Consider the following 72,089-nt stretch of genomic DNA (forward strand, 5'->3'; position numbering starts at 1 on the left):
CAACTCCCAGAATTCCATTCCTACCCCTATATCAAAATCGCACCTATCAACCGGAAAATGCCAAAATTCCAATTTCGCCAATTCAAGCCTAAATCTACTCCAGACCTCCAAAACACATCCCGATCACGCTCCTAAGTCCCAAATAACCTCCCTAAGCTATGTGAACCATCGGAACTCACATCCGAGGCCTTTAACACATAAGTCAATGTACGATTGACTTTTTCAACTTAAGCTTACTCAAAAGAGACTAAGTGTCTCAAACCTTACCAAAACCTCTCCGAACCCAAGCCAATCAACCCAATAACATATAATACCACTGAACAAAGCAATAAGAAATAGAAATGGGAAAACAGAGCGATAATTCATGAAACAATCGGTCGGGTCGTTACACTAGCAGTTGGAGTAGCTCAGCCGATCATTTCTACACAGCCCACAGAGGTGCCCACTATGTCGTCTGAGGTACTGAAGTGGTTGGGCAAGCTCACCAAGCTCTTTCCTATTCATTTTGGTGGTACACCTTCTGAGGACCCACAAGATTACTTGTATCATTGCCATGAGGTATTGCGTAACATGGGTATTGTGGAGTCCAATAGAGTTGATTTCGTAGTGTTTTAGTTGACCATTTCTACCAAGAGGTGGTGGTAGGATTATGTTTGAGGCAGACCAGCAGGTTCACCTCGACTTACTTGGGATCAGTTTTCACAACTAGTTTTGGAGAAGTTCATCCCTTTTACTCTAAGAGAGGACTACCGCAGCTAGTTTGAGAGTCTATAGCAAGGTAGCATGATTGTTACCCAGTACGAGACTAGATTTGTGGACCTATCTCGCCATGCAATTGTTTTGATTTCTACTGAGAGGGAGAGAGTGAGGAGGTTTATAGATGGACTTACTAATGGTATCAGGTTGTAGATGGCCAGAGAGACTGAGGACGATATTTCTTTCAATGGGGTTGTTGAGATTGTTAGGTGTATCGAGAGGATTCGTGGTTAGGTCAGAGAGGCAGTGTCTAAGTAGAGGCCTTGTCATTTTGGTAGTTTCAGTGGTACCTCATCTGGAGGCAGGGATTTATTTAGTAGAGGCCATCCTCCCAAGCCGATTCAGTCAATGCTTTAGGTGGCACATAGTGTTTCGGGCAATCGTGGCTCTTATGGGTCTCATTCTAAGTAGCCAGTATTCAGTACACCTGCAGCTCCTATTAGTGCACCACCGCTACAGAGCTACTATGGTGTTTATTCAGGTCATTAGGGATCATCTCAGACTTAATAGCTAGGGCATCTGCGGGGTTGCTTTGAGTGCAGCGACGTAGGTCATATAAGGAGGCAATGTCCTATATTGAGGAGTAGCATACCATAGTAGGGTTTTTGTGTCATGATTACAGCATCGGTTGCTCCACCACCCGCTCAGCCAGCTAGAGGCGGGGGTCAGGCAGCCCGGGGTAGTGGTCAGGCTATTAGAGGTGGAGGCCATCCAATTAGAAGCCGTCCAAGAGGCTAAGGTCAGATTGGTGGGGCTCAGCCCCGTTGCTATGCTTTCCCAGCCAGACCCAATGCGGAGTCATCGGATGCGGTCATCACAGGTATTAATCCAGTTTTCCATAGAGATCCATCAATTTTATTTGATCCGGGTTATACTTATTCATATGTGTCATCCTATTTTGCTTCATATCTGGATATGTCTCGTGATTCTTTGAGTGGTCTTGTCTATATATCTATGCCCATGGCGGATTCTATAATGGTAGTTCGGGTTTATAGTGCTTGTTTGTTTACTATCGGGGGTTATAAGACTAGGGTTGACCTACTATTAATTGATATGGTGGACTTTGATGTGATATTGGGCATGGATTAGTTGTCACCCTATCATGCTATTATGGATTGTCACGCCAAGATTGTGACATTAGTCATGCCGGGGTTGCCTCGATTGGAGTAGAGAGGGACTCCTGGCCATTTCACTATCAGGGTCATTTCATATATGAAGGCTCGGCGTATAATCGAGAAGGGGCGTATGGTATTTTGGCCTATATCTGTGATTCTAATGTGGAGGTTCCTTCCATGGATTCAGTTCCGATTGTGTATGAATTCCCGAGGGTGTTCCTACAAACTTGCCAAGCATGCCACCCGATAGAGATATCGACTTCTGCATTGACTTGGTTCCGGACACCCAATCTATTTCCATTCCCTCATACTGTATGGCCCCAGTTGAGTTGAAATAATTGAAGGAGCAATTGCAGGATTTGCTTGACAAGGGATTCATTAGACCTAGTGTCTCGCCTTGGGGTGCCACATTGTTGTTTATGAAGAAGAAAGACGGCTCTATGAGGATGTGTATTAACTCCAAACAGATGAACAAAGTCATTATCAAGAACAAGTATCGATTACCAAGGATTGATGACTTATTCGATCAACTTTAGGGTGCCAATGTGTTTTCAAAGATTGACTTGAGGTCTGGTTACCATGAGTTGAAGATTAGGGCATCGGATGTCCCTAAGACAGCTTTTGGGCTCGGAATGGTAATTACGAGTTCCTAGTGATATCATTTGTCTTGACCAACCCCCCAACAATATTTATGGATTTGATGAAGCGGGTGTTCAAGCCCTATTTGAATTCCATTGTGATTGTCTTCATTGACAATATCTTGGTTTATTCCCATAGTCGACAGGAGAATGAACAGCATCTGTGGATCGTACTTCAGACTTTGAGGGATCATCAGTTACATGCCAAGTTTTCAAAATGTGAGTTCTGGTTGGACTTGATTGTCTTTCTGGGTCATGTTGTATCTTACGAAGTCATTAAGGTGGATCCTAAGAAGATTTAGGCAGTTTAAAACTATCCTAGACCTACTTCAACTACAAAGACTCGGAGCTTCTTAGGTTTGGCGGGCTACTATCGCCAGTTTGTGGAGGGGTTTTCGTCTATCTCAGCCCTGTTGACCAAGTTGACTCAGAAGGGTATTCTTTTCAGATGGTCCGAGGAGTGTGAGTTGAGCTTTTAGAATCTTAAGATTGCATTGAATATAATCCATTGTTGGTGTTTCCTACATGTTTGGGATCTTACATCGTGTATTATGATGTATTGCATATTAGGCTTGGTGCGGTATTGATGCAGGACGGTAGGCTGATTGCCTACACATTTATACAATTGAAGGTTCACAAGAAGAATTACCCTGTGCATGACTTAGAGTTGGCAGTCATTGTTCACGCACTGAAGATTTAGAGACACTATCTGTACGGCGTTCCATGTGAGGTCTATATCGACCATCGGAGTCTCCAGCACTTGTTCAAGCAGAAATATCTTAATTTGTAGTAGTGGGATGGTGATATCACCATATTATATCATCCGGGGAAGGCCAACATAGTGGTTGATGCATTGAGTAGGAAGGCAGAGAGCATGGGCAGTTTGGCATATTTACCGGTAGCAGAGAGGTCACTAGCCATGGATGTTCAGGATTTGGCCGATCGGTTTGTGAGATTGGATGTTTTAGAGCCTAGCCGGGTTTTTGATTGTGTTGTGGCATAATTATTATTGTTATAGCATATCAAGTCTCGCCAGTTTGATGATCCTCTCTTGTTGGTGTTGAAGGATATGATGCAGCGAGGTGGTGCCAAGGAGGTTTTGATTGGAGATGATGGTGTTATACCGGGGGCCGGATTTGTATTCCAAATGTTGATCGGTTGAGAGCGTTGATCATTGATAGGCACATAATTCATGTTATTCCATTCACCCAGGTGTCACGAAGATGTACCGATACTTGAAACAACACTATTGGTGGCAGATAATGAAGAAGAATATTGTTGCTTATGTCTCTCGGTGTTTAAATTGTCAAAAAGTGAAGTATGATCATCAAAAATTGGGTGGGTTGACTCAGAGATAGGAGATACCGGAATGGAAATGGGAGCGCATCACTATACATATTTTGTGATAGGCTTACCACAGACCTTGAAAAAATATGACACATTCTTGGTTATTGTGGACCTGTTGATTAAATCTGCATACTTCATTCCGGTGGCGACTTCCTATTCTTCGGAACAGTTAGCTCAAATTTACATTCGGGAGATCATCCGCCTACACGGTGTTCCTATTTTTATCATTTCTGATCGAGGCACGCAGTTCACATTGCATTTTAGAGAGTCATGCAGTGTGAGTTGGATACACGGGTTGAGTTGAGTACCGCATTTCATCCTCAGATGGACGGATAGTCTAAGCGCACTAGTCAGATTTTGGTGGACATGTTACGTGTCTGTGTTATTGATTTCGGGGGTTCACGATACCAGTTCTTACCTCAAGCGGAGTTATCCTACCACAACAACTATCAGTCGAGTATCCAAATGGCTCCATACGAGGTCTTATACGGGAGGCGATGTCGTTCGTCTATTGGTTAGTTTGAGCCCGGAGAGGCTAGATTGTTAGGCATTTATTTGGTCCATGATGCCATGGAGAAGGTTAAGGTGATTCAGGAGTGATTTCATACAAATCAGTCCAGGCAGAAGAGTTATGCAGACCAGAAGGTTCGAGATGTAGCTTACTTGGTGGGTGAGAAGGTTTTTCTTCGAGTGTCACCTATGAAGGGCATGCTGCGGTTTGGAAAGAAAGGGTAGGTTGAGCCCGAGATTTATTGGCCCGTTTGAGATCTTGGAGAGAGTTGGGGAGGTTGCTTATAGGCTTGCATTGCCTCCTAGCCTAGTAGGGGTACATCCAATAATTCACGTTTCTATGCTTCGAAAGTACCATGAGGATAGATTGCATGTTTTAAACTTCAGCACAACGCAACTTGATGAAACTTTGGCCTATGAGGAAGAGCCAATGGCTATTGCAAACGGGCATGTTCGTAAGTTGAGATTGAAGAGTTTTCCTTCTGTGTAAGTGCAATGGAGAGGTCATCCGATTGAGGAGGATATATTGGAGTTCGAGTCCTATATGTGTAGTAGATACCCCCACTTTTTTACCAGTCTAGGTACTTTTGTATGTCCATTCAAGGATGGACGTTTCTTTTAGATGTGGATAATGTGACGACCCGGTAGGTCATTTTGAGCACTAGCCTTTATTTCCGCATTCCGAGGTCTCTTATAGCTCCATTTGATATTTCTTGATTTGTGTGCGTAGTTCGTATCGTTTTCCGCATTCTGAGATCTCTTATAGCTACATTTGATATTTCTTGATTTGTGTGCCTAGTTCGTATCATTTTGCCTTAAAATGACTTTTGGGTTGACCATGGTCAACATTCTTGATAAACGACCTTGGATCGGTATTTTGATGATTTTGGTAGGTTCGTATAATATTTTTGAACTTGTACACACTTTTGGTAGAGGGTCCGGGGTAAACCTGAGCGCATTTCGGTGCATTGTGTAAAAATTGTGAAAATGAGTTTAAAAGTTAAAAATCAAGATTTTTATGATGAATTCTTGTTATTTAATGTTATTTTGATTATTTGAGGTAGTGAGCAAGTATGTAGGATGTTATTACACTTGTGTGCTTGTTCGGTTTGGAGCCCGAGGGGCTCGGGTGAGTTTCGAATGTGTTACCGAAGAGGTTGGATGATCTTTGAACTGCTAGTGCAATCCTGCAGATATCTAATTTGCTATATCAGGCTCGCATTTGCGAGCCTCGCTTTTGTGGTTAAACGATCGCATTTGTGAAGGTCACTTCGCATTTGTTGACTAGGTGTGGTCCCTTTTTGCGATCAACCTTCTACCTTTGCAAACACTATAAGCATTTGTCAGCTTCGCATTTGCGAAGCTTGGGAGCTTATTTGCGATGGATGGATTTCCGCACTTGCGAATCCAAATGTCGCATTTGCAACTTTTGGGGACATGAGGCACTGATTGCATTTGAGATCAGTGGTCTGCATTTGGAGTCATCGTATTTGTAAATAAGTGTTCGCAAATGCGATACCTACAGCAGGGTAAAAGAGGGGGGAAACGGGACTTAGCTAATTTTACACTATTTCTCAACCCCAAATACTCTAGAGGCAATTTTTGAAGAATTTCTTCTTCCAAATTCATTTGTAAGCAACTTATTTCATTTTCTGTCAATTCCCCATTACTTTTCAAGAGTTTTTATCATCAAATCTAGGATTTTCATAGTAGAAATTAGAGGTTTGGATAGAATTTAGAGATTTTATAAAATTGAGATTTTGACCTCAAATTGAAGGAGGATTTCAAAACAAATCACATAACTAGGCTCGGGGGTGAATGAGTAATCGAGTTTTGGTCCGGATCTTGGATTTTGACCAAGTCGGTCGGGGATTGACTTTTGTTGACTTTTTTAATTTCATCAAAGATTTAACCTTTTTCACTCGTGGGTAGTTTCTAAAGCTTATTTCGAATAGTTTGAATGATATTTGGCAAGATTTGGTTGGTTTAGAGGGTTGTTCGAAAGGAAAAGCCATGATTAATTGTTGAGTTGGTTGTGCAAAGAGGTAAGTGTCGTGTCTAACTTTGACTTGAGGGAATTAGGACTTGTTGGTCCATTAGTTATGTGAATTATGTGAAGAAACAATATATATGCAAGATGACGAGAGTATATTCACTGTCACAGATTAAAGCATGCGGGTTGAGATATTTACCTTTATGTCATTACTTATTCCATGTTATCTCTTGTTATATGCTTTGATTTCTACATGATCTTACTTATTATCTACGCCATACTTGTTATCTATTATTTATTTGTCACTTGTTTAGATTTATTTATTTCCTGCTCAATATCATCTAACCTACTATATGTCCCTGCCTGTATTAATTGTATAACTTCATTGATTCATGTTTAACTTGCCTTTATTGACTTTTCAATAATTTTTCACTTTATTATGTTATTCCAATTTATGTGAGTTCTATAGCTATTCTTGTTTGATGACTTGTAGAGAATTATTAATACGAGGTATTGGTTATCCTCTATTGTACTGGTAGTTCTTGATGTTCCGTACACTTTATATCCCTTTTTGTGTTGAGATTCCGTTATTGGTTGTGTTAAGTTGTTTGTGTTAAAGGGTATGATATTGGGAACGGGTTACGCGCCACAACAATATTGAAATGAAATTGATTTTGGGATCGGGTTGCATGCTGCAACAGATAATGATATGATATGATATTGGGATCGGGTTTCACGCTGCAATAGATATTGTAATAAATGTTGGGATCGAGTTTCACGCCGCAACAGGTATAGTGATAAATTTTGGGATCAGGTTGAGCCCTGAAACAAAGTATGATGTGTTACAATTGTTGGTAGCTATAGTATATTATTTTTGTACTGTGAAAGAAGGTTATGAGATGATGTTATTTTGGGTCCCTTTGTTAGTTGACATTCGGGTCCGTCTTTATGAGTTTACGACTTTATCTATATTTTTGTATTCTATTATTAGTATTCGTACAGGTTTATAGTGAGTATCCTATCATAACCCCTTCACGACTTCGTCGAGATTAGGCTCGATACCTACAGAGTACATGGGGTCGGTTGTACTCATACTACACTTATGCACTTCTTGTGTAGATACCAGTGCTGGTCCCAGCAGCGCATAAGGGGTTTTGTCCAGATCGACTTGTTGAGGAGACTTGAGGTGGAGTTGCTGACGTTCGCAGTTCCTGAAGTCCCCTTCTATTATGTCTTTACTATTGATTTTGTTTCTAACAATTGTATTTATTCATACAATACTTTGTAGTGTTCTAGTCGCTCATGTAATGGTGACACCAGATTTCTGGGATTAGTCTAGACCGTGTTATATTATGGATTTATCTTATACATTTCAGTTTTACCAATCGTTAATTATTACTATTACTCTATTTTAAATTGTTAAACTAGTTAATTGATTATCTAGTGTTTGCTTGCCTAGCAAGTGGATGTTAGGCGCCAGCACAACCTCATGGTTAGGATTTCGGGTAGTGAGCAAATCGCCTCAAACCGAGCTCCCAAACACAAAATATGAAATAATAAGTCTAAGTCCTGAAATCCCATCTAATAACCTAGTTGTAGATGTCGCATTCGTGACCAGAGGTTCGCAGATGCGACCCAGGGATTACAAATACGAAGTCTACCTAGCCCAGAGAATGTCGCAAATGAGACCAATACTCCGCAAATGCAAAGCCAGCAAGCATCGGAAAAGCAAGAAAAAGAACGCAAATGTGACCAACCCATGCCCAATTCCCCCATTCAAATTGCAAGACAGGCTTCGCAAATGCAAAGCCTGTCACCCCAGCCCACCTTCGCAATTGCGGTTGATACCTAGAAATGCAAGGCTTGCAAATGCAAACTGGTTCTCGCATTTGCGAGACCTGCATCACTAGAATAAACTGAACTCAATAAAAAATACTTCGAAACACGTCCGAAAATCAATTGAGCCCCCGAGGTCCCACACCAAACTTCCACACATGTCTAGAAACGTCATACGAACTCGGTCGCGAGCTCAAAACACCAAACTAACATCCAGAACTACTAATCGATAATCAAAATGCATTGAGTTCACAATAAAACTCAAGAACTTCTAAAATTACAACCAAGTGTCTGATTCCTACCAAACCAACTTGGAAGTCACCAAACTTTGCACACAATTTTAAATGACAAAACAGACCTATTTCAAGTCCCGAAAACCAAAATTCGACCCCGATAGCCATAAAATCAACCCACGGTCAAACTTAGGAAACTTTTAAACCTTGAAATAGATAACTTTTAACAAAATAAGCCCATTCATCCTAGTAACCTCTGAATTTAATTTCGGGCATACGTCGAAGTCCAAAATCACCATGCGAACCTATTGGAACTATCAATACACCATTTCACGGTCTTCTTTCATAAAAGTCAAACTTGATCAATACTCCTGCACCTACGATTACGTAGGCAAACCTCTTGCCCGTCCACAAGCTATCACAAATGCGAACGTGAAGAAGCAGATATCAGGACTCAATGAATGTGACCCTTCTCCTACAAACGTGAAGGGTAACGGTTCGCCTGCCAAATCCTCTATTCCGCAATCACGAAGAATCCCCTCTACACCAAAAGCCAGCAATCCAATAGAACGGGAAATGGTACAAAGCTACCTCGAAACACACCCAAGCCCCCCAAGGCCCCATTCTATCATGCCAACAATTACAATACCTAATCCGAACTTGTCCAAGAGCTCAAAACACCATGAATAACATCAAAAGCAAGAATCGCTGATCAAGATCAATCTCTTAAGTTCCTAAACTTCCAACTTCAAACCAAGAATCCAATTCAAGCCTAACCAATCCGGAATGAACCCAAACATTGCACACTAGTCCCAAATGAAAAAATGAACCTATGCCAACTTCTGGAACAACAATCCAAATCCAATAACATCAAAGTCAATCATCGATCAAACTTAGAAACTCTCCAAACCTCCAAATTGCCAACTTTCGGCATATAGCACCAAAAACATTCTAAGAACCTCCAAATCCAATTCCGAATATACGCCTAAGTTCAAAATCACCATACGAATATATTATAACCAGCAAAATATCAATCTGAGGTCATTTACACAAAAGTTAAATCTTGATCAACTCTTACAACTTATGCTTAAAAAATGATACTAAGCTATCGTTTGGCCATAGATTCCCAAATTTGTTTTGAAAAATCTGATTTGGGTGAAATTTGGTTTGAAGATGAAAATGTGTTTGGACATCAGTTTTCAAAACATATTTCCCAAATTTATTTTGGAAAAATATGAAACATGACTTATACCCACAAGTTATAGAAACTATCACAAATACCCAACAATACTATTATCAATAATATTCATTATATTATCGCAAACCATAGTCCTAAACATAAATAAATTTGATACAAAAATTATCATTTTTATAATGAACTACATGATACACTATCAAATGACTGAGAAGGCGAAGCACCATTGTTACAAAATAATAAATGGTGGGCTCTATTATAAAATATAAAAATTTGGGGCTATTTTGAAAATATATAATAGTGCTATTGGCCCAAAACCAGCTATTTGGGATTTTGCCAAAAATGTAGCCAAAATCTATGACCAAACATGTGTTTGCCAAATAAAACCTAAATTTATTTTGGCAAAATCTATGGCCAAACGGGTCCTAAGTGTTCCAAATCACTCCCAAACATTCCCGAAGCCAAACTAACTACCCCTACAAGTCACAAAACCACAAATACACATATGAGAAACATCAAATAGGGAAACATGGCTTAAATACATAAAAGGACTGGGCAAGTCGTTGTATTCTTTCCCTCTTAAATAAATGTTTATCCTCGAACGAGTTTAGAAAAATACCCAAAATGCCAAAAAGATAAGGACATCTGCTCCTCTTATCATGCTCGGTCTTCCAAGTCACTTCCTTGATCGATTGAACTCTCCACTAAACCTTCATCGATGCAATATCCTTCGACCTCAAATTCCAAACCTGTCTATCCAAAAGGGCCACTGGTTCCTCCTCATAAGCCAAGTTTTAATCCAACTATACCGAACAAAAATCTAGCATATGTAACTGATCCTCAAGATACTTCCGGAGCATGGAAACATAAAATACCTGATGAACTCCCGACAAGCTGGGTGGAAAAGTAAATATGTAAGCCACATCACCCACTCTCTCCAAAACCTCAAATGGACTAATGTATCGAGGGCTCAACTTGCCCTTCATCCCGAACCTTATCACGTCCTTCATAGGCGAAACTCTAAGAAGTACCCTTTCTCCTTCCATGAAAGCTACATAGCGAACCTTTCTATCAACATAACTCTTCTGCCTGGACTACACTGTACGAAGCCGTTGCTGAATTAACTTCACCTTCTCCAAAGCATCACAAACCGGATCGGTACCCAACAACTTAGCCTCCCTAGGCTCAAACCGACCAACTGGAGAACAATATCATCTCCCATATAAGGCCTTATATGGAGCCATCTGGATACTAGACCGGTAGTTGTTTTTGTAGGCGAACTCTACTAATGGTAGAAACTGATCCCACTGACCTCCGAAATCAATGACACAGGCTCTCATCATATTCTCCAAGATCTAAATGGTCTTCTTGAACTGCCCGTCTGTCTGAGCATGAAATGTCATACTCAATTCAACCTGTATGCTCAACTCACGCTACGGAGCTCTCTAATAATACGATGTAAATTGGGTGTTGGAATATGAGATGATAGACACAGGCACACCATGAAGCAAATAATATCTCTAAGATGAATCCGAGCCAAATGCTCAGAAGCGTAGGGATTCATGACCAGAATAAAATGGGTAGACTAAGTTAGTCTGTTCATAGTGACCCACACAACATAAAATCTCCTCAAAGTCTGTGGAGACACCACCAAAAATATATTGTGACTCACTCCCACTTTTACTCTAGTATATCTAACCTCTGAAGCAATCAACTCGGTCTCTAATGCTCATACTTGACCTGCTGGCAGTTCAGACACCGTGCAACATGCACAATAATATCCTTCTTCATCCTTCTCTACTTATAATGTTGCTTCAAATAACAATACATCTTCATAGCACCTAGGTAAATAGAATACCACGAACTATGAGCCTACTCAAGAATCAATGCCCTCAAATCATCCACCTTATGAACACAGATCCGCTCCCAAAGCCTCAATACCCCATCATCACCAATAGTCATCTCCTTAGCACCACCTCGCAGCACCGTGTCCTTAAGGACACGCAAGTGGGGATCATCATACTAGTGAGCCTTAATGCGCTGAAACAAAGACGACTGTGATACAATACAAGCAAGAACCCTTCTAGGCTCAAAAACATCTAGCCTCACGAATCTATTGGTCAAAGCCTGAACATCCATATCTAATGGTCTCTCTACAACTAGAATTAATGCCAAACACCCCATGCTCTCTGCCTTTTTACTCAAAACATCAACTACCACATTGGCCTTCCTCGGATGCTAAAGAATGGTGATATAATAATCCTTCAACAACTCCAACTATCTCTGCTGCCTCAAATTCAAATATTTATATTTAAAGAGATGTTGGAGACTTCGATGATCCGTATATACCTCACAAGACACGCCATATAAGTAATGCCTCCAAATCTTGAGCGTGTGTATAATAACTGCAAAACTCCAAATCATACACTAGATAGTTCGTCTCATAGGGCTTCAACTGCATAGGTAATTTCCCTATCGTCCTACATCAACACACATCCAAGACCAACCTCGAAGCATCACAATAAACTGTGTACGACCCCAATCCTGAGGGCAATACCAAAACTGGCCACAGTCAATGCCGTTTTGAGCTTCTGAAAGCTCTCCTCACACTCGTTTGACCACCTAAACAGAGCACCCATATGGGTCAACTACATCAATAGGGTTGCACTATATGAAAACCCCTCCACAAAGCGGCGGTAGTACATAGCCAAACCTAAGAAACTCCTGATCTCTATAGCGGTAGAAGGTCTGTGCCAACTCTGAACGGCTTCAATCTTCTTTGAATCTACCTTGATCCCATCACTAGATACCACGTGGCCCAAGACTGCCACCTAGTCCAGCCAAAACTCACACTTGGAGAACTTAGCATACAACTTCTTCTCTCTCAAAATCTAAAGCACATTCCTCAAATGCTATTCGTGCTCCTTAGCACTGCGGGAATATACCAATAACATCAACAAAAGCCATAAAAATCAAACCAAAACAATAAAGTTTGAATCTTTAATTAAATATACACAGTCAACCAAAAATTCAACCCGACACCGCCTCCCGAAACCCGAGAAAACTCATAAACCCCGAACACCTATTCCAATACGAATCCAGATATAAAAGTTTCATCCAAAAGCGACCCCAAGTGGGGGTTCAAATCTCAGTTATTCACTTTCCAAAAGTTTTGCTAGATATCCTCAAGTTTCTCTTTAAAATCCAAGTTATTAGGTGTAGAAATCCATGAAACATCATGATATAAAGTCAAATCCAAGTGTAAATTGCTTACCTCCAATGCTGTAGCGAATTTGCTCTTCAAAATCTCCCACTCTCGAATTCTACGACTCCAAATATGATAAAGTGGGTAAAAGTCTCGAAATTCTCATTTAAATAGTCTGCCCAGACATATGCATCGCGATCACGAAAAATTTGCCCAGCTGAAGACTCCCCTTTGCAGACGTGAAGGCACCCCACGAACGCGGCCAATGCACCAGTTAAGCCTACGCGAACACAGCCCCACACCTACGATCGCAAAGGCAAACCTCCTGCTCGACCACAAGCCATCGCGAATGTGTCTCCTAAACGCGAACGCAAAACAACAGATTCCTCCGCAAACGCGACCCTTCTCCCGTGCACACGAAGGGTAAATCTTCGCCTGCCAAATCCTCCACTCTGCGATCGCGAGCCCCCTCCTCGATCGCGAAGAAGCCCCTCTACACCTGAAACCAACAGTCCAAAATAAGGAAAAAATAGTCTGAAACCACCCCAAAACACTCGAGCCCCCGGAACTCCGTCCAATCATGCCAACAAATTCCAATACCTAATCCAAATTTGTCCAAGGTCTCAAAACACCACGAATAACGTCAAAACCAAGAATCGCCGATCAAGATCAATTTCTTAAGTTCCTAAACTTCTAACTTCAAACCAAGTGTCTGGTTCAAGCCTAATCAATCCAGATTGAACCCAAACTTTGCACACTAGTCCCAAATGACAAAATGAAGCTATGTGAATTAACAGAATAACAATCCGAATTCGATAATCTCAAAGCAACCCTCAGTCAAACTTAGGTACTCTCCAAACCTCCAATTTGCCAACTTTCGCCAAATAGCACCAAAACATTCTAGGAACCTCCAAATCCAATTTCGAACATATGCCTAAGTCCAAAATTACCATATAAACCTATTGGAACCATCATAACACCAATTTGAGATCGTTTACACAAAAGTCAGATATTGGTCAACTCTTACAACTTAAACTTCCAAAATAACACTAAGGGGTCGTTTGGTATGAGGTATAAGTAAAAATAGTACTAGTATAAAAATCTAATACCACCTTATACCTTGTTTGATTACCAAATCTGGTATAAGTTATCCCAGTATTAAAATTAATACCAGGATAACTTATACCTATCAGGGAGGTGGGGTAATTAATGCTGAGATTATTATCCCCTGACAAAATAGCAAAATTTACCAAAATTGCCCTAAAGTCCTCAAACCCTTTTTCTACATCACTTTTCCCATTCTTTACCCAATATTAGTAAAGCAACACCGCTACAAATTTTTCTGCTCTTGGGGAAGATTTCTTCTCTTCTTTGAATGCAGAAGCTATGTTGTAGTGATTGAACAAGACATTATCTTTCGTTTTGCTTTTCTCACAAGGTTAAAACTTCTATCGAAACCTATTTCTCTTATTCTTTCTTGTTATCATTTATAAGTTCTTTGTTGCATAATTTGGGTACAGTCATCTTCTCTACCAAAATAGTAAAATTCTGAACTTTTTTATGAATGCTACGTAATTGTTTTGCTGAATTTTATTTAGCAAATAATTGAGAAAAATCATAGCATTTCAAACTCAATATGTAGTGCCGAAAGAGCTGAAATACATGAAAGAGTACCAGCTATATGTAAAAGATCTGTAATATGTGAAAATCACAGTTGTGGATTGTCCTCTTCCATTTATTAGCCCTTCTCTCTTTATGTTGATAATGAAATCTTAGTTTGGCTTCTTTCCAAACATTTGTTGGGTTAATTTGTTTCTCTTTATGTACTTGAAAATTATAAATTTTTACTCAAAGATTCCTTTTTCTAATTGTAATTTTTTATATATTAATTCTTTTCATTTTTGTAATGGCAAAATTAGGTTTTCTTATGGATCATCAACTATTGTCCGATATTGAATGCGTTATTATCCTTGAGAAGATATTGTGCCAACAATTTCCTATTGTGTTTATATTTCTTTTAATGACTATTTATGGTCATTCTATAAGAAGACAACATAGAAATAGGGGTGTGATTAGGTACCGTATGACTGTTAGAATTCCTAAAATTATGTCTCATTTGAATTGTGTCATATATGACAGTGATATTGCATATATTGATAAGTTAAGAATGGATAGAAATTCCTTTCACACTTTAGTTCTCTTAATTAAGAAAATTGGAGGTTTAACTGATAGTAAAAATATGTCAAGTAGTGAAAAGTTAGCAATGTTCTTAAATATCTTAGCTCATCATGAGAAGAATGGATCAATTAAGGTTTACTATGTTAGATCGGGTTGGAGCGTAAGTCAAGCTTTCAATGAATACTTGAGATTTGTTCTCAGACTAGCTCCATTGTTACTTGTTAATCCTAAACCGTTGCTTGAAGATGAGATTGAAGATCAATGGAGATGGGTTAAGGTATGTGAAATTTCTTTTGAGCATATATTAATTTATGTAAAACTAAAAAAATATATAATCATACGAAAAGAAATTAATAGTTTGAGATAATGTATAATTGATTTTATAGGAGGTGCACTTATGGTACTTTCATTCAAATTAGAGTTCCATCCAAGCCAAACCAAGATACAGAACAAGAAAGGGAGAAATAGCAACTAATGTACTGGAAATTTGTGATAGAAATCTTAATTTTACTTATGTATTACCTAATTGGGAAGGATCAACTGTCGATGGTCGTGTATTACGAGATGCTATAATGCGAATGAATGGTTTGAAAATCCCTGAGGGTATGTCATACATATTCTTATACACTCAAGTTATATCACAAAAAGAATGCTACATAAAAGTAACTAAATTTTATGTTTATATGATAGGAAATTATTATTTGTGCGATGGAGGAATATACAAATAGAAATAATTTTCTTTCACCTTACAGAGGGTATAGATATTGTTAAGGGATTGGCAAGGTGACAATCCTCCACCTCGATATCGAGAAAGCTTTTTAATATGAATCATGCTAGGGCTCGTAATGTTATCGAAAGAGCATTTGGTCTCTTGAAAGAGCGTTGGGGAATTCTTAGAAGCTCTTCGTGGTACTCAGTTAAGGTTCATAACAGGATCATTAGTGCTTGTTGTTTGATGCACAACTTTATTCGTAGAGAGATGGAAGTGGTTCCCTTAGATATTGATATGGAAGAACAAGTGGAGTATCAATATGACAACATTAATGTTGTTGAATCATCTCAGGAGTGGACCACTTGGAGGGATGAGTTGGCTCAACCAATGTGGAATGCAAGTCTGAAGAATTGATCGTTTCAAAATATTCCATGCTTGTATTATATTTTGTGGTGTTTGGGTATTTTTCTCTTTAGTTTTTTGTATGATTGTAAGGTGTATCAACTTTCAGTTTTTTGTGATTATAAGAAATAGTTACTTACTTTAATTTTTGTGAAGATTACTTATGTTTAGTTAGCATTTCTTTTTTGATAGTTTTATATTTCCATACATATGCTTTTTTATGTGTAAAGTGTATGAATTTTTACTTTTGTGATGTTAAGTAATATTGGAGATACTTATGCTTCTTGTGGAGATAACTAATACTTATGATAATTTATTTCACAAGATTATACAGATATAATGAATAGACAGGCAGAAAATTCAAAGCTATTGTCAATAAGATCAAGAAAATCAATACCTTCTTCCCGAAGGATCTGGACTCCAGCAGAAGAAAGTGCTCTTTTAAATGGTTTAAAAAAATTATGTGCTGATAGTTGGAAAGCTGATAATGGAACCTTTAGGCCAGGATACTTGATGGAATTAGAGCATTATTTGCATGAACGTCATCCTAGTAGTCAATTAAAAGGTGAACCACATGTTAATAATAAAGTAAAAGCGTGGAAGAGATGTTATTCAAGCATAAGTTTATTAAAGAGTCAAAGTGGTCTGGGATTTCAATATAGTGATGGAACCATAATTGTTGAAGATCCAAAACAGTGGGATGACTTTATAAAGGTAATTTATACTTTGCTTAAGTTATTAGAATATTGTTACTTCATATAGGAATTTTTCTGAGTTTCCATCATAGTTTATAACTGACGCATATGTTATTACTTTGTTTCTTTCCTTATTTTTTCTAGATGGATCCAAAAGCAAAAAAGCATGAAAACTAAGAAATGGACAATGTTTGAGGAGTGGGAAGAAATATTTGGCAAGGATAGAGCGACGGGAGAGTTCGCAGAAGGGCCGCTAGATGCTGCTGAGGATATTCTAAGGAGTTAAGCTTTAGGACTTTTTAATGACATGAGCTTAGGATGGCCTATTGATGTTGATGATGAAGAAGAAGATAATGCTGGTGATGGACCTAATATAGCTACTGGAGAAGCTAAAAATGAAAATGCTAGAGCATCTGAACCTAGTTTTACTGAAGCATCTGAAAAGAAAGATGCTAGAGCATCTGAACATGAATATGCTGGAGCATCTGAAAATGAACATGCAGGATTCCAACAAAATCATAAACAAAGTGAGCATGCTAATAGGTCCTCTTCTAATTTTAGTGAAAAAGAGAAAACCAAGAAAAGAAAAAGGATTGTGGAGGATTCTAGTGAGACATTTCTTAAGGGTATGACAAAAGTTATGAAAAACTTTATTGAAAGTCAAGATAAAATAATGGGTGCCTTGATTGATAAAATTGGGGATCGTGACCGATCCGATATTCGTGGTAAAATTTATTCCATCCTTGAGTCTCCCGCATTTGAGTTGTACTCAGTATAAGAACGTATCAAAGCTACAATGATTCTCTGTGAAGATGTTAAAAAGATGGAATTATTTTTACGTATGGGTGAACTTGAGCGCCAAACAATGATGTTCATGATTATCAATGGTAAAATTTGAAGTATGGTAAAATTGTGTATATGTGGTGGTACTAGTTTGATAGTTTTTTCTCGAACAACAACTTTAAAGTTAAACTGTAGTGCTATTTTTGATACCTTGGGTTATGTCCATACTCTTTTGTTTATGACTAGTGGGCACGATGATGCTATATTTTTTGTGTAACTAATGTATATTAAATAGCTTAACTCTAGTGTAAATGTTAAGTGCATATATAATCATATTACTACTATGACAATTCTGCAATTTCTCTTTTTAGCTTAACTATGTTTTTGATGCCTCTAAATTTTATAGTTTTGGTTATGTTCTGGCCAACTTGTGAATCTTGGTTTGAACCTCTAATGTGGAGTTTTTTTTTTAAATCACAACACATTCTATGAAAATTGAGAAGACCAAGAAATCAATAATATTATACATGGCAATTAGCTATCGTACATCTGAAGGAAACAGGGAATTAAGTTAGGAAGAAGATTTACAAGAAGAAATCAGCAGATATATTTTAAACAATTGAAAACTAGAGCTTCAAAAAATTATTTAGTACTTGTTGAAGTAAGAAATGGAAATTGACGTATGTCATTTAGATAAAGGAGTATGTCACGATCCTAAACCCGGACCCGATCATGATAGCGCCTATCGTGAAACAAGGTCAGCCGACACAAATTCTTAATCTATTTTTAACAGTTATAATAATTTAATTTAAATTATTAACGGATGGTAAATCCCAAAAATAAGGTGAAATAGGACAACGCAGAAATAAACATAGCCCGACATCGGGGTGTCACCATTCATGACCATCTAACATAAGTCTAAGAGTATGAAGAAGGGACTACACAGTCTATTACAGAATCCAGTACAAGGGAAAATAAAGATAAGAGGGAGAAACACTGGGTTGCAAACGCCGAGAAGCTACCTAGTGAACTCCAAAATAGCCCGCTAGAAGCAGTCAGCCCTCGCTAGTAGGACTCGAGGCTCCTGTATCTGCACATAGGGTGTAGAGAGTAATGTGAGTACGCCAACTTAGTAAGTAACTAAAGTAAATAAGGTCTGAGTGCAGTGACGAGCAGTTAAAAAATCATATATAAGAGTACACAATAGGGTATCAAATCAAACTCAATAGTTTAAAAGTTAGTTTACTTCGTAAAAACTTCAGTTTCAATTGAAATACTTTGAAATCATTTATTTAGCAGCTTTCAACAGAGGCTCATTATAAAAGAAGAGTGAAATCAGCAAAGATATTATAAATAGGCCCCTCGGGCAAGGTATCACTCATAAATATAGCCTCTCGGGCAAGCCTCTCAGCCACTCATGACTCAGCTCTCGTGACTTAGTAACCACACTCCTACAGCCCAATCATCATATCGCTGCGGCGTGCAGCCCGATCCAATATATATATATATATCGCTGCGGCGTACAGCCCGATCCATATAAGTATCGTTGAGGCGTGCAGCCCGATCCATAATATATATAAAATATTATTGTGGCGTGCAGCCCGATCCGTAATATATATAATCCTCACCATTAGGTCCTAAACCTCTCTCAGTCATTAACATCACAGCCCCTCAGGCATAACAGTGAAAATTAGGAAAACTCGGTCCAACAAGTTTTCACATTTTTAAGAAATAGAGTGATAAAAACCAAGTTTAAACAATAAACAGGTAAACCATGACTGAGGATATGCTTTCAAACAAATAGAGTGAGGAAAACAGTAAAAATGTTTCTAAGGGTCTCAACAGGTCGGCACGAGGCCCTAAACGTGGCATACAGCCCATAATATAGTATCAACCTCTAAAATAAGTGATATCATAAGATTTAAAATCAAATACGCGGCTTAATAGTCGCTACGAGACGGACCAGGTCACAATCCCTACCGATGCACGCCCACACGCTCGTCACCTAGCATGTGCGTCACCTCATTTATCAAAACAATATGAAATATCGGGGTTTGTACCCTCAGTTCCAGATTTACAATGGTTACTTAACTCAAACCAGATGAAATACTACTCCGCGACGCCTTTGCCTCTCGCCTCGGCCCCAACTCGCGTCGAATCTACCCAAAATTAGAATCATAACATTAGAACATTGTCACACCTCCTTTTTCCGCACCCGCAGGGGCGCAGGGGAGTTTTTTCCAATTAAAGGACAATCGAAACGGGATTCGTTTATTTATTTCAGAGTCGCCACTTGGGAGATTTAGGGTGTCCCAAGTCACCAATTTTAATCCCGAATCGAGGAAAATAATGACTCTATATTACAGTCCGCGTACCAGAAATCTAGATAAGGAATTCTGTTAACCCGGGAGAAGGTGTTAGGCATTCCCGAGTTCCGTGGTTCTAGCACGGTCGCTCAACTGTTATATTTGGCTTATTTATCTGATTTTTAATACAATTATGAACCATGTGCAAATTTTGTCTTTTAACCGCTTTGTTAATTATTATTATTAAGAAAAGTGAATATCGCTTAAAACATATCTTTGGACTGTGTCACATGAAATGCACCCACAATCCGAAATATATTTTATTTGATGTTTTAGGATTTGGATTTAGGTCACATGAAATGCACACCCAAGTTTAAGAAAAATAGATTATTAAACACGCGCCTAAAGAGACTATCGTGTTATTATTTTGGGAAGGCCGTGAAATTCGCTAAACGGCCCTCCTGACTTCTAAGTAATTTAAAACAAGTATTTACTGAGGGCCCCACAATTTGTATTTTTATTCGGCGAGGCTCATCTCATTCTTATTTTTTGAAGGAATTTGCAACGACGTGGAAATGCGTCTCGGGCCACGTCACAATCAATGTGCCCGTGACTAGAGACATATTTCGACTCCGTTGAGATTTGGATTTGGGTCACATAAATGTGCACCCGAGCTTAGGGAGATAACATTATTAAAGGCGCGTCTAAAGCAACTAGCGCATTATTATTTTGGGTAGGGCCGTGAAATTTGCTAAACGGTCCGTCCCGGAATCTGAGTATTTAATACATATATTCTGTGAGGGCTTCGCAATCTGTACATTTTTTATTTGACGAAGCTCGTATCGTTTTTTTTTTAATTTTCTTTTATTTATTTTTTCTTACAAAAAAAGGAAAAGGATAAGGCTAAAAATAACTACACTTTTTTTTTTTGCTACTTCGCTAGGTCATGGGTTGTAAATTGAACTCATTTGATGAAGCGAATATTTTTCCGTGGGATTAAAATTACTCCTATGATTTTAACATTACTACTATACGTACAAACAACTCTTAAGACAAGCATGTAGATAACAATAATCTTAACATGAATAAACAGAATGCGGAATAGCTACTTAAAATAATGAAACAAGGGAAGAGACATTCAACAAATCCGATACACAAACAGTGCATAGGAAATCCATATCATTTCATTCCAGTTAAGCAAATATAACAAGTTTGGAAATGTATATGCACCTGTTTGAAGCAAGAACAACAACCAAACTGTCCCGACAACTATCGGAAACCTCTCCAATGACGGAACGACGGAACTTCGACGTCAAGCTCAACGTACCGGACTTCGACGAACCAAAGACGACCTCGATGGAAATAGAAAGCATGGACCAAAACTGTTACTACTGCTGGATTTTTGCGACGCAGCAAACGCAGCCACAACTGCTGCTCGAAAGGAGACGATGAAGCTACTGTTTTTTTCGGGCAACGGCAGTCGAAGGGCAGCGACGACGGGGCTGCTGCGTTGGGGGGTAGTTTGCGACTGGTTTCTTGGGTTTAACTGGCTTAGAGGAGAAGAACGAAACGCAGCAGCAGCATCAGCAGATGCTGCTCGACGGGGTTTAATGGAGGATCGAGAAGTGGGTTTAATGGAGGATCGACAGAGTATGGGCGTGAGGAAGTCGGACGCAGGTTGTTCGTTGGTGGTTTTGGAACGTGAGGCTGGTGGGTTCAAGCGTTGGGGGGTCGGGGTGCAGGTAGTTTCATGGTTTTTGCTAGGGTTTTTCCTAGGTTTTCTTGAGGAGGAAGGAGATGGGGTGGTTTGAGTGATGGTGTTTGGTCGACGGTGATGGGGGAGGTGGTTATGGCGTCGGGGTGGTGGTTGGGAGGAGGAGGGTGGTCCGTTGATGGAGGGTCGACGATGGTCTTTGGACGGTGGTGAGCCAGAGGGTTTGGACTGGTTTTTCCGTCGGGTTTTCGCTGGGTATTTGCTTCTTCTTCTTCTTGAAGAAGAAGCCTCTACAGTGGTCGTCCAGTAGCCCTTTTTTCTTCTTCTCTTTTGAGAAGAAGATATACAGTACCCCCCCCCCCTCAAAAATCCCCAAAAGTCCTCTTTTAAAAATGTGTTTTGTCCGTATTTTTGTAATACAATGCCCATGAAAATGAGCCCCACGCGTGGTGGGGTTCGAGGCATATGTCCCCCACGCGTGGTGGGGTTCCCCATGTGTCCTGGACACGGTTTATTATGGGCTAGGTCCGAAAATTAGGCCTAAAACCGGGTAGTTTGAACCCGAATATTATTCTTTTGCCCGGACCCGAGAAATAGGAACACGTTGCTTAACTAGTCCTATGTAAGCAAAATAACTACCAAAAATAAGACTAGTATTCAAACAAAACTATATCTTTTTAAATATTTTTTCAAGATTTAAAATAGCTACAAAATATTAATAAAACTATTTTTGTAATTTTCGTTTTTAATAAAGACAAAAATATGAAGTAATATTTTTGTATTTTTCAAAATTATAATGACTGCAAACATTAATAGAACTATATATTTTTTTGTAATTTTCGAATTTATATAAAGTACCAAAATAAAGTACAATTTTTGTATTTTTCAAATTTATGAGAGATACATAAACTAAAATTTATATATATATTTTTTGAAATTTTTCTTTTTGCAACGAAATAAAGTAAAATAGTTAAAATAGCTATACTAGTCCTAAATTAGATATTTAAACTTAAGAACGTAAAAATTTCCGGGGAGGGTCAAAAATCACGTGCTTACAAACATGCTAAAGGAACGAAGCCCACACGAAAGTAATCAAATTACAGCACAAATTCCGAAATTGGCCAAACCCGACCCCCGGGCCCTCATCTCGGAATCCGGTAAAATTTACATCAATAGACTCATTATCACTCCCCGAGTTCATTCATATCAAAAGCACCAAAATCCAACCACAAACGACCCCTCAAATCCCAAATTCTAGGTCTCCAATTACAAGCCCTAGTTCTTCAATATTTAGGCTTAAATTCTACAAATTCCATGATTAATTAGGTAAAAATCACATTAGGATTGAGTAATAAGTCCATAAACACCTCCAAGTGTTCCCCCTTGATTCCCTCTTCAATCCCCTTCAAAAAGCTTCAAAGTCGCCCAAAAATGGAGGAACTTAGACTCAAAATCGCGGAATTGGTCTTTTAAAACATTATGCCCAACACTTAAAAATCCTTCATTGTGAACGCGGTCAAAGCCTCGCGTTCGCGAAGTACAAACTTAAGTTGACCAGAATTCCTCATACGCGAACGCGACGACCCCTCGCGAACGCGATGCCTCAGCAACTCAAACCATAGCGAACGTGTCTGCTCTCTCGCGAACGCGAAGCTTCCTGACTCCAACCCTTTGCAAACGCGGGACCTCCATCGCGAACGCGAAGGCCAAACCTACAGCCTCTCATCCTAACCCTTCGCGAACGCGAAGGCCAAAAGTCTACAACACTCACAACAGATTTTCTGCAATTTTTCTCAACTTGAAATGATCCGTTTAACCACTCGAAACTTACCTGAGGTCCTTGGGACCTCAACCAAACATGCCAACCTATCCCATAGCATCATTCAAACTTGTTCCAACCTTCGGAACGCTCAAAACAACATCAAAACACCAAATTTGCATTGGATTCAAGCCTAAGAATTCCAAAATCTTCCAAATTCCGCTTTCGATCAAAAAGTCTATCAAACCACGTCCGAATGACCTTAAATTTTGCACACATATCCCAAATGACACAACGGACCTACTGCAACTCCCGAAATTCCATTCCGACCCCTATATCAAAATCTCACCTATCAATCGAAAAATGCCAAAATCCTAATTCCGCCAATTCAAGCATAAATCTACTCTGTACCTCCAAAACACATTTCGATCACGCTCCTAAGTCCCAAATCACCTCCCGAAGCTATCCGAACCGTCAGAATTCACATTCGAGCCCTTTATCACATAAGTCAACATCCGGTTGACTTTTCCAACTTAAGCTTACTCAAAAGAGACTAAGTGTCTCAAACCTTACTAAAACCTCTCCGAACCCGAGCCAACCAACCCGATAACACAGAACACAGTTGAACAAGGCAATAAGAAGTAGAAATGGGGGAAACGGAGCGGTAACTCATGAAACGACCGGCCGGATCGTTACAGAGTAAGAAGATGGAGGCTAAATAAGATGGAGAGTATTTTTGTAAACAAATAACTTCTTCTTAAAAATTATGCAATGCATGTCATTTTTAATACAGCATACCAATCAGTGGATAAAAAACAATACCAGCATAACTTATCCCATTACAAGGGTATTCAAACCAAACGACCCCTAAGTGTTCCAAATCACTCTCAAATATTTCCGAAGCCAAACCAACAACCTCCACAAGTCACAAAACCACAAATATACAAATACACAAAGTATCAAATAGGGAATCAGGGTTCAGATACATAAAACGACAGGTCGTTACAGTAAATTATACTACATTAATACTCCCTAAAGAATCTTCTTGTTTTAATTTTTTTTTTTCGTGCTTCTTTAAGTTTCTTAATTTCCAAGCCATGGCGCGCGAGCGACATAATTATTGTCCGCAATTATTCTAAACGCAAAAGTTTGTGTAATCATAATGTGTTAGGTGCAACTAGAATGATAATCAAGATGACTTTCCAATAACTAATTATAAAAGATTCTTTGACCTTTTAACATACATAAATATATATATAGAAGTATGTATAGCCAATAAAACACGTACTACTTCAAAACTTAACCTCATTTAATTTGCTCTCTAAAGCAAAGAGGGAAAAATGCCGCCATACGTTGAAGAGCAAGAAAAGGAGAAGGTAGAGGATGTAGTAGTGGCATCATATGTATGCAATAATCTAGAGAAACCAATAGTCTCCAACGTATCCTTGTTGTCTCAAGTCCCAGTTATTGATATGGAAAAGTTGCTGCCTAATTATGGAAATGATGATGATGATGATACAGAGCTTGAGAAGCTACATCTTGCTTGCAAAGATTGGGGATTCTTTCAGGTATTCAATTATCAGAAAATTTGCTCGAGATCATTGCGGAAAACGCATTTTTTAATTACTTAATTATATCGATTGTTTTGACATTTATAATTTTCAGATGATAAATCATGGAGTGAGTAGTTCACTATTGGAGAAAGTGAGGTCAGAAATTCAGGGATTCTTCAATCTACCGATAGAGGAGAAGAAGCAATATGAGAGACAAGTAGGGAATTTGGAAGGATATGGGGAGATGTTAGTCTCATCGCAAAAAATAGAGAGTTTGGTTGGCATGTTTTACCTCATCACTCAACCTACCCATTTGAGACAACCTCATTTGCTTCCCAAGTTTCCCCTCTCATTAAGGTACAACACATATCTCTTCTTTTATATACACTGATGATACTGCAATAACGTTTCAATCTGCTACTCCCTTTGTTTTCATCAATTTTTGCTTATCGAGATTCAAAGTACATGAAACTGTAATACTTTTCATACAGTTTTTAAATTTTTAAATTTAACTACTGAATAAATTTAACTCATTTATTTTCAAGGGTTAATCATATTGATTTTGAAAAACGAAAAGTGGCAAGTTGGATTATGTATCCACCAAATTCATCACGTCTGGATCTGGACAATGACAACTATGTTTATCAGAAACTATGATTTTATAGTACCCATGTGGCCAACCTTCATTTTTTAAAATATCCTTGCGTGTCTGCTTGCAATCTTCTGACTTAACTTTTATATAATCATGGGATTCCCTCCCTTTTTTTTTTTTTCCTTTTTTTCTCTGGACAACTTTGACATCGGTGCTCCAAGTTTTTGCAAAAATTACCTTCTCTCTATTTATTATGTAGAACTAAAAAAACATTCATTTATGAGTTATACTCTATTTATTTTGCTATATATGATATACTTTTTCTTTTTAGTTTATCTAAAAATGGGTACTCTTCTATATCTGAAACTATATAAATCTAGCATCTTAATGCTACCTAGTGGTACTTTATGTAGATATTACTAGTCTTAAGGTACACATCTTGTGCGTGTATCCCATACTATTGAGTAGATAACTTTTATAAATTACAAAAATAATATAAAATGATGTGTTTAAGTTGTATAACAATAACAACAAACTTAACATAGTCCCACAAAGGGGTCAGGGAAGGATAGTGTATACGCAAACCTTACTCCTACTTGGTGAAGGTAGATAGACTGTTTTCGATAGACCATCAGCTCAAGAGAAGCGAAAAAGATCAACAAACAATAATAACAACAAAATAATAAGATAACTGAAGCGAACGAAACAACATAAAGTAATATAGATCTAAGAATAGAAAATTACAAAAATAATACTAATTCCGCCTACTAACTTTCTACCCTAATTTTCGACTTCCACACCCTCCTATCAAGGGTTATGTCTTCGATAAACTGAAATAGCATCATGCCCTACCTAATTATCTCTCCCCAGTATCTGAAAATGATGAATGTTATTCCAATTTAACTATCTCACTAAAAAAAATCTTGCCCTATAGAAGTCCTCGTATACCTTTTTCTGAAGACTTTTTTGGGAATATCTTATAAAAGTTATTATTATTACGTGATCTAATACATGAAACGAATAAGTAACACAAAAATAGTTGATCATAATTCTCCAAAGATTTGTCACATAATACAAATTTAAAAAAAAAAATCTATTGGTCTTTTAGAGATTTGGGGATGAAGAGGTTGGATCATAGCTCCTACAATTTTTTTTGATAAATTATAATATAAAGTCTGAAAATGACCAATGTTGAATTAATATTTTACAACAAATTAATTAATTTATATAAACAATAGGAGTCTGTCATTTGTTGGAAGACTGCACAAAGAAAGAGAAATAATTAATGATGACTAATTTTTTTTTGGTTAAACTGTCGAAATTTTATTTAATCAAGTATAAGTATTTATATCCGCTAGCTGTCACGATCCGGATTTTTCACCCTCGGGAGTCGTGATGGGCCCTACTAGTGAAAGCTAGGCAAGCCAACCATTTGCATTATCTACCTTTTTCCCATTTTAATCCTTTAACAATTAAGAACCAGCATTATGTAAACAGCGTAATTTAATAAGCGGAAGAACAGAATATAATCATTTAAATATTACCAAAATCAATCCTTAAACATAAACTACCCAGAACTAGTGTCACAATTTCACAAACGGTCTAGGAATACTACAAATAAGGGTCCGAAAAATAAATACAACGTTGTCTCTGAAATACATAAACGAAACAAGATGAAAGGATAGAAGGAGACGCCAAGGCCTGCGGACGCCTGCAGGACTACCTCGGATCTCCGAATGGACTGAAGGCAGCAACCTAAAGCTAAGGTCCGTAAGCTCTAGTACCGAGATCTACACACAGTGCAAAATATAATATCAGCACAACCGACCTCATGTGCTGGTAAGTGCCTAGCCTAACCCAGACGAAGTAGTGACGAGGCTAGGACCAGACTACCAAGTAAACATGTGCAGTTAAATCATATACAGCGAAAAATAAAGGCAGAACTTTACAATTAAAGATAGGAAGGGGGAATCATGCTGCGGGGAACAACAAGTATCAACTGAAAACCAATAATTAAATGTAGAGAAACCATAACTTAGTTATCAATTAAAGTCAGAAAATCAAAGACTAGAGCACGGCATCACCCTTCGTGCCTTTACTCTCGTTCTCACCATAAAAATCAATATAATCGGTACGACATCACCCTTCGTGCTTCACACTATCAAAATCATGGACAGCATCACCCTTCGTGCTTTAACACTCTTCCTTACCCAAACAACAATCACAAAGCAATAAGGGCAAGGGAATCAATAAAATCCCGGCAAGGGAACAATAGTACAACAATCATATCCCGGCAAGGGAAAACAATATCAAAAAATAACATCCCGGCAAGGGAGATAACTTTAAAACAACAACATCCCGGCAAGGGAGACAATATCAAAATCCTCTTTTCTTTTTCACATTTACTTCACAACTCAATTCACAATTTGAGCCAATGCTCTATAATGTTCAATTGCTAATTATACTCCCACAAATCATTTTACAACTTGAGCCAACGCTCTTCAATGTTCAAATATAAATATTACTTTCACAAGCCTTACTTAACAATAGAAATCATCACATAAAGCATGAACAATACAAACGGAGTCACATTAATTATAGTATAAAACTCACGGGCATGCTTGACACCAACATATAGATACTCGTCACCATGCTTATACGTCGTACTCAACAATTAACACATAACAAATAAGATACGACTCCTAATCCCTCAAGCTAAGGTTAGACCAAACACTTACCTCAATGCCACGAACACAATTCAAGCCTGAACTGCCGCTTTACCTCTTGTTTCCACCACCTGTTTGCTTATATCTAGCCACAACTTACTTAACTATATAAATAAATGCTAAATGAATCAATTCTAATGTATGAAAATAAGTTTTCCAATGATTTCCCCAAAAAGTCAAAAATTGACCATGGGCCCACATGGTCAAAACTCGAGGTTCGAACCAAAACTCGATTACCCATTCACTCATGAACCCAAATATATAATTTGTTTTGAAATCGGACCGTCAAATCACGGGTCCGGCTCCGTTTACCCAAAATATTGACCGAAATCAACTTAAACTCATTTTAAAAGCGAAATTTATCATTTTGCACAGATTTTCACATAATGGCTTTTCAGATACGCACCCGACCTGCGCACACAAATCGAGGTGAAACAAAAAGAAGTTTTTAAGGCCTTGGATCACATAATTTATTTCTAAAACAAGTGATGGCCTTTTGGGTCATCACATTCTCCACCTCTAAAACAACAGTTCGTCCTCGAACAGACATAAGAAGGAAGTACTTGAGTCAGAGAAAAGATGGGGATAACAGCTTCGCATATCGGACTCGGACTCCCAGGTCGATACCTCAACAGGCTCACCTCTCCACTGAACACGAACAGAAGGGAAACTATTTGATCTCAACTGACGAACCTGCCGGTCTAGAATAGCTACCGGCTCCTCCTCATAGGACAAGTCCTTGTCCAACTGGATGGTGCTGAAGTCTAACACATGGGATAGATCGTCGTGATACTTCCGAAACATGGACACATAAAACACTGGATGCACGACTGATAAGTTCGGTGGCAACGCAAGCCTATAAGCCACCTCTCCCACTCGATCAAGAATCTCAAATGGGCCAATGAACCTAGGGCTAAGCTTGACCTTCTTTCCAAATCTCATTACGCTCTTCATAGGTGACACCCGAAGCTACACCCGCTCGCCGACCATGAATGCCACATCACGAACCTTACGGTCGGCATAACTTTTTTGCCTGGACTGAGCTATATGAAGCCTATCCTGAATAATCCTGACCTTATCTAAGGCATCCTGTACTAGATCCGTACCCAACAACCGAGCCTCTCCCAGCTCAAACCATCCAACCGGCGACTGATACGGCCTACCATATAAAGCCTCGTAAGGAGCCATTTGGATACTCGACAGGTAGCTTTTGTTGTAGGCAAACTCCGCTAAAGGCAAGAACTGATCCCACGAGCCTGCAAAGTCAATGACACAAGCTCAGAGCATATCCTCCAAAATCTGAATAGTACGCTCGGACTGCCCGTCCATCTGAGGATGAAATGTTGTGCTCAACTCAACCCGTGTGCCCAACTCACGCTGAACTACTCACTAGAAATGTGAGGTAAACTGCGTACCTCGGTCCAAAATGATAGACACGGGCACACCATGAAAACGAACAATTTTCCGGATATAGATCTCAGCTAACCTCTCGAAAAAATAGGAGGCTGCCATTGGAATGAAATGTGCTGACTTGGTCAGTCTATCATAATAACTCACAATGCATCGAACTTCATCTGAGTCCGTGGGAGTCTAACAACGAAGTCCATAGTGATACGCTCTCACTTCCACTCAGGAATCTCGATCTTCTAGAACTAACCACCAGGTCTCTGATGCTCGTACTTTACCTGCTGACAATTCAAACACTGAGCCGCATATGCAACAATATCCTTCTTCATCCTCCTCCACCAATAATGCTGCTGCAAATCCTGATATATCTTAGCGGCGCCCAGATGAATAGAGTACCGGGAACTATGGGCCTTCTCAAAAATCAACTCTCGCAGTCCATCCACATTAGGCATACAAACTCGACCCTGCAGCCTCAAAACCCCATCATCTCCCAATGTAACCTCCTTGGCACCTCCGTGTTGCACCGTGTCCCTAAGGATACACAAATGAGGATCATCATACTGCCGATCTCGGATACGCTCAATTAATGAATAACGAGCGACCGTGCAAGCTAACACCCGACTGGGCTCAAAAACATCCAACCTCACGAACTGATTGGCCAAAACCTGAACATCTAAAGCAAGCGGTCTCTCACCGACCGGAATATTAGCAAGACTGCCCATACTGGCTGACTTCCTACTCAAAGCATCGGCCACCACGTTGGCCTTTCCCGGATGATATAAGATGGTGATATCATAGTCCTTTAATAGCTCCAACCACCTTCTCTACCTTAAATTTAGCTCCTTCTGCTTGAACAAATACTGCAGACGTTTGTGATCCGTGAACACCTTACATGACACGCCATACAGATAATGCCTCCAGATCTTTAACGCGTGAACAATGGCTGCTAACTCCAAATCATGAACTGGATAATTCTTCTCATGAATCTTCAACTTCCGAGAAGCATAAGCAATGACCTTGCCATCCTGCATCAACACCGCACCAAGTCCAATATGAGATGTGTCATAATAAACTGTATATGGCCCTGAACCTGTGGGCAAAACCAACACCGGCGCCGTAGTCAAAGCTATCTTGAGCTTCTGAAAGCTTGCCTCACACTCGTCCGACCACCTGAACTGGGTATCCTTCTGGGTTAACCTGGTCATCGGGGCTGCAATAGAAAAAAACCCTTCCATAAACCGATGGTAATAGCCTGCCAAACCCAAGAAACTCCGGATCTTTGTACTTGATGCGGGTCTAGGCCAGTTCTTGACTACCTTTATCTTCTTCGGATCTACCTGAATACCCTATGTTGATACAACATGACCCAAGAATGAAACCGAACTCAACCACAACTCACACTTCAAAAACTTAGCATACAACTGACTATCTCTCAAAGTCTAAAGAACCACTCTCAGATGTTGCTCATGCTCATCCCAGCTGCGGGAATAGATCAAAATATCATCAATGAAGACTATCACGAACGAATCCAAGTAAGGCTTGAACACTTGGTTCATCAAAGCCATAAAAGTTGCTGGGGCATTTGTCAACCCAAATGACATCACCAAGAACTCAAAAAGCCCATACCGAGTGCGGAACGCTGTCTTAGGGACATCGGATTCCCTAATCCTCAACTGATAATAGCTAGATCTTAAGTCAATTTTGAAAATACCTTGGCACCCTGAAGTTGATCAAACAAATCATCAATCATCGGCAATGGATACTTATTCTTGATTGTAACCTTGTTCAACTGCCGGTAATCTATACACATCCTCATCGATCTGTCCTTCTTCTTAACAAACAACGCCGGCGCACCCCAAGGCGAGACACTAGGTCTAATGATGCCTTTATCAATCAAGTCTTGCAACTGCTCCTTCAACTCTTTCAACTCAAGCAGGGCCATACGATACGACGAAATAGAAATGGGCTGAGTGCCCGGAGCCAAATCAATGCAGAAGTCAATATCCTTGTCGGGTAGCATACCCGGCAGGTCTGAAGGAAAAACCTCAGGAAACTCACGAACAACAGGCACAAAATCCATAGAAGGAACCTCAACACTAGAATCATGAACATATGCCAAATAGGCCAAATACCCCTCCTCGATCATACGTCGAGCCTTCATATATGAGATAACACTATGGGTAGAATGACCAGGAGTCCCTCTCCACTCTAAACGAGGTAAACCCGGCAAGGCTAAGGTCACAGTCTTGGTATGACAGTCCAAGATAGCGTGGTAAGGTGATAACCATTCCATCCCCAATATGACATCAAAATCAACCATGTCCAACAGTAACAAATCTACTCGAGTCTTAAGACCCCCAATCACAACTATACACGAACGATGGACACGATCTACCATAATAAAATCGCCCACCGGTGTAGACATATTGTTAGCGGAAATGAAAAAGAAAGAACACAAGATTTAACATGGTTCAAATCAAAATAATCCTACGTCCACCAGAGAACAGTTGTCTTTTTAATATTAACAAAGGAAGGGGAGATTTCCCAATTACACTTAAGAGAATTTCTCTCTTAACTCTCTACTCATTACAATGTATTGTATTATTTTTTTGGGATGGTTTCTACAAATGAAGGAGTGCATCTATTTATAGAGGTAAAGACCTCCTCTTGATGTCATTGGTGACATCAAACTACCTCCTCTTGATGTCATGGGTGAAATCAAAGGAGGAAGCTTCCTCCTAGCATCCATACCAACTTTTTCCACCAATTCTTCCAATTGGCATACCATTGTTGACTAAACATAAACCAACACTTTCAATCTCCACCTTGGTTTGCGTTTCAAGCGTGCGTGTGAAAAACGTTGGCCAAAACTTCTAAGCTTACTAGGCAACCCCGTTGTAAGAAACAAGAAGAATCAAACCATTGTTGAACATACCACCTCCACTTAACAACTGTTCTCTTCGGAGTTGCATCAGTTGATGCACACCCCCGCCAAGTCCTTGTAGTGTGCAAACTTAGCGAGCGGGACTATCTTGGTCAACATGTCTGCAGCATTATCGTCTGTGATAAACTTCACGACCTTGATAGTTCCCTCTTCAACAACATCTCGAATAAAATGAAATCTGATATCAATATGTTTAGTGCGCTCATGAAATCTCTGATTTTTCATTAGATAAATAGAACTCTGACTATCACATCTAAGAGTTGATTCCAGCTTAACCAAACTCAATTCCGTTACTAAACCTTTCAACCAGATAGCTTCCTTCACTACCTGCGCTGCTGCCATGTATTCTGCTTCTGTTGTAGACAAAGCGATAATCGACTGCAGAGTCGACTTCCAACTAACGGCACTGCCAACGAGGGTAAAGATGTATCCAGTTGTGGACCTCCTTCTGTGAAGATCTCCTGCATAGTCAGAATCTACATAACCGAGAATTGAAATACCTCTACTTTTTTGAAAGGTCAGACCAACACCAGAAGCTCCTTTGAGATATCTCAATATCCACTTGACAGCTTCCCAATGCCTCTTTCCTGGGCTGGACATGTATCTACTTACCACACTTACAGATTGAGCAATATCTGGACGTGTGCATACCATAGCATACATAATGCTACCAACTGCACTGGCATAAGGAATCTTTGACATATGCTCCACCTCATCCTCGGACTGAGGCATTTGTAACTCTGAAAGTTTAAAATGAGGAGCTAATGGTGTACTTACAGGCTTGCACGTATGCATATTGAATCTCTTGAGAACCCTTTCAATATACCTCTTCTGAGAAAGATGTACAACACCGTCTTCTCTTGAAATCTCCATACCAAGGATTTTCTTTGCAGCTCCTAAATCCTTCATGTCAAATTCCTTACTCAACAGTTTCTTCAAAGCATTTATCTCTGTAATGTTGTTAGCAGCAATAAGCATATCATCAACATACAACAGTAAATAAATCATTGAGTTACCAGACATCTTCTTGTGATACACACAGCTATCAAATGCACTCCTTGAGAATTCATGTGTAGTCATGAATGCATCAAACCTCTTGTACCACTGTCTAGGGGATTGCTTCAAACCATACAAAGACTTCTTTAGTTGGCATACGTGATCTTCTTTTCCCTCAGCTAGGAAACCTTCAGGCTGATCCATATAGATTGTCTCTTCTAGATCACCGTGTAAGAAAGCAGTTTTGACATCAAGCTATTGAAGCTCCAAGTCAAATTGGGCAACCAATGCTAGTAGCACGCGAATTGAGCTATGCATCACAACTGGAGAGAAAATCTCATTGTAGTCAATTCCCTCCTTCTGACTGAAACCTTTTGCAACCAATCCCGTCTTGAACCTAACATCTTCCACTTCAGGAATTCCCTTTTTCTTTCGGTAGACCCACTTGTATCCAACTGTCCTTTTCCCCTTTTGTCTTTTCACTAATACCCATGTCTGATTCTTGTGAAGAGACTCCATCTCTTCAGTCATGGCTAACCGCCATTGTACAGCATCCTTGCAAGAAGTTGCTTCAATATACGAGGAGGGCTCCAGATCCTTAATCTCTTCTTGTGCAGCTACGAACGCATATGCAATCAAGTTTGCTTGATCTATAAGGCGTTCCGGTTCTCGTGTCTTCCTCTTCTCCCTCCCCTTCGCAATTGTGTATGGTTCATTGACAGCAAGTTCTTCAAGGTCTACATCTTCTGACTCATCTTTAATCTGAGTCTCTTGATCCTTTTCCTTGGCAAGCTCCACCGGAATCTCCACCTGCTTGTCGTTCTTGTTTCCTGAAAACTCCACGGAAATTTTACGGGGATCAAGTATAGAGGATTCATAGATGGTGACATCTCTACTAACTATAAATTTGAGTAAAGACAAACACCAAAGTTTGTACCCTTTTACTCCATCCACATACCCTACGAATATGGCCTTCTTAGCCCTTGGTTCAAGCTTTCCTTCATTAACGTGATAATAAGCTGGACACCCAAATACTCGTAAGTATGAATAGTTAGAGGGTTCACCTGACCATACCTCATTCGGAGTCTTAAAGTCAATTGCCGATGCTGGAGATCGATTGACAATATGAGCAGCAGTGTGAACTGCTTCAGCCCAAAATACTTTGGACATTTTGGCTTGTAGGAGCATACAACGAGCCTTTTCAAGAAGAGTTCTGTTCATTCTCTCGGCAACTCCATTCTGCTGTGGGGTATGCCTGACAGTCCTATGTCTTGAGATCCCATGAACCTTGCAGAATTCATTAAACTCTTCATTGCAAAACTCCAAGCCATTGTCTGTGCGAAGATACTTGATTTTCCGCTCCATTTGATTTTCAACCAAAATCTTCCACTCTTTAAATGCTTCAAAAGCATCACTTTTTGCCTTCAAAAAATACACCCAAACCTTTCGTGAGAAATCATCAATAAAAATGAGAAGATACCTCTTTCCGCCCTTCGATGGAAGTTTAGAAGGACCCCATAAATCTGAATGGATGTAGTCTAGCACTCCTCTTGTCTTGTGTTTGCCAGTGCTGAAGCTGACCTTCTTCTGCTTCCCTAGAACGCAGTGCTCACAGAAGTCAAGCGTGCTGATCTTCTCACCTTCCAAAAGTTTACGATTGCTCAACATCTCCAGTCCACGTGCGCTCATATGACCCAGTCTCATGTGCCATAGTCTTGCCTTGTCATCATTAGATAACTGCACTGTAGATGCATTTGCAGAGCCAACAATGGTGCTTCCGGCCAATGTGTAAAGGCCGTTCTCCAGCTTGCCTTTCAGCATGACTAAAGAACCTTTAGTCACCTTTATAGTTCCTGCTTCGCTCATGTACCTGTAGCCTTGTTCATCCAGAGTACTCAGGGAGATCAAATTCTTCTTCAGATCAGGAACATGACGGACTTGTGTAATAGTCCTCACGACTCCATCATGGCAGCGAACCCGAACTGAGCCAATGCCAACTATTGCACAAGTTGCATTATTGCCCATTACTACGGTTCCTCCACTTTTCTCATAGCTGCTAAACCAGTCTTTTCGGAACGTCATATGCAGAGTGCAAGCAGAGTCTAACACCCATTTGTTTCCATAACTACTATTATTATTACACGATGTTGTTAGTACATAATCATTATCAAAATCATGTACCTGTTCAACTGTGGATGCACTCGCCTTTTCCTTGGACTTTGACATTGGGCAGTCTCGTTCAAAGTGCCCCTTCTTGCCACAACCCCAACACTCTGTATTCTTCTTGTTCACACGAGACTTTGATCTGTGCTTTGATTTGGTCTTTCCCTGTTGGCTAGTCCGGCCTCTTACAAAGAGGCCACTTGCCTGGTCATCTCTATCTCCTTCAATGTGCCTCCGCACATCACTAGAGTTAAGTGCCTGCCGCACTTGCTCAAGCTTGATAGGCTCCTTGCTATACATCATTGAATTCTCAATATCACGATATCCTGAAGTCAATGAAAATAGCAAAGCACATGCAAGCGTCTCCTCCTCCTTTTTAATTCCTGCAATCTGTAAGTCCATGACAAGTTTATTGAACGCATCTAAATGATCTTGTAACGAAGTACCTGACCCCATCTTAAATGTGTGAAGACGCCGTTGTAACAACATCCTTGTTGTCACTGATCGGTCTTGGTATAGCCCTTCTAGCTTTTCCCATAACTGTTTGGCCGTCTCTTCGGTACCCGTACTCACTTCACAAAGCACGTTAGGTGCAAGGGATAGTTGGATTGCACTCAATGCATCCCCTTCAATCTTCTCCTTGTCGGGAGCTGATATATCCGTAGGATACTTTCCGTCAATAGCATGGATTGAACCTTCCCTCCGCAGTAACGCCATCATCTGGATCTTCCAGATATTGAAGTTGTTGCGTCCATTGAATCTATCAATTTCAAACTTCATGGAACTCATATTTGCTTGTTCTTTCTCCTTGGATCGTTAAAGAATCCTGTCGCTCTGATACCAATTGTTAGCGGAAACGTAAAAGAAAGAACACAAGATTTAACGTGGTTCGGATCAAAATAATCCTACGTCCACCAGAGAACAATTGCCCTTTTAATATTAACAAAGGAAGGGGAGATTTCCCAATTACACTTAAGAGAATTTCTCTCTTAACTCTCTACTCACTACAATGTATTGTATTATTTTGGGATGATTTCTACAAGTGAAGGAGTGCATCTATTTATAGAGGTAAAGACCTCCTCTTGATGTCATTGGTGACATCAAACTACCTCCTCTTGATGTCATGGGTGACATCAAAGGAGGAAGCTTCCTCCTAGCATCCACACCAACTCTTTCCACCAACTCTTCCAATTGGCATGCCATTGTTGACTAAACATAAACCAACATTTTCAGCATGCCATTGTTAACTAAACATAAACCAACATTTTCAATCTCCACCTTGGTTTGCGTTTCGAGCGTGTGAACAACTCTGGCCAAAACTTCTAAGCTTACTGGGCAACCCCGTTGTAAGAAACAAGAAGAATCAAACCATTGTTGAACATACCACCTCCACCTAGCAACTGTTCTCTTCGGAGTTGCATCAGTTGATGCACACCCCCGCCAAGTCCTTGCAGTGTGCAAACTTAGCTGGCTGGGCGGGCGGTGGAACACTCGATGCCTGAACCATGACACGGGAACCCTGATGCTGAGAGCTACTCGCTGATCGAGGAAAAAATCTAGCAATATGCCTAGTATCGCCACATGTATAACAAGCATTCGGCGGCTGAGACTGCTGACCTTGACGGCCTGAATAACCACTCTAAAAACTCTGGAGCGGATGTGCATTGATAGGAGTTGGTGGTGTATTGTAGGGCAACTAATCAGAATATTGCATACGAGAACCACGGCCACCTGGAGCACCATGAGAAGACTGAAGTGCTGAATGAAACGGCCTGGGAGGATGGCCTCTACCAAAAGAATCTCTGCCTCCAGATGAGGCACCACTGAACTTGCCCGATTGACAAGGCCTCTTGTTAGACCCCTGACCACCCCCTGTGATAGAACCATCTCAACTCTCCTGGCCACATTGGCTGCATCCTGAAAAAGAAATCTCGTTTCCTGTATCCTTAGCCATCTGCAATTGAATAGGCTGAACGAGCCCCTCAATGAACCTCATCACTCTCTCTCTTAGTAGTAAGTATAAGAAGAGCATGACGGGCCAAGTCAATAAACCTGGTCTCGTACTGAGTAACAATCATAGAACCCTACTGGAGATGCTCAAACTGCCTCCGATAGTTCTCCCTCTGAGTGATGGGAAGAAACTTCTCCATAAATAGCTAAGAAAATTGATCCCAAGTCAAAGTTGGTGACCCAACTGGTCTAGCCAAACAATAATCTCTCCACCAAGTCTTGGCGGATCTAGACAAATGAAAAGCAGCAAAGTCGACCCTATTGGTCTCCACTATCCCCATGTTCTTGAGAACCTCATGACATCTGTCTAAATAATCCTGGGGATCCTCAGAAGATGTACCACCAAAAGTAGTAGTGAAGAGCTTGGTGAACCTGTCCAACCTCCACAAGGCATCTGAAGATGTAGCTGATCCATCACCAATCTGAGCTGCCACTCGGCTGAAAAAGTTGTACGTGTTCTCACTATCCGCGAAAGAATAGAGTAGAAATTCAATTAGCATTAAGAAACCAAACCACACGACAGGAAAGAATAGATGTGAAGTTTTTCTTAACTCTGTAGCCTCTGGGGATAAACACAGACATCTCCGTACCAATCCCTCAGACTCTACTAAGCTTGTCCATGAATTGTGAGACCTAAATAACCTAGAGCTCTGATTCCAACTTGTCACGACCCGAATTTCCTACCCTCAGGAGTTGTGATGGCGCTTACTAGTGAAAGCTAGGCAAGCCAACCATTTGCATTATCTACCTTTTTCCATTTTAATTCTTTAACAATTAACAACCAACACTATGTAAACAGCAGAATTTAATAAGCGGAAGAACAGAATATAACTTTTTAAATATTACCAATACCAATCTTTAAACATAAACTACCCAAAACTGATATCACAATTTTACAGACAGTCTAGGAATACTACAAATAAGGGTCCAAAAAATAAATACAACGCTATCTCTAAAATACATAAATGAAACGGGATGAAAGGATAGAAGGAGACGCCAAGGCCTGCGGACGCCTAAAAGACTACCTCGGATCTACGAATGGACTGAAGGCAGCAACCCAAAGCTAAGGTCCGTAAGCTCTAGTATCGAGATCTGCACACAGTGCAGAGTGTAGTATCAACACAACCGACCCCATGTTCTAGTAAGTGCCTAGCCTAACCCCCGCAAAGTAGTGACGAGGCTAGGGTCAGACTACCAAGTAAACCTGTGCAGTTAAATCATATACAGCGGAAAATAAAGGCAGAACTTTACAATTAAAGATAGGAAGGGGGAATCATGTTGCGGGGAACAACAAGTATCAACCGAAAACCAACAATTAAATGTAGAGAAACCATAACTCAGTTATCAATAAAAGTCAGGAAATCAAAGAGAAGTGCACGGCATCACCCTTCGTGCTTTTACTCTCGTTCTTACCATAACAATCAATATAATTGGCACGACATCACCCCTCGTGCTTTACACTCTCAAAATCATGCATGGCATCACCCTTCGTGCTTTAACACTCTCTCACAAAAATCATGCATGGCATCACCCTTCGTGCTTTAACACTCTTCCTTACCCAAACAATAATCACAAAGCAGTAAGGGCAAGGGAATCAATAAAATCACAATAAAATCCCGACAAGGAAACAATAGTACAACAATCATATCCCGGCAAGGAAAAACAATATCAAAATAATAACATCCTGGCAAGGGAGATAACTTTAAAACAACATCCCGGCAAGGGAGACAATATCAAAATCCTCTTTTCTTTTTCACATTTACTTCACAACTCAATTCACAATTTGAGTCAATGCTCTATAATGTTCAATTGTCAATTGTACTCCCACAAATTATTTTACAACTTGAGCCAACACTCTTCAATGTTCAAATACAAATATTACTTTCACAAGCCTTGCTCAACAATAGAAATCATCACATAAAGCATGAACAATACAAATGGAGTCACATTAATCATAGTATAAGACTCACGGGCATGCTTGACACCAACGTATAGATACTCGTCACCATGCCTATACGTCGTACTCAACAATTAACACGTAGCAAATAAGACACGACTCCTAATCCCTCAAGCTAAGGTTAGACCAAACACTTACCTCGAGGCCACGAACACAATTCAAGCCTCAACTACCGCTTTACCTCTTGTTTCCACCACCAATTCGCTTGTTAGCCACAAGTTACTTAACTATATCAATAAATGCTAAATGAATCAATTCTAATGCATGAAAATAAGTTTTCCATTGATTTCCCCAAAAAGTCAGAAATCGACCCCGGGCCCATATGGTCAAAACCCGAGGTTCGAACCAAAACCCGATTACCCATTCACTCACGAACCCAAATATATAATTTGTTTTGAAATCGGACCTCAAATCAAGGTCCAAATCCCCAAAATTTGAAAAACCTAAGTTCTACCCAAAACACCCAATTTCCCCCATAAACCCTTGATTTTAGTTGAAATCATGTGAAAAGATGTTAAAGATTAATGAAAACGAGTTAGAAATGACTTACAATCGATTTGGAAGAGTACTTGTCTTTGAAAAATCGCCCAAAGGTGTTTAGGTTTTGAAACGGTTTGTAAAATGGCTGAAAATGCGTCTAAGTTATGATTTAGCAGGTTGCAGATGTCGCAATTGCGACCAATTGCGAACCCTTAAGAAACTTGCTATCTTCGCATTTGCGAAGAATAAGTCGCATTTGCGACTATGGCCCCTTTCGCATTTGCGATGAAATGATTGCATTTGCGATCAAGGCCCGCCCAGGCCATCATCGCATTTGCGATATAACTTCGCAATTGCGAAGCCTGTAGGCCTGCAACACACCAGCAATTTTCTAAGTCCAATTTCACTCTGTGGTCTATCCAAAACTCACCCGAGTCCTCAGGACTCCAAACCAAACATGCACACTAACCTAAAAACATCATACGGACTTGCTCGTGCTATCAAATCATCAAAATAATATCAACAACTATGAATTAAACCCCAAATTCATGAAATCATTCAAGAATATCAAAATTCCATTTTCTCAACTTTAAGTCCGTTTTATACCAAACCAATTCCGATCTTTACCAAATTTTACATATTCAACCTAATTATTATTTCAAACTTGTACCGGGCTCCGGAACCAAAATACGTGTCTGATACCATCAATTTCAAACATCTTTCATTTTCAAAAACTCTTATATATTCCAGAAAATAATTTTCTTTAAAAAATTTATTTCTCGGGCTTGGGACCTCGGAATTCAATTACGGGCATACACCCAAGTCCTATATTTTCCTACGGACCCTCCGGGATCGTCAAATCACGTGTCCGGATCCGTTTACCCAAAATATTGACCGAAGTCAACTTAAACTCATTTTAAAAGCAAAATTTATCATTTTTTTTACAGATTTTCACCTAATGGCTTTTCGGATATGCGCCCGGACTGTGCACGCAAATCAAGGTGAAACAAAAAGAACTTTTAAGGCCTCGGATCACAGAATTTATTTCTAAAACAAATGATGACCTTTTGGGTCATCACACTAGCTCAATTGGACTCTAAAGCTAGGCCCTATAAAAAAACTTTCTGACTAATCAGGTATCTCATTTCCTATTACATTTACATTTGACTCATTTTAACTAGGGAAATTCTTCAATATTTCCAGCTCTTTGTGCCACTTTGCTTCACTCTGCCCTCTGATATGCATCTTCAGCACAATGTCTTTAATCCTTTGAGTGCAAGCCAACATCTTTCCTTGGAATCTTCTTTGATTTCTCTCTGTCCAAACATGGTAGACCACTGCTGTGAATAGGAATATTAGTATTTCACCTCTAGCTTTGCTGGCAGTTTTTCTTTTTATCCATTCAATTTCCTCTTCCCAGCTGCCAATGTGATGTTTTTCTTCTAACCACTGCAGAAGTGTAGCCCATATTGTTCTAGAGTAATCACACACAAACCACATATGTTCCATTGACTCATTCACTTTCTTTCCACAAAGTACACAATTGCTTTCTACTGTTATTCCCCATATCCTTAATCGATCCACTATAGCTAATCTTCTATGTAATGCCAACCATAATATGAATTGATATTTTGGTATTGCGTTGGATCCTGTTGTTACTCTCTTCCAAGGGCTTTTCTGGCACTGAGGTCTCATAGCAATGTAAAGTTGTTTGATGCTAAACTTCCCTTGCCTATAGTATATGCTCATATCAGCATTTGAATGCTTTTCAATGAACCAGTTCTTGATATCAAAAATCTTCCTAACAAGCCAGCATGTTTATTTAGGAGTATCCATTGCCATGACATTTTGCTCTTTAATATAGAAGCTATAGATTTATTGTATCCACAGGGTATCCTTCTTTGCATTAACTGCCCATAATAGTTTGCATAAGGCAGCTTTGTTTCATATATGAATATCTAGGACATTTAGTCCACCTGTTGAGAATGGCATACAGACTATGTCCCATGCAATTAAGGCTCTCCTAGATGGTTCACCACTTCCTGCCTATAGGAATGTTCTGCATGCTGTAATTATTAGATTAAGTATCTTCTTTGGCAATAGAAACACCTGTGCCAGTATGTCTGCATTTCAAAAATTACACTCTTAAGTAGTTGAAGCCTTCCACTATGAGAGGAAAGTTGAAGTCCAACAGTTAATCCGAGCAGTAATCTTCTCAATCAATGGCATACATTGTTGAACAGTCAATTGTTTGAAGACAATGGTACTCCAAGGTATTTAAATGGTAGCTCCCTTGCTGTGAATTGCATCTCTTCTAAGATCATTTCTTTGAACTCCCTTGTGACACCAGCAATGTATAGAGCACTCTTCTCCATATTAGCCTTAAGGCCTGACCTTCAGAGAAATGATTGAATCTGTCCAATACTAAGTTGATAGACACCTTATCTGCTCTACAACACAGAATCAAATCATCTGCAAAGCATATGTGGGTGATGTTATTTCTGGTGCACCTTGGGTAGTAGTTAAAGTCTAGATTGGCCTTTAAACTCTTCAAAGTCCTGCTCAGGTACTCCATCACCAATACAAACAGATAAGGAGAAATTGGATCTCCTTGTCTTAATCTCTTTTTTCCTTGGAATTTAGCTGTCAAGCCTCCATTTAGTAGCAAGGAGTAGCTGACAGTGGTCACATATTCCATTATCAGCTGCACAAACTTAACATACATTTCAAACTCTATCAGTATCATCTTTAAGAAAGGTCATTTTACTGAGTCATACGCTTTTCTTATATCCACCTTTATGCAGCATCTTGGTGAGACTCCTTTCTAAGTGTACTCTTGACCAATTCATGGGCAATGATGACATTATTCAGTATGTTTCTCCCTTCTATAAATGCTGATTAAGAAGGTCCCACAATGAAATCCACCACCAACTTCAGCTTTGCTGTAATAATCTTTGAGGTGATTTTGTACACAGTAGTACAACATGCTATAGGTCAAAAATTCTTTGACAGAAATGGGGCTAGCAACCTTAGGCACCAATGTTATTGTCTTCTACTATTTCATCCTTATTTTTTAAATTTATATTTTTAGCAATTTGACTCTCAATACTTTACTATGACTGATTTTACTATACTTTTTATATCTTTCACCGCTAGTGCTCCTTTTATGAAAATAAATTTTTGTATACTAAGATTTTGCAATTACTTATATGATGAACTTGTAAAACAATTGAATTTGCTTCTAACTAATTGGTTGATTCAAAGACCTTTTTTGTTGCAGTAGTTCAGAGACTTAATCAATTGTTCTCAACATTAGAAAAATATTTTTTGTTGATTTAAAATTCTTAATATTAGCTCATCCTATGTTTCTAATGTTTAATTGTAACTACACCAATATTTAACTATAATTATATTTTTATCCAATAAGAATTCTATATTCAAATGATTAAAACAAATTGATATGACATTTCACATGAGAAATTTAATTAACTTTAAAGTCCTAAGTATTAGGAAGAAAAAGGAATACATATGTTTTCAATGCAAAATCAATTTTTAGAGGATAAAAAAATCCACCAGCATTTCATTATAACAAACTCTAAAATTTAATTTTTATTTTTTTAACCACTTTAGTAGAAAGTAAATTTAAATCCCTCGAAAATCAAATGAACTGTTCTGATTCATAATGTCAACTACATGTGTTTGAAAAACTTAGTTGGGTTGAGATTAGTTTCTACCAAATTAAAATAAGTGAAGATTTAATAAGTAAAGTTTTAGTTGACTTTAAAGTTCTAAATATTAAGAAAATTAATATGGAATGTGGACTATAAGAGTCGAAAATGTAGGACTTTTAAAACTAAAGAGAATCAAAAAGTTTAAGTTTATAAACAATAGAAAAATAATTAAATGATTATTTTTAGATACTATGGAATTAATTAAATGACTAATCCTAGATATTAAGAAATTAAATTAATTAAATGACTATTCCTAAATTTTTGTAAAATAATTGAATGACTATTTTGTCCAGTGTGAATTTTATTTAAAGGGTTAAATAGATGGCATTTCATTAAGGGTCTTCATGCTTTTAATATAACTAGTTTTAGGATACGCGGGATGCGCATGTACCCTCTATCCTTGAAAATAAAGTTTTTAAAAATATAAGCTCTTGAAAATGACAAATATTGAACCCATTTAGCCAAAAAAAAAAAGTAGTGGATGGCCTAGTTAAGCATGAAAACAACCAAGATAATTTTGAAAATTTAGTGTTCTTTCTAAATACCATATATTCCAGACAAGTCAACTGTAAATTAAAGAAAAATTAACGATGGACAAATTATGTATAGTTAAATAATATATAAACTTATGTAATCCTATTCAGTGACAAAATTGTGACAGATGATTAAAACAATCTTATCAGCTACAATAAATTTCGTAACTAATTCTTGTTTTATAAAGTTAAATTATGTAATAAACTTTCTTATTAATAATATTAGTTTTCCTTTTCCATCTATTTAATAGGAATATGCATTGAGGTAGTTTAGTTATTTTGTAAATTAAATTATGGTAGTTAATTTTTTATCACAAATTAATGGTTACTATTTTTTCCAACAATTATTACTATTTCAAAACCTAATCCCGTAGTAAATTTTAAGAATAGCAATAAACAAATTTAACATCCAAGCTTCTAAAATTACTTATGATTTAAATTTTAAATACAACAAATAAATCATATGAAAGGAAAATTGGTCTTTATGATTAAACAATGACAGAAAACAAATCGTGAAATCCTTGTTGGAAACCAACAAAAATCACTCCTCCTACTTTTTTGGAGAGTATTCTTTTATTGTTTTAATATTTTGTAACCTTATAGGAGAAGATTTTAAGCACTAAATTATATAACAAAACTTCTTTGATCTAAAACTCCTAAATATTAGGAAAGTTTTTTTATTTTACAATTTTATCCAATGTAAAATATGTCTTTAAAGGGTAAAAAAAAAAAAGGCAAACAACATTTCGCTAAGGACATCCGTGCTTTTAATATAGTATATAGATACAATAAGATATAGATAAATATATGTTTATGATCACAAAATTTTAAAACATTTTTGGTATATTACACATATTTAGCTTATTTGTCAAAAGTTAATTTTCCATTCCTTTTTAAACATTATCTCCAGCCAAACACTGTTATACAAAATGTATGAAGTATGATATTTCTACTAAAAAATTTCACCCTTGCCCTCAATTAGTTGAAAGAAAGTTCATACCTCCAGGCCGGATCTAGAGTTCGACATTCGGGTTCACGGGAACCCAATAACTTTTGCTCAAACTCTATTTATATATTAAGAAGTCCACTAAATATCTACAAATTTTTTACTATAAACCCAGTTAAATTTACTTGAAGTCGATGTAGGAATCCATAAGCTGAATAATGCGCCTCTCCGTACATACTCGATATTTCTAAAACTTCTCTGACGTTGACATTCATCCTCTTCTAATTTCATGAAGGGATGCCCTAGAAGAATACTCAACACAACTGAAGGAGCTTGCCATGAAAATGTTCAACATAATGGCCAAAGCATTAGGAATGAAGGCAGGAGAAGATCTGGGTGCTCATTTTGAAGGAGGAAAGCAATCAATGAGAATGAATTACTATCCAAAATGTCCCCAACCAGGTGTTGTTATGGGACTAAACCCCCACAGTGATGGTGCTGGCTTGACCATACTTCTTCAACTCAATGAAGTGGAAGGTCTCCAAATTAAGAAAGATGGTGCTTGGATTCCAATTACACCTCTCCCTAATGCCTTTGTCGTCAACATTGCAGACATGTTAGAGGTAACTTTACAAAAGAATATCAACATTGGGATCTTTTACGCAAATAACCATCCGAATCAATTGTTTATTTTTCTTAGCCGATACACATAGATTATACATTAATTATACATGATTTATCGACGCTATTTTTAGTTTAAGTGATTGGGTAGGCAGCTATTTAATTAGGTTAATTCTTTTTGAAATTTTAGCATTAATTTCAATAGGATTCAACGTTTATACATTGAGTGTAGTCGTAGATTTTTATGTATTACCAATGTACTTCTAGATTATCATATTAGATTTACTATGATTAGTTACACTACATGTGTTACAAGTTACTTAATTTGATAGTGTGAATTAATTGTACATTGTTAGTTCACAAAAGCTAAACGCTTTCCAATTGACTTTTAACATTTACATATTGAAAGTGCAAATAATTTCCACAGTATCATTGTATTTTAACATACTCCATTTATTATATTTTCAATCTATCATATTTGACTTACATGTTGTATAGTGTACAATAATTGTATACTGTCATGATAAGTTAAAATCTTTGTTGGATTTAACTTTTGTAGGTGTGTTTTAATCTATTGCTCTAGCAGATTTTTTATTATATCTTGCAGGTTATCATATTAGACCAATTATGAACAATTACTTTCTATGTTATAGTAGTATAAAATAATTATATATATGCTTTCGGTGTAGAGAAGTTAAGCTCTTTTTAAACTACTCTTAGCTAGTATTCTAATTTTCTCAGTGCCGTTGTATATATAGATTTTGACGAATGGAATTTATAAAAGTGTTGAACATCGACCAGTCTTCAATCCAAATAAGGAGAGACTCTCTGTTGCAACATTTTTTGAACCGAGAAGCGACGTTAATTTAAGTCCAGCAGAAAGCCTCATCACTCCTCAAAATCCACAAAAATTCAAGCACATTGGTACTGTTGCTGATTACGCCAAGGGTTTTTTCAGTCGACAACTTGGTCAGAGATCATATCTTGATACTATGAGAATAGTAACTATGGACCAAGAGAACAATTGATCGTCACATTTTCAATATGGATTTGTATATACTTATATTGTAAAATTATCTGCAATACAGTGGAATTTAAACGTGTGATATCAGTTTAATTAGTTGCGTGTTATCAGTTATTTGTAATTATGTTGTATAAGTGACCTGATTACCTAAACGTATTTTACATTGTAAGTACACAACTTAAACTCCAATAAACAATTTTGTGTGATGGTTCATTGGCTCGTGCATGTTAATATCAAATTGCAGACAGGGTGTGCTGTATTTCAATATCAGTCTTGTGAATCCTCAGATTGAAAATAAAATCGAAATGAGAAGAAGGATCACCATTCCTAATGTTAAAAAAGGAAGCAAATCTAAGCTTTTGGCACTACTCGTTGTAAGAATTCTAAGCAAGTGTTACTTGGGAAAGTTGCACGTTTGAATTGGATGAGGATTATAAACAACTAAAACTTTGATAGGATTTTATTAATAGTGGAAGTGTAAGACCGGTTGAACATTTATCACACTAAATTCATGTTGCGGAATATCGTGGGTTAACTAGCACACAATCTCACACAAAGCAAATAGAGAAGAAAAATCAACATAAGGATTTAACGAGGTTCGGCTAAGCCTAATCCTCGGGGCAAAAGCAGAGAGAGTTTTCCACTATGAATGAGAAGAAGAGCACAATACAATCTATAGAATCCCCAACTACATCTCCTATATATAGATCCCAAAAGGTCCCAAACATATATGAGAAAGGTTTCCCAATTTGATAAGGACTATAGGTTTTCTTTTCCCAAATCTATTAGGACAATGGGTTTTCCTAAACCTATAGGGACTATAGGTTTCCTAAAAATACAAGAAAATAATTCAAGCCACAAATAACAAATCTTCCCCTTGGCTTGGATTCTCTTCATCAACAGGAACAACGTCTCTCTACCTTGCCCTCAGCCCTTGCAAGGGCTCTATCCAGTTTCGCACGCATCAACCAAGTCTAGGAAACACCTAAACTTATTAAGAGACTAAATCTCTTTACTCATAACACTAATCCGTCGATTTGGTTCTATACTCGGAATAGCTTCTAGATAGCTATAACACTCAAACGCATCAACGGTCTCTGCAACTGCCAAATCAAATCCCACTGGATTCGTATATCCAAGAAGATTTCCATCAACTACATTTGCAAACCTTTGCGGTCGGTTGATCACTCTCTTCTCTCTGCCTGTAGCAATGTTATATGGTTGTTGTTGCGCAGGTGCATCAACATTATCGTCTTGATCAATATTTTGCACCTCCTCCACTTCCTCTACTTTAGAACTATTGGGCTGAGCTAGTGGAGATTCAATTTCTAGCTCTATGCGGTCACTGACACCAGGATCTGTTTCTGCTATTGCCTTCTCCCTCTGACTGTCCAGTGAGGCAGATTTATTGAATGTTACATCCCTACTAATAATTAGCCCTGGAGTCTTTTGATCTATGCATCACAACCTATAACCTTTCACTCCAATTGCATACCCTAGAAATATGCACTTCTTTGTCCTCGGCTCAAGTTTCCCATCCCTCACATGAGCATAAGCAGGACAACCAAATATCCTTAAATTTGAATAATCAGCAGGCGAACTGGACCATACCTCAAAAGGAGTTTTGAACTCAATAGCTGTAGATAGAGATCTATTGACCAAATAACAAGCTGTATTGATTGCTTCAGCCAAAATATCTTTGCTAACACATGAGTGTGAAAGCATGCTTCGTGCCCTATCACAAAGCGTTATATTCATATGTTCTGCAACACCATTTTGTTGTGGTGTTCTGACACAAGAGCGGTGTCTCACTATGCCCTCCCTGCTGCAGAAATTATCGAACTCAGAATTGCAAAATTCCAACCCATTGTCAGTTCGAAGACGCTTAACTTTTCTTTATGTCTGCCTCTCAACCATCGTCTTCCATTTAACAAATGTCGAAAATGCCTCATCTTTTGTTTTCAGAAAATACACCCACACCATCCTTGAGTAATCATCAATCAAAGTCATAAAATACCTGGCACCACTCTTGGAGGGAACTCTGTTTGGACCCCACAAGTCAGAGTGTATATAATCTAACTTGTCTCTGGTCTTGTGCTCGGCCTTCTTAATGAACTTTACCCTTGTCTGTTTTCCAAACACACAATGCTCACAAAAATCCAAAACTTGATTTTTGTACCCATTCAGCAAATTCTGCTTACTCAACAAAGATAATCCATTATCACTCATATGGCCAAGTCGCAAGTGCCACAACTGAGACTGATTTAGATCACTTTTCCCAGAAGCTACAGCAGTTTCCCCTTCAACTATACTGGCCTGAAGATAATACAATTTAGAATTTAGTTTACTCTTCATGAGTACCATGGAGCCTTTACACACTTTAAGTATTCCATTCTCGAAGTGAAATTTATACCCTTGATCATCCAAAGTCGAAAGAGAAATCAAATTTCTCTTTATCCGAGGAACATGCCAACACTCAATGTTTCTGATAATTCCATCGAACATTCTCAATTTGATGTTACCAATCCCCTTTACTGGTAATGGATTATCATCTCCCATATAGATAGTCTCACTCATTTGTTTGTAAGTTGCAAACCAATTCTTGTGTGGACACATGTGGAAAGTAGCACCAGAATCAAGAACCCAAGAATTTTGCCCATGACTAGAACTCACAGCACAATCTTCCCCTACATAATCACTATCATCAGAATTATTGCCAGTGTCAACAATATTTGCCGAATTATCTATTTTCTGCTTCCCTCTTTTCTCCTTCAGCTTAGGACAATCTCTCTTGTAGTGACCTTACTCCCCGCACTCATAACAGTTTTGCTTCCTTGCTCTAGACTTTGATCTTGCGGTTGACTTTTTCCTGTTAAAGTCTTTTTGTTGTGTTCTTCCTCTAATCACAAAACCCTCGCCCTCAATTTTGTTGTCTGGAAAGCTCTTTTTCAACTCTTTAGATTTTAGTGCATTACTAACATCTTCTAGTGAAATGTTATCTTTTCCATATAGCAGTGTATCAGCAAAAGTATCATAAGACTGTGGTAAAGAACATAACACAATCAAGGCCCGATCCTCACTCTCAATCTTGCTATCCACATTCTTCAGGTCCATTATAATTGAATTAAACTCATCAAGGTGAGTTAACAGATGTACCTTCGTTTATACGGAGATTGTATAACCTCTTTTCAGGTAGAGATGGTTTGTCAGCGATTTCTTAGAATACAGATCTTCCAGCTTCTTCCATGACGTTGCTGTAGAAATTTCTTCAACAATTTCCCGAAGAACGCTATCTATAACACTCATGAAGATCGCACTCAAAGCCCTCTCCTTCAGGTCTTCCTTCTTTGTCTCTTTCATATCTTCAGGAAAATCCTCATCAATTGCTTTCCATAATCCTTGTAACACCATAGACGATTTCATCCTAATCTTCCATAGACTGAAACTAGAACCTCCGTCAAATTTCTCTACTTCGTACTTTGTTGAAGATGATGAAGACATCTTAACCCTAAATTATGTGTAGAAACCCGAACCTTGCTCTGATACCAATTGTTGTGGAATATCGTAGGTTAACTAGCACATAATCTCACACAAAGCAAATAGAGAAGAAAAATCAACACAAGGATTTAACGAGGTTCGGCTAAGCCTAATCCTCGGGGCAAAAGCAGAGAGAGTTTTCCATTATGAATGAGAAGAAAAGCACAATACAATCGAATCCCCAACTATAATCCCTATATATAGATTCCAAAAGGTCCCAAACATATATGAGAAAGGTTTTCCAATTTGACAAGGACTATAGGGTTTTCCTTTCCCTAATCTATTAGGACAATGGGTTTTCCTAAACCTATAGGGACTATGGGTTTCCTAAAAATACAAGGAAATAATTTAAGCCACAAATAACAATTCACTTTACAACGACATGTTAAAAACTATCAAAAAAATAATTCTTATCTTTCTTTATTGTGTTTCAAGTTTATGTATTTCGCTCTTAATTAATTATAGTGACTTGAGGATAGCACCAAGAAGAATTGAAAAATTAAGAAAAGGGCAAGAAATATGAAACATGCGCCAACTTCAAAGATGCTCCACTCTTATTCCAGAAAGCATTTGGTTATGCCATATGACGTAAAGTTAGTAACAAAGAAATCTAGTTTTCAATGGATCAAACGGTTTGTCATTTTTTTAACACGACGTTATGGTCATTAATTTATCAAAGTCACAAAGTCAGTATGGTGCGTAGAAACTTGGGGTGTACTAGTGAGCGACGCATTGTCACTTAGCGCGGAAAACCAATGGCTTCTGGGGATTTTTCTAAGTATTAATTAGACTTGGGATACGTAATGCTCAACCCTACTTCATTTCTAACACTTAAGACAATTTTGGGGGAGGGCTCGAAGGAGCTAACGTTCCATCAAGATATATTCTTCGTAAGAATTGAATGTAAGAGTTAATAATTTACTATTACGAATTGAGGGTGGGAAACCAGTACTAGAGGGTTTTAACTAGAGAGGTGTCAAAACGGGGGAGGTGTAGACATACCCGATTTTGAGGCTACCATGCACAAAAATTTCCAAATTTTACCCATTCTGAAAAACACTTCACAATTCGCATCTCATCACTTCAGAAGTCGCATCTAAAGTTACAAATTTAGGGTTTTAGAATCAGTTTGAAATTTTTCTGTCGCTTTAAAGTGCAACTTCAGAATCAAATATGAAATTCTTTTATCTCTTCAATGCAACTTCAGAATCGGGATTTGAAGTTCTTCTATCTCTCAAGAGGTCCGTTTCGCGGGTCTCAGTGACGTCGCCATCGAGCAAGTTTTCTCTCTGTGTAACAACGGTGGCTTTCGATTTTTTCACTATAGTCTACAAGTACCAACTCAAAGTTTGAATCTCAATTTTAAGATAAAAAAGAAGAATAGAAGAAGCAACCACAAAGAAGTAGCAGCAGCAAGAAGCAATCGCCGAAAAGTAGTAGCAGCACGAAGAAAAAGTGGGTACAGCATAAATGGAGCAACTAAATAGGGTACGTCAAACCCTACGGGGCGTAAACTTAAATGGGCTAGGATGGGCTTGACATTTTCATTAAAGGACCTTCAAAATACAAGCTAGAACAGGCTCTGCAGCCTAATACTAAGCGAACCACAAGCTAGAACAGGTTGGCCCTTCAATTTATATTAGTGTGTATATGTTGTTTACTCACAAAATGGGACCATCCCCCATCCCTACTTTCTCTCGATTTTGCATCAATTAAAGGTAAGAATTGCACAGGGCGCCTTATTTGGTCCCCTCATTTAATCTATATCCACATTTTTAACCTATATACTAAGTTTTACAACTTCAGACGTCTCCTTCTTCCTGTTACCTGTGCGCTCCTTTCTTCCTCCTTTCTTTTCTACTCTTTATTCTACTCTTCATTTTTTGTAATTTATAGTATATTTTACTGCTGATTTGCTCATAGTGACTGTCATTTTTGTTGAAACAACGTTTTAGAACTTTTCTTCATCTATTTTATAATTCATTATCTGTATTTATTATATTTGCAATGAATTCAGATTGATCCAGGAATGGAATATTAAACAGCAAGCTGATTGCGGCTTTATTGATGCAATTCTTACACTAACTTTGAAAGTTGAACTATTATGTTGAAGCTTTGAAACTTTGGCTAGTACGACTGTAGGACAAAAACTTTAGCTTATTTAGTGCTGAAGTTTTTACAAATGAACTAAATAACTTCAGCATCTTCTGCTGAACTTTTTGAAAAAGCTTTGTGACAAAGCTAATGAATCCAGGACAAAATTCCAGCTTATTTAATGCTGAAGTTTTTACAAATGAACTAAATAACTGCAGCATCTTCTGCTGAAGTTTTTGAAAAAACTTTACGACAAAACTATTGAATCCAGGACAAAACTTCAGCAAAAACATGCTGAAGTTCAGCAAATAGAGAACAAAACTTCAGCTAGTAGAACGCTTAAGTTCAGCAATTACAAACAACTTCAGGCCCGTCTACTAGAATGTTGAAGCTTGTGTGATTGTTTTTGTTACTTCAGGCCCGTATGCCTGAAGTTTACGCGAAAAGTAGGTACGCTTGCAGTTTTTTTTACAAAGTGGGTATAAGTTAAAATGTGACCCAAAAAGCGGGTATAGATGCAAATCTCCCAATTAAAGAGGCAAAAAGGAAATAAATTTTCCTTTCATTAATATGAATTGATTAAGGAGCAAAAAATTACAGTTCCTAGTGGGTACAAATAGTTAAAGAAAAATGACAGCCCGCGGCCGTTGAATTCCAAACCTAACACCATTTTTTCTTGGTGGTGATTATTTTCTTTGGTTAAGATATTCACGTCAATGAAATGGAAAACTAGTGATATGAGGTTTACTCTACCCATTTAGGATTACTCAAGCAAAACAAAAGATTTTTGTTTTTGTTCCTTTTCTGTTTTCTTGCAGGGAAATGGTCTTTTCACAATTTTTAGCTATTTGTAGTTCTTGACAAGAGGCAGAGAAGAAAAGTTGCAGCACATCTTCTGATTTGCATTTTGCCAGCTTTTTTCAACTTAGTGTCCTCGCAATGTAAGATCAATTTATTCTTTAGTTGTATACAAGATGGAAATTATAACTATGAACAAATTCATTATGTACATACTAATAAGGCCTTTCAGGTTTACAAGTACGTTACTTGTAACACGCTATCTTTTTTCATAAATTTACTCCAATCTTCTAAGACCAATCATACTTCAATCAAAACCGATCTGCCAATTGTGGAAATTGTTGCAGCAGCCATGCTACGCCTCTGATGGCAACCTGATAAGATTCGTAGAGATGTAAAAGGGAAAATAATTAAAAAATGAACTACAAAAGAGCAGAGAATCTTGGATAACAAAGTCTCAGCTGCAGGAAAGTGATACTACTAATGTTTGTTCTTTCGTTCATTTCTATTTTACTGCACCTTTTGCACTACCTTCTTCATCACCAGTCAGCCAAATGAAACCCAGATTATCAGCTAATTAGAAAGTTCAGTGCATGAATAATGCGTTGGAGTGTAGGTGTTAGACTCTGTTTATATTCCAACATGCAGTCGCTAAATAAATATACATTGCTGCATAAATCATCCTGACCAAAGGGCCTTTGGCACAGCAAGCACCATTGAAGGAATACACAGCAACTTACCTCTTTTGATTTATCAAATGTGCGAAGCTATAGATGTGAGAGCAATATTGTGCTCCATTGCTTTGAGGAGAGGCAATAGGGTTTAAGGATAACCATGTGTATGCCAATAGAACATGTAATCAAGCTCAAACTTATGAAAGGAAATGTTTTTTCTACTTGGTGAGATTTGAGATTCAGATGACAAATAATAGAGATGGAATGCTCGTCCCGTAGCCATATATTGTCCACTCTATTAGCCATTCTCAGCCCCTTAAATGATTTCCAGAACTTATTTATGGCAAGGCACAAAAAGTTAAGAGTAGACTGATGTACGTGGCACATTTATTTGAACTGTGCTGTTGATGCAAATACACAAACATCAAGACAATAGATAATTGATTTTCGCCAGTTTAGGCACTTCCATTTATGAGGAAACATACATACCAATGCTGTCTCCCCAGGCTTGACTGCAGGTTCCACACTGTCTCTGCCGTAACTGCTTAAGAAAATCAACATTTAGTCCAGACATGAGATTTCGTTCTCCTAATAACCCTAAAACAGTGATTTTCTTGTTTTTGTTGGAAGAGATATTTAGACATTTTGACTACATAGCTGCTAATCACATACAGAAACATAAAAAATAAAAATAAAAAAATGCCAGGAGCTGTCAAGAGTAAATATGAAATCGAGAAGTCATTCCTACGGCCATATACATCACATGCTGAAAGGAAAGAACATTAACTTTAGAGCATGAGGAGATGGCGTTTCTACCAAGAGAATTTTCGTCACTATGAATTTGAAAAATTATACTCCATCTATGCAACGTATAGTCAGTTCCAAGCCCGAATAAAAGCAAAGAGTTGCAGTAGTTGACCACAAGTTAAAAATAGCCTGCTATAGTGAACTTTGAATAGTGAATTTGTTGGAACATGCTCACTTTGGTAGGCATCTGACCGGGAGCAAAATAGATACAAAAGATTTATATAGCAGAATCCAACTTATTTGAGATTGAAGAATAGTTGGTTGATTTTATTGATAATAAACCACTATTCTGACTAAAGTGGAAACTACGGATCTTTTGTCTCTGAACCGAGGTCTCCCGGGAATAGCCTCTCTACCTCTCCGGGGTAGGGGTAAGGTCTGCGTATACTCTACCTTCCCCAGACCCTACTAGTGGGATTCTACTGGGTGGTTGTTGTTGTATTCTGACGAAAGTGGACATATAACTATGCTCTTATATCTTCATGAATGAAGTTATTCTATCTACAGATTACATAAAATCAAAGAGGCCAAAAGAATGATAACGCATAAAAACACATCCAACATTTTATACGGGTAAGGATTTTGTTTTACGCACAGTATTTGCCTCTGGCCGTTCACCACTTCCAATCGATAAAAGCTGCATCCTTTGCTAAAAGGAAAGGGTCTTCCCCTCCATTCTGTTATCACATTCAAAATCAATTAAACTGAAGAATGAAGATCCAACTTCCTGATAAACAATATGGCAAAACAAATCAAAGCATGGTAAGCTCTGTCCACACCTAAGTGCCAAGTGACGCCAACAGCTGATGAATCCTCCTGGGATATATCATCAATAACAAATTGCAGATCAGATCCAACCGAGTCAGTGAACTTCTTGAAAAAGTTTAGAATCGCCTGCAGTGACAATTGGTGATCAAACTTAAGCATAGTGTTAAAAAAAAACTGACCTTGGTCTAACTCAACCCTAAAGCTCGTTCAGGATTTAGACATGCCCGCACACGTCAAGATCCAGGACTATATAAGAAAACTATAGCCTATAGACTTGTGGGATTTAGACATGCCCGCACACGTCAAGAATTGGACATTTGGAGTGTGGAGTAACATAACATGAGTGACCATCATCAGGTAACCCAACATCAGGGATGAATTTGGCTCCATACCATCATAAAGTGTATGATCACCTCATCAAAAAATTTAAGCTTTTAGCTGATATGGTCACACCAACACATAGAAATCTATTTACAACGATAATTAACTAATAAGGCAAAGTCTTCGCTTATAAAAAGCAAAAGGATAAAGGCGAGAGGAAAAGCAGTTCCAGTAATCATCTTTTTATTACCACAGCATTCTTCATGCTAAATAGAGAAGCGAACCGTATTTCATGTCCTTTCGAAAAAAGCAGTTAATATTCCAGGGGTACGAACAAGAACAAAAACAGGCTTGGATGCGAGTTAAATTACGTACAGTCTCCATTGTCCAATTTGCATATGGTAAGTTTGACCTATTTTTGAGTGAACCTGAACGTGGATAACTTCATCATTCAAAACATATTTAAAATTTTACAAATTTCTAGCTTAAAAATGATGAATGGAGCATGTAAGTAACACACGTATAGGATAAAGATGAGATCTCGCCTTAGAGAACCTCTAGTTTTAAAGAATCTCTAATTTGTATCAAAAGATAACTTATTCAGTACTAGAAAGAAATCGCCCAGTGGAGTGGATTCATAGAATTTATCTAGACGACCCAACTAGTTTGGAATTAAGGATCAGTTGATTGATTAATCAATAAAAATTAGTACATGAAAGAACTAAAAGAATAAATTTTTTCACTTTCAAAATCTAGAAAGAGAATCTAAGAGGACGATGATCAAAGTTTAAGACAATTGACACACAAACCTGTCAGCTGAAGGGTCTTTGGGAATTGTTACAACAACATAAGTGAAGTGAAATTTTTAGCTAGAAATAGGGACAAATTTTCATATATCCAAATGCATGTTTATGTTTAAGGGTGTATGCACGGGAAATAAGTCTTCTATCTTTAGTTGTGTAGATCTCTTTTTGTCTCTGAATTTGGGGGAGAGGGACTATTGAAAAGGCATGGCTCCCTGCAGTTTTTATCTGGCATCCCCACAATATCCTGTCCTCAACACACTGAACCCATTTTAGGTCAGACAATAGTACACATCAAGACTAAGGGGAAGTTAGAGGTGCGTTTTGGTGAACCTCAAAATCCAGCACCATCATGATAATAAATAAACTGAATTAATTGAATGACAAAGGTCACAGGAAAGGAGTTGAAGGGATAAATGAATTATGGAGGTGGTGTACAGTGTATAGTTAAGCAAATTCAGGTTCAATGGCATGCTCAAGCTTGAACAATGCAGAAACAGTTTTAACTTCAGTCTTCTCTTATTGAACATGACCGAAAGGTCTATATAACTAACTATCAAACATATATGCATCTTCGTTGAAACTTAATATGCTCACGATCTACTTATGTTTTTTTTTATCAAGTTGCTCACGATCTACTTATGTAGGATCAATTGTAGAAGGAAGAGGTCCTTCCACCTGAGTAATATGGTAGTTAGTTTTCCTAACTCACCCCCACTTGTTAAAAGGTTGAGTACCTACGATCTTCATTAAGGATTGGGAGGTAAGGTTTATGTCCCCTCCTATGTATTTTTTTTTTTTTTTTGGTTATTAATATACAGGTAGGGGTCAATGCCAAACCCTGCATCACCACAAGTGAGTGTGACTTGAGGTGTATGGATTTACTTTTAAAAAATATATATCTCCGCAATCTGATATACATGGAGATCACAACTTATGCTATTTCCGTCATCCCAAGTTCAGCTAGTTAATCATAACATAACAAAATTTCACACCTGAATGTAAGTCCAAACATATCAAGGGAACAAACCCATATAGTAACAGCACTGAAAATCAAAATAATGTTAAAATCACCAAAAAACTTCTCCGTTATATCATGAAAGTCAATAACTCGTTGAACCCAGAAGTCTAATTAACTTTGAATGAGACATAAAAAAGATACTTAACCTCCATTACTGTTTGATAAATCCTCGGAGTATACACTGTAACATTTAAAACTTGTGGTCTGAAATATGCTATAACATTTAAAACTTGTGGTCTGAAATATGCTATAAAATTTGCGTGGCTATAAAAGCTTCTACAGGTGAGTTTAAGTTATATTGATTTCAATTTAGAACGGATTAAGAAGGAAATAGAGTCACATAAATTAGAATGGAGAGAGTAATTATCATCAAACTTAAAACTACTAATACAGTTTGATAACTAACCTTACGGCCAACAAAAGGTTGAGGAAATACAAGGTCCTCATACACACAATTCTCAGCGATAAGTTGTTCAACTGAGTCCAAATCGCGGCTATTTATTCCGCCATAGAACTTCCTCACTACAGTCGACGCCGATTCCAAATCAGTTACAGAATCAGAAGAAGGGGATGAAGTAACCTCCGCCGTCTGATTGCTGTTCCGTACAACTACGTGTCTTATCCCACGGCCAGAAATGATCCTAAATTGATAATCAATAGAGCGGTTGGGTTTGGCCGGAGAGAAAATGGGGGAGAGGTTTGGATTGAGAGGGAGGAGAGAGAAGGATGAGGTGCTGCTCATCAGCATCACCATTGCTGCACTTGCAGTTTGATGCTACTGTTTGTGTTGTGTTTCTGAGGCGCGGGTAAATAACTGCCACTGATTTTTGTTTTCTATTATATAGAAGAGCCATAATGTTCGACAAGGGTATTTCAGCAATTTCATAATTGATCTAAATTTAATCTTTTCATGGGCTATCTTATTTTGAATAGTCTATTATGTTCTTATGATTACTAATATTAGATAGTCATCCCACCCAAACAACCCGTCAATTTTTTCTATTAGTAAGCTCACAACTTTTTGCTATTCTCCAATGTTAAAGTATCATATTTTGCATTCTTCCTCGCGCGCTCAATTTGCACCCATCTTCACGCGCTCAATAAATAATGGTCCTTACTTGAGTTTTGATTCTACGCGCTATGTTTATTCATGAAACTTCATGAATAAAATCATAAAGAGATCACTTAAGTACTATTTAGAAGCCATAGAAATATCACCAAATATTAATAAGTCAGTGAATGAGACTGTTTGTTAAAAAATTTCAAAGATGAAACAAGCTTGAAAAAATGAAGATTAAAACTAAAGATCACTACTGGATGAAAGTTCAATGGAGGCTAGAAAGTTGCATCATATAAAATATTCACGTCCAATATAAGTTTTAGAGTAACTAAAAAAAACAAAGAAAATTCTGAACACTAAAATATTTAGAAAAGGAAAAGCTCCTTCTTTTCCATCATATCCAATGTTGTATTCTATAGTAAAATTCTTAGGGGTCATGTGCGTGTATCCTAATTATTTAAATTTGGTTAGACATAAAAGTATATACGAATGCAAGATTGGCAATCACGAACCATTTTAAATATTTGAGTTTAACAAATTCTCACAATGTAATTAATTATAAAAATATGTTTCGGTCAAAGTTTCATCGAGTCTCTTTTTCACAATACTCAAGCATATAAGACTTTACAAATTGTAGTAACTGTGAAAAACAAATTGAACCTAAAATACTGCAACAGAAACTACAAATTGCAGTACTTGTATTCAATATATAGGTTTTCAAAGGGGAAAAAGATCTTGGATGGTAATTTTGTTGTATTTTATTTTGAACTTCTGTTATATTTTTAATTTTTGAGGTGGTATATTATTATTAAAGGAGTAGAATAGCTTCACACATTAACAAACTTAACATTAAGATAATATATAGTCAAGCAACTGAGTACGAATTTCTGATTCGTTTAATATTAAGTCGAAGAATTTTATTTGGCAAAAGCCTCTACATTCGAATTGATTAAAAAAAGAGGCTCAGCTAATATAAATGAGTAAATGTCATGTTTGATGTTTTTCAAATCACTTTGGTAGACTCTTTAGGAATTTACAAGAGAGAAATTTATTTGTATAAATTTTTTGGAAAGGTTTTGTAGCATATAAGTTGTCACCTTAGGTTATTGTAGCTTAAAATTTTTTAGCATGCTCCAGAAAGTTTCATTTTTCAGTAAAAAAGGACTCTATATTGGGAAAAATTGAGTTTACATATTAAAGTAATTGGAAGATGACGTGTCATGACACGTAGACTGGTCAAAGAGTTATGATTGGCAAAAAGGCACGAATTGCAACAGATACGAGTAGAAGCACATGAAGAGACACGAGCGGTTATTCAGAAGACTCAACGCTAGTACCTATTTAATCCAAAAATCAAGGAGAATGAATCTGACAGCACAAGAGAGTATAGATACAGTATTTAATAAGTACTAAATACTAAAAACGTTAGGAAATCTGTATTGAATCCCAATGATTATGTAACGTAGCATTTAATGCCTTTAATTGTCTATAATGACCTTACTATGACAAAGGCATAACGTATAACTTGGAGATAGCTATAAAAGGAAGATAATGGATCATTTGTAAGGACACGAAATACTATCTGAATACATTGGTTTACTTTGTTTTCTTCTGTTTATCTTATTGTTGGCAAAATCACTTTCCTTTATTCATTCTTTGATTATTAGTAACCCGAATTCTTCTAAATTAAGGCTTTAACCGAAATTTCACTTTTTGGTTAAACAAATTGGTTTCGTTACCGGAAAATCTGATAATCTATTCTTTCTTAGCCTGACCTTTTTTGTTACATCAAATATGTCAAACATCAAAGAAAACACCCAAGGAAACCAACAACTCCAGGGAAATCCACAGGACGACCACATCCCAATCCCTTCTCCACAAAGCTCCCCTCGACGATCTCGAGAGGGCACTCCTAATGGATCTCATGCAAATGGAAATGCTCAATTTGAAAATATTGAAGCTATTGATAAAGTTTTGCAAAAGCTAATCGCTCAACAAGTCAACAAAGCTCTTGAGGCTTTTGTTAATCAATTACCTGTCGCACCACCCACACCTACTCCAAATAACAACACTTTGGAGAACCCTCGTTCTGGGCTTGCTAATTCAGGCAGTGGTGGAACCCCCACTGAATCACGAGAAGGAGAACCAGGTAACTTAGTTAATTTTGATTTACAAAATTTAGTACTAACATTGCAGAAATAGCTTAAGGAGCAAAGTGACTGCATAGAGAAAATACTCGGGGTACCGCCCATAATCAAAGGGATAGATATGGATAAATATTCGCAACAACCCTGGAAGCCAAGTGTTGCTACCCTCCCAATTCTAAAGAAATTCAAAATGCCCGATATTTCAAAATATGATGGAACAACTGATCCACGAGACCACATGACTGCATTCACAACAGGCGTAAAAGACAACGACTTGACCAAACAGGAGATCGAATCAGTATTGGTCAAGAAATTCGGTGAACCACTCACTAAGGGTGAATTAACATGGTATTCTCTTTTACCCAAAAATTCTATAAATCCTTTTGCTGAGCTTGCAGATTCTTTCATCAAAGCACACTCGGAAGCTCAAAAAGTCGAAAAAAGAATGGAAGATATTTTCAAAATCAAGCAAGGGGACTCAGAATTACTTAGAGAGTTCGTGGACAGATTCCGACGAGAAAGAATGACATTACCGCTTGTACCTGATAATTGGGCAGTTATAGTCTTCACAAGTAATTTGAATGAAAAAAACTTAGAAGCAACGAGGCGACTCAAGGAATGTCTTCGTGAATTCACAGCTACAACATGGAATGATGTTTACAACAGGTATAGCACGAAGCTGAGGATAGAGGAAGATATTATCTCACGGTCTCAAAAAGAAGAAAAGGTAAGTTCGAGACAGGCGGAAATCGAAAAAAGGTCCGGTAAAAACAGGTACGAACCATACATGGGACCAGCGGGAAAAGACTCACTGTCAAAACATGATAATCAAAGGTACGATCACGGATCGAGGAATAGAGAGTCGGGCTCGTCATCAAGATTTGAGAATGATCAAAACACGCGTGAGTCACGAGATGATGATAGAAACTTGAAGGCGAGATTTGGCGGTTATAATTTCAATGTGAGCACTTCCAAACTCGTAGCTGTTTTGAGAAGCATGGGTGACAAGGTACGATGTCCAAAAGAGATGAGATTGAATCCAAATAGGCGCAATCCTGATCATTGGTGCGAATTTCACAACGATCACTGGCATAAACGGCAGACTGTAGGTTTTTACAAAGTGAAGTTGATCGTTTATTAAAACAGGGTTATCTCACTGAGTTATTCAGTGAGAAAGGTAAGCAAGCATATATGAAGAATAGGTAGGAGCCCCCTAAACCATCTTCTCCCAAAAGGACCGTCAACGTTATAAGTGGAGGTGAAGACATCAATGGTGTGACGTACACAGAAGCTAATAAAATTTCCAAAGTCACAATTACCCAAGGGAAACGGGTGCGACATGTCTTAGAGGAATAAAGCATTACGTTTGATGATGCAAATGTGGATGGCGTATTATCTCCTCATAACGATGCACTGATAATATCTCTACTTGTACATGATACTAATATAAAACGAGTTTTATTTGATCCAGGTAGTTCCGTGAACATTATTCTGTTAAGAGTATTACGTGAGATGCAAGCTGAAGATAAATTAATACCAAAGGCGCATACTCTATCTGGATTTGACAATTCCAGTATCGTGACGAAAGGAGAGGTAATGCTTACTACATTCACAGAAGGAGTTGTCAAAGATACAAAGTTTCAGGTAGTAGATATGGAGATGGCTTACAATATGATCCTTGGGAGATCATGGATCCACGAGATGGATGTCGTTCCGTCAACTTTGCATCAAATAATTAAATTTCCATCACCATGGGGAATATGTCAAATACGTGGGGACCAACTTACATCCAGGAACATTAACTCTGTAGCGGATTCAAGTACGAGAAACGAAGAAAAACAGCAATCACAGAATCTAGTTGAGGGTACCACAACACAAACCTCAACTGAACAAGGGCGAACAGATGTGGACTCAAGGCCAGATACCATTCAAGAACCAGAGGAAAACGAAAATATCAAGACAACAATTGAAGAACTAGAGGCTGTGGTGTTATTTGCACAATGTCCTGATAGGAAAGTCTACGTAGGGGCCAATCTAATCCAGGACATGAAAGGTAAGTTGATTGAATTTTTGAAAACTAACGTGGATTATTTTGTTTGGTCCCACTCTGATATGATAGGAATACCACTGGAGGCAATGACTCACAAATTAAATGAAGACCCTTCATATCCACCTGTCAAACAAAAGAAGAGAAAGCAAGGAACTTTCAAAAATCAGGTGATTCAAGACGAGGTTCAAAAATTACTAAAGATTGGGTCTATTCGCGAGGTAAAGTATCCTAATTGGTTAGCCAATACTGTTGTGGTACCGAAGAAGAATGGTAAGTGGTGAGTTTGTGTAGATTACATAGACCTTAACAAAGCCTGTCCTAAAGATTCTTTTCCACTACCACATAAAGATCAACTAATTGATGCTACTGCAGGACATGAATTATTAAGTTTTTTATATGCGTATTCAGGATACAATCAGATCAAAATGGATCCGATAGATGAAGAAAAAACTTCCTTCATAACTGACAAGGGGACTTACTATTATAAAGTAATGCCTTTTGGTCTCAAAAATGCTGGCGCAACATATCAAAGACTAGTGACTAAAATATTTTAAGAACATTTGGGGAAAACTATGGAAGTCTATATAGACGACATGCTCGTCAAAACTCAACATTCAAGGGACCATATATCACACTTGTCTGATGCATTTCAAATTTTGCAAAAATTTAATATGAAATTAAATCCTGAGAAGTGTGCATTCGGTGTTGTATCAGGTAAGTTTTTAGGTTTTCTTGTCTCTAACCGTGGTATTAAAGTGAATCTCACACAGATTAAGGCCATTGAAGAAATCTCTAACATACTTACAAGTAAGAAAGAAGTGCAGAGGTTGACAGGAAGAAGTGCAGCATTGGGAAGATTCATTTCTAAATCATCAGAAAAGTGCTTTAAATTCTTTTCAGCTCTTAAAAAGCAAGATCATTTCGAATGGAATGAGGAATGTCAACAGGCACTCAAAAATTTGAAGACATACTTATCAAATCCACCATTGCTCGCAAAACCAAAGGTTGGGGAAAGACTGCTCATCTACCTTGTCGTCTCAGAAGTAGCGGTAAGTGCTGTTTTAGTCCGAGAGGACCAAGGTAAACAATCTCCGATCTATTATGTCAGTAAATCTTTATTAGATGTGGAGACGCGGTATTCTCAATTAGAAAAGCTTGCACTTGCATTAATCATGGCATCTAGAAAATTAAGGCCTTATTTTCAATGTTATCCTATTGATGTAGTAACTGCTTATCCAATACGCAATATATTATACAAGCATGAGTTGTCAGGTAGGTTGGCCAAGTAGGCTATAGAATTAAGCAAATATGACATCACATACCAGCCTAGAACCGCGATAAAATCTCAAGTGTTAGCAGATTTTGTGGCTGATTTTAGCCAAGAAATGCAATTGGAAGCAGAAAAAGAATTGCAAGTGTTCAATGGCTCTAATCCGGGAATTTGAACCTTATTCGCTGATGGTTCCTCTAATGTGAAGGGTGCAGGCTTGGGAATTGTTTTGGTACCACCTACGGGTGAAACCATTCGACAAGCCATTAAATGTCATTCTATAACTAACAATGAGGCAGAGTATGAAGCTGTGATTGCAGGTTTAGAACTAGCACGAGAACTCGGCATTAATCAAATTGTGATCAAAAGCGATTCGCAGCTCGTAGTTAATCAAATGCTAGGGACTTATACGGCTAGAAAAGCACGGATGCAGCAGTACTTAGAGAAGGTACGGGATCTGATCAGGCAATTCCAAACCTGGAAAGTTATGCAACTATCAAGAGATGAAAATGTCAAGGCGGACGCCCTAGCCAATCTCGCATCTGCAGAAGACGTGGCAAGCAATGAAAATGCTTCCGTAATTCATTTGTTTCATTCAGTGCTCAATCCAGACAAAAATGAGGTAAATTTTAATAACTTAACCTGGGATTGGAGAAACGAGATTGTTGCTTTTCTGTAGTATGGAACCGTCCCTGAAGACAAGAAAAAAGCTCACACGCTTCGGAAAAAGGCTACTCGATATTGTTTAAAGCAAGGCAATCTTTATTGAAAAATGTTCGGTGGACCCTTAGCAAGGTGCCTCGGGCCTTCACAGACGGAATATGTAATGAGAGAGATACACGAGGGGCATTTTGGAAATCATGCCGGAGGAAGATCACTGGTAAGAACCATGATTAGGGAAGGTTATTACTGGCCTAAAATGGAAGAAGAAGCGGAAAATTTTGTGGCTAAATGTGATAAGTTCCAAAGATACAGTAATAATATGCATAGACCTGCGGAGTTGTTACATCTGGTCATTGCACCATGGCCATTTATGAAATGGGGAATGGATATCGTGGGTCCACTACCACAAGCAAAAGGATAGCTAAAATTCTTGCTTGTACTTACTGACTATTTTACTAAATGGGTGGAAACAGGAGCATTCAAACATGTGCGAGAAAAAGAAGTTAGAGATTTCATTTGGCGAAATATCATATGTCAATTCGGTGTGCCAAAGAAAATCGTGTGTGATAATGGCCCTCAATTTATAGGCACGCAAATCATAGAGTTTTTTCAAAGTTGGCAGATCAAAAGGATTACATCCATACCTTATCATCCGGCGGGTAATGGACAAGCTGAGTCAACAAACAAAGTCATTATCAACAATTTAAAGAAGCGTTTGGAGGATCCAAAGGTAATTGGCCAGAATTGTTACCTGGTGTTTTATGGGCATACCGCACAACAATAAAAACAAGTACGGGAGAAACACCATTTTCATTGGTTTATGGAGCTGAAGCTTTAATTCCAGTTGAGATAGGAGATCCAAGCACAAGGTTTACACAAGCGTCAGAAGAGTCTAATGGTGAAGAAATGCGCATAAATCTTGATCTACTTGAAGGGAAAAGAGAAGTTGCATTAATAAGAATGACAGCACAAAAGCAGGTCATAGAACGATACTACAATCGAAAAGTACGCCTAAGATTCTTCAAGATTGGGGACTTTGTGCTCAAAAAGGTTTTTCAATCTACGAAGGCAGCCAATGCGGGAAAATTGAGTCCAACCTGGGAAGGACCCTATAGGATTCATGGTATTGCAGGAAAAGGAGCATACGAGCTGGAAACGATAGATGGCAAAATACTACCTTCACACTGGAATGTTGTTCATTTGAAGAGATACTATTTCTAAGGAATACCCACGATCAGGTATCTATGTTTTAAAATTCTATTTTTGAATTGTTAAAATTTTACTAACGATTTTAGATGATAGGCAAAAAGCTAGCCCATACTAAATGATGAGTCACGACCTGCAAGGCACGTGGAATAAATTAAACTTCCCGGTCTAGGGTTACAATTATTCTGATAGAAATTCAAACAGGTTAAGCAGTCTTCATCTATAATCGCACCTCCGAGTCCTGTATGTTTTTCCTTTTCAGGGAAAGGACCAAATTAGAGGAACAATCAAGTACTCGAGGCTTCATACTTCAACACTCAAACACTTGGGGGACTATATAATATACACAGGCATGTGTATAAAGAAGGCAAAGAAGATTGGGAAATAATCAAAGATCAAGCCTGAAAAGTTCACTCATTGAATGAGTCAAGTGTAGAGCAAAGTCACGAGCTAAGGCCAAATAAAAACCTTACCATAGTTAGGGAAAAGGTAATGTACTGAAACGGGTTATAAACAAAAAACTTGTGTCTATTTTTCTTTTTTAAATGTATTATAAGAAAAAGAGTTACGAGAAAGTTATAGATGTAATTCAAATACATGTAAAGTGTTATTCAAAACTAGACAAAGTTCAAATAAAAACTTGTCAAAGTTATTTCAAGAAACATGTGTATTCTTATTTCTTTTATCATATATTAACATCATTATGAAGTTGAGACGTCTTCTTCATTAAGTGTCGAATATAAAAGGGCCCTCTTTTATAAAATTCATGATTAATTTAAGTATTCATGAAGTTAACAGAAGCATTTTTTGAAAAGTAAAAATGCAAATTATTCAGTAAGTCCTTAGAAATAAAGGCAAGAATAAACAAAACAGAAGTACAAATAGTAACGAAAAACTTTTTAATATTAAAAAGCTTAGACTAAGTATGAGCTTAGTCATAAACTAAAAATTATTTATACATATTGCCCCATAAAAGGTCTGGGGACTTAAGTTTCCAAAACAAACTCTCAAATGAGACCAAGGGTTTTAAGCACAATTTTTCAAAAAAAAAAGAGACACAAAGGAATTCAAACAACTTATACTTGTCACTAAGAGGATGAAGGAACTGAAGCAGGTACATCAACAGCAGCGGGTTCAACTTGGATTGAAGGAGTGGGGATACTCGTATCATCTTCAACATTTGCGGAAGCTTCGACCACGGGAGAAGGAAAATCTTGGTTTTGCTGAGTCTTCTCAATAGTTTCATTGATCTTAGCTAACTCAGATTCCAAGTTAAAAGTCTCTTGGCTAGCTTCAACAAGGGTATCACGGAGAGAATTCAAAAATGCCCAACTCACTTCAATGGCAGACTTATCTTCAAGGATCTCATAATCTCTTTCCCAGTCGGCGATTTCGTTCTTTAACTTTTCATTTTCAGCCAAGGCAGATTCATAAGAAGCTTGAAGAGAGGCATGGGAATTTTCTAAGGAACAAACCCTATCGGAAGAAACCCGAAGGTCTTCTTGGGTTTGAGTCAAATTCTGCACGAGTTCACTAGCATAGGCTTCTTTTGCGTCTAAGAGAGCCTTCAACTCTCTAATATCTTCACTTGCCTTGGAAAGCTGCTCAGAAAAAGAAGTTTCAAGACGAGCCTTTTCCTTGTCTGCTTGACTGGAGGAAGCCTTTTCAACTACCAATTCCGAAGTCAAAGCCTGCACCTGCTGCTCTAAGGTACTTTTACTTTCTTCTAAGTACTCCATGTCGATCTGAAGACTTTCATACTGTTCCTTCCAATTATATGCCTCCAATTGGTAATCACACACTAACTGCTCTGAAAGGGTAACCTTTTTCATCATCTCCGTGCTGATGAGATTGGCCTAAAAAGGGGGAAAGGGAAGGAAATGAGAATCTCAAAGATAGAAAATGACAAAGTAAAAGTTAGAAAAATGGAATACCTTTAAAGAAGCATGAACAATGTCATTCATCAAAGTCAAAGAGCTATGGCTCTCCAGCTTGGCCCTCTCAATAGGACCAATTAAAGGCTTTAGCCACACATCTGCTTGACCCGATTTCCTTAAAAGGTTGCCCTCAGTGGGGACTTAAATAATCACTTGCCTCATAGCACCACTCCTATTTAAGGAGCCAACCTCAGCACGGTGAGCAGGTGGGGGAGGAATTGATGAAGAAGGAACAGTAGAAGTAGTAAAAACAGCCTGGGGAGGAATGGAAGAAGCCATAATCGGCAAAGTAGGAGTCACAGGCACGGGAGGAGAAAAAGAAGCCAAGGGAGCTTCATCAGAAACGGGACCTAAACTTTCACTACCAAACCCGCGGTCAAAAAGCTGCTCAACAGAATCATGAGCAGTAGCGAGAGCATCATCAACATCATCAGGGATCACTACCAGGGCTTCAACAGATTCGGTAAAACGGCGGGGGGATGCTTTTGCTTCATCATCGGAAATAATGCGTCTACGAGCTCGTGGCCTTGTTACCAATGAACCCTCGTCTTCCTCTTCTTCGGAATCTTGGTCATCAATGACTTTTCTTTCCGATGAAGAGCCTAGAATTATTTCTTGAGCCTTTTCCAAAGAGCTACGAGAAGCCGCAACCGCCTCAGCAGTAACTCCTCGAATAGCAAATCCTGATAGAAATAAGGATTGAGATAAGTTCAGGAAAAAACAATCTGTAAAATAAAATAAAAGCTCTTACCATGAGTTTTTACTTTCCAACCAAAACATTGGGAAAGAGTCTTCCAAGATCTACCATCCATTGGTGCAATACTCAACAGCTTTCTTACCCAATCACGGAAATTGGGAACATCTTCCACAACTCCCATGGTTGCTAGAAAAGAAAAGTAAAATTAGAAAAATCAACAAAATTGAAGAAAAAGGTATGAGAAAGTTAGAAGACTCACGTGCAAAATTCCACCTCTCAGGGAAGGGAACGTTCTCATCAGCCACTAAACCAATAGTGTGGGCAGCAACAAACCTGACATACCAGCCACGGTCTTTGTCATCTTCAGGGCTAACTAGAGCTCTTTTGCTCCTGGCTACTAGTGTAAAAATACCATTGCGAAAGAGTCTAGGGGAATAAAGATGAATTAGATGTGGGAAAGTAAAAGGCACACTGGCTATGTTGGTCAAATGCCTCAAACAGGCAACAACCCTCCATATTATTGGGCCAATTTGACTTAAGCAAACATCAAAGAAACGACAGAACTCGAGAATAACAGGATCAATACCAGGTTTGAATCCTAATGTGAAAGGGTATGTATAGACAAAGGAAAAATTGGTTAAGTAAGAGGTAATTCTTTGATTCGGATTGGGAATAATGATAGGAAAGTCATGACTCTAATGGCAGTCTCTACAAACTAAAGAAATCAAACCTTCAATGATTTGAGTGGGATAGATATCAGCACGATCTAAGGAAGATACTTGATTTCTAAGAGATTCTCTGTCATTATAGAAAGATAGTTCCGCAGGAACTATATCCTCTACTAGAGGTTCACAAAGAGGTTCAGAAGATTCCATACCTCTAGAAGAAGATCTATGTGAAAGAGAACCTCTAGTTCTAGAAGAAGGGCCAGAACTAGGTGAGGGAAGAGAAGACCACACAAAGATGAAAATCCTAAATTATGAAGCCTACCTCCTCTTCTGCTCCTACTGGGGGCATTAGGGAAGTTATCAACTATGGTGACCCTTCTAGGGTTAGGGTTTGATGAAGACATGATAGTAGGAGGAAGAAGCAAACAAAGATTCAAGAACTGAATATTTTGTAAACTTTATGTGATAAAGACAAAGAAGAAAACTATATTTATACTGCGAAGCAACCGTCAAAGGAAAAGGTGTAATGATGTAAAAGTCATAATGAGAACTGACGCTTCGTGGTTAGCGAAGCCGTGAAAAGCCCTAAAAAGCGCTGCAAAGTTGCAGTACCAATAAAAGGGGTGCCACGCGTGAAGAGCATTAAATAGAAGTGATAAATGAAGCGTTGATTCTGCAGCATTAATGGTGACAAAAATTCCCGTTTTAATGAATTCCACTTCCCAAATATTCAATTGATGAATAAATGGCAAGTGGGGGGACTATCTGTATTGGGGAAAATTGAGTTTACATATTAAAGTCATTGGAAGATGACGTGTCATGACACGTAGACTGGTCAAAGAGTATGATTGGCAAAGAGGCACGAGTTGCAACAGATACGAGTAGAGGCACATGAAGAGACACGAGCGGTTATTCAGAAGACTCAACGCTCGTACCTATTTAATCCAAAAATCAAGGAGAATGAATCTGACAGCACAAGAGAGATGAATCTGACAGCACAAGAGAGTATAGATACAGTATTTAATAAGCATTAAATACTAAAAACGTTAGGGAATCTGTATTGAATCTCAATGATTATGTAACGCAGCATTTAATGCCTTTAATTGTCTATAATGACATTATGACAAAGGCATAACGTATAACTTGGAGATAGCTATAAAGGAAGAGAATGGATCATTTGTAAGGACACGAAATACTATCTGAATAGATTGGTTTGCTTTATTTTCTTCTGTTTATCTTATTGTTGGCAAAATCACTTTTCTTTATTCATTCTTTGATTATCAGTAACCCGAGTTTTTCTAAATTAAGGCTTTAATCGAAATTCCACTTTTTGGTTAAACATACCCGATTTAAAACGGTATTTTTTTCAGAATCGCTATGTTGGGAAATTTTACTCAGAAGACTCGATATTTTAGGGGGAAAAAAAGGTTTCACTAAAAGGTTTATCTCTATGTAATTTAATAATAAAATTATTTACCTAGACTTCATTTGTCCAGACTATAATTTGTCGCCTTCCTACAAAAAATATTGAACTACTAAAGCTACTTATAATTTCATATGTTAGCGTCATTTATTTATCTAATAATGTTGATTTGACGAATTACTATCTTGATATTCTAATGTAACTTCATGTCATTTTGTGTGCTGACTTTGTTTTTCAATTACATAATATAATAAATATTGTAATTATTAGTATGCATTTGGACAATATTTACTTGAAGTTGCAAAATAATATTTAAAAGTTTGGTTAATTTGGACATGTAATTTGTCAACTTCAACTTGAAATATTATTTGCAGAATAATGTATGTGTTAATTTTTGGTTCGTTATTTATACTTCGAACATTGAAATAGAGAATTTAAAATAAAAAATTTGTTTGAAAATTATTTCTCATTAAGTGAAGTTTATGTCCAAACATAATTTGATTTTTTGTTTTTTGAATTTAGAGACTAATCATTACGTTAAATTTTATCGAATAATACAATTAACACAAATTGTTGGGCCCGTATTAGCACGGGCCAACGGCATCTAGTGTAATGAAAAATTAGAGTAAAAATAGCAAGGGCTGGCCAGTTTTCAGACTGATCATTAAAAAATAGCCAGTGTTTGCCAAGTCACTGAAAAATAACCACTATTTTGTTGCAATAGAGACCAGTCCAGCATAATATACTCGAGTTTGGTGCACTTGTGTATGAACTTCCAACATATTATGCTAGAACTCCAACACTCGAAAAGTTCCAGCATAATATACTGGAGATTCGAGCACTTGTGTATGAACTTCCAGCATATTATATTGGACTGTATATTTTGCTGGAACTCTAGTATATTACGCTGGAGTTCTAGTGTACTTATGCTGGAATTCCATCATATTATGCTGGAGGTCCAGTATACTTATCCTGGAACTCCAGTATAATATGTTGGAGTTCAAGTATATTTATGTTAGAACTCCAGCATAATATACTGGCGTATTTTCCGGGTTTTGAACAGTGTTTTCGCTCAGATTTATCTT

At 38.0% G+C, this 72,089-nt stretch overlaps 2 protein-coding genes and 1 pseudogene across 2 annotated transcripts; 2 read left to right on the forward strand and 1 right to left on the reverse strand.

The window, feature by feature from the left end:
* Nucleotides 1-15,902: 15,902 nt before the first annotated feature.
* Nucleotides 15,903-21,715, forward strand: LOC104223261 (uncharacterized; annotated as a pseudogene).
* Nucleotides 21,716-24,623: 2,908 nt separating this feature from the next.
* LOC104231323 (oxoglutarate-dependent flavonoid 7-O-demethylase 1-like) lies at nt 24,624-47,273 on the forward strand. Its single transcript, XM_070170798.1, has 4 exons — nt 24,624-24,945; nt 25,043-25,287; nt 45,711-46,038; nt 46,795-47,273. Exons 1-4 carry the CDS (start codon nt 24,718-24,720, stop codon nt 47,062-47,064), a joined length of 1,071 nt encoding a protein of 356 aa, XP_070026899.1. The 5' UTR covers nt 24,624-24,717; the 3' UTR covers nt 47,065-47,273.
* A 6,311-nt stretch (nt 47,274-53,584) lies between these two features.
* On the reverse strand, nt 53,585-58,704 carry LOC104231322 (uncharacterized). Its single transcript, XM_009784295.2, has 5 exons — nt 58,290-58,704; nt 55,750-55,864; nt 55,566-55,647; nt 54,653-54,704; nt 53,585-53,863 (listed from the first exon to the last, which is right to left on the reverse strand). Exons 1-5 carry the CDS (start codon nt 58,635-58,637, stop codon nt 53,801-53,803), a joined length of 660 nt encoding a protein of 219 aa, XP_009782597.1. The 5' UTR covers nt 58,638-58,704; the 3' UTR covers nt 53,585-53,800.
* Between the last annotated feature and the right edge of the window lie 13,385 nt (nt 58,705-72,089).

The sequence above is a fragment of the Nicotiana sylvestris genome, chromosome 3 (assembly GCF_000393655.2).
Source record: "Nicotiana sylvestris chromosome 3, ASM39365v2, whole genome shotgun sequence".
NCBI lineage: Eukaryota > Viridiplantae > Streptophyta > Magnoliopsida > Solanales > Solanaceae > Nicotiana > Nicotiana sylvestris.

Coding starts and splice junctions, on each gene's coding strand:
- LOC104231323 (XM_070170798.1), top strand. CDS start 24,718: ATGCCGCCATACGTTGAAGAGCAAGAAAAGGAGAAGGTAGAGGATGTA. Junction 25,288..45,710: donor AAGTTTCCCCTCTCATTAAG/GTACAACACATA, acceptor AATTTCATGAAG/GGATGCCCTAGAAGAATACT. Junction 46,039..46,794: donor ACATTGCAGACATGTTAGAG/GTAACTTTACAA, acceptor TTGTATATATAG/ATTTTGACGAATGGAATTTA.
- LOC104231322 (XM_009784295.2), bottom strand. CDS start 58,637: ATGGTGATGCTGATGAGCAGCACCTCATCCTTCTCTCTCCTCCCTCTC. Junction 55,865..58,289: donor AACCTTTTGTTGGCCGTAAG/GTTAGTTATCAA, acceptor TTGTCACTGCAG/GCGATTCTAAACTTTTTCAA. Junction 54,705..55,565: donor AACGGCCAGAGGCAAATACT/GTGCGTAAAACA, acceptor TTTCTTAAGCAG/TTACGGCAGAGACAGTGTGG.